General features: G+C 43.7%; 1 protein-coding gene, 1 long non-coding RNA gene and 1 pseudogene across 4 annotated transcripts; 1 reads left to right on the top strand and 2 right to left on the bottom strand.

Annotated features, from left to right (window-relative positions):
* Nucleotides 1–28560: 28560 nt before the first annotated feature.
* On the bottom strand, nt 28561–37263 carry LOC149970314 (uncharacterized; annotated as a pseudogene). Its single transcript, XR_016493702.1, has 11 exons — nt 37240–37263; nt 36781–36942; nt 36530–36629; nt 36127–36338; nt 34628–34784; nt 34214–34439; nt 32296–32414; nt 30758–30954; nt 29149–29263; nt 28756–28925; nt 28561–28692 (listed from the first exon to the last, which is right to left on the bottom strand). The product of XR_016493702.1 is annotated as an uncharacterized LOC149970314 (transcript).
* A 416-nt stretch (nt 37264–37679) lies between these two features.
* Nucleotides 37680–41605, top strand: LOC110529149 (uncharacterized). The gene is made up of 4 exons (XR_005041294.2): nt 37680–37897; nt 38057–38127; nt 38335–38409; nt 38546–41605. It is a non-coding gene; the product is annotated as an uncharacterized LOC110529149 (long non-coding RNA).
* A 4034-nt stretch (nt 41606–45639) lies between these two features.
* Nucleotides 45640–70998, bottom strand: LOC110515899 (T-cell differentiation antigen CD6). 2 transcript variants are annotated; one of them, XM_090228332.1, is made up of 16 exons: nt 70721–70998; nt 69676–69741; nt 68798–69079; nt 66604–66921; nt 66173–66484; nt 65955–66020; nt 65679–65825; nt 58836–58952; nt 58540–58659; nt 58123–58197; nt 57924–57998; nt 57408–57497; nt 57182–57242; nt 53478–53480; nt 46101–46132; nt 45640–45968 (listed from the first exon to the last, which is right to left on the bottom strand). In XM_090228332.1, exons 1-16 carry the CDS (start codon nt 70770–70772, stop codon nt 45832–45834), a joined length of 1953 nt encoding a protein of 650 aa, XP_090084458.1. In that variant the 5' UTR covers nt 70773–70998; the 3' UTR covers nt 45640–45831. The 2 variants fall into 2 exon arrangements, with proteins under 2 accessions (XP_090084458.1, XP_036826861.1); XM_036970966.2 differs by lacking the exons at nt 46101–46132; nt 53478–53480; nt 57182–57242; nt 57924–57998 and having other exon boundaries at nt 57408–57491.
* Between the last annotated feature and the right edge of the window lie 1091 nt (nt 70999–72089).

Below are 72089 nucleotides of genomic sequence, written 5' to 3'. Positions count from 1 at the left end.
CGGTCTAGAGAGAGAGGGAGCGGTCGAGAGAGAGCGGTCGAGAGAGAGCGGGAGCGGTCTAGAGAGAGCAGTCGAGAGAGAGCGGTCGAGAGAGAGCGGGCAAGAGAGAGCGGGCGAGAGAGAGAGAGAGAGCGAGCGGTCGAGAGAGAGAGAGCGAGCGGTCGAGAGAGAGAGAGCGAGCGGTCGAGAGAGAGAGAGCGAGCGGTCGAGAGAGAGAGAGCGAGCGGTCGAGAGAGAGAGAGCGAGCGGTCGAGAGAGCGAGCGATCGAGAGAGCGAGCGGTCGAGAGAACGAGCGAGCGGTCGAGAGAGCGAGCGGGCGGTCGAGAGAGCGAGCGGTCGAGAGAGCGAGCGAGCGGTCGAGAGAGCGAGCGAGCGGTCTAGAGAGAGCAGAAGAGAGAGAGCGGTCGAGAGAGAGCGGGCGAGAGAGAGCGGGCGAGAGAGAGAGAGAGAGCGAGCGGTCGAGAGAGAGAGAGCGAGCGGTCGAGAGAGAGAGAGCGAGCGGTCGAGAGAGCGAGCGATCGAGAGAGCGAGCGGTCGAGAGAACGAGCGAGCGGTCGAGAGAGCGAGCGGGCGGTCGAGAGAGCGAGCGGGCGGTCGAGAGAGCGAGCGGTCGAGAGAGCGAGCGAGCGGTCGAGCGAGCGAGCGGTCGAGAGAGCGAGCGGTCGAGAGCGAGCGAGCGGTCGAGAGCGAGCGAGCGGTCGAGAGAGCGAGCGGTCGAGAGAGCGAGCGGTCGAGAGAGCGAGCGGTCGAGAGAGCGAGCGGTCGAGAGAGCGAGCGGTCGAGAGAGCGAGCGAGCGGTCGAGAGAGCGAGCGAGCGGTCGAGAGAGCGAGCGAGCGGTCGAGAGAGCGAGCGAGCGGTCGAGAGAGCGAGCGAGCGGTCGAGAGAGCGAGCGAGCGGTCGAGAGAGAGCGGTCGAGAGAGAGCGGTCGAGAGAGAGCGGTCGAGAGAGAGCGGTCGAGAGAGAGCGGTCGAGAGAGAGCGGTCGAGAGAGAGCGGTCGAGAGAGAGCGGTCGAGAGAGAGCGGTCGAGAGAGAGCGGTCGAGAGAGAGCGGTCGAGAGAGAGCGGTCGAGAGAGAGAGCGAGCGGTCGAGAGAGAGCGGTCGAGAGAGAGAGCGAGCGGTCGAGAGAGAGCGAGCGGTCGAGAGAGAGCGAGCGGTCGAGAGAGAGCGAGCGGTCCAGAGAGAGCGAGCGGTCGAGAGAGAGAGCGAGCGGTCGAGAGAGAGAGCGAGCGGTCGAGGGAGAGAGCGAGCGGTCGAGAGAGAGAGCGAGCGGTCGAGAGAGAGAGGGAGCGAGAGAGAGGGAGAGGGAGCGGTCGAGAGAGAGCGGGAGCGGTCGAGAGAGAGAGGGAGAGAGAGAGAGAGAGGCAGCGGTCGAGAGAGAGGGAGCGGTCGAGAGAGAGAGAGGGAGCGGTCGAGAGAGAGAGGGAGCGGTCGAGAGAGAGAGGGAGCGAGAGAGAGCGGTCGAGAGAGAGAGGGAGCGGTCGAGAGAGAGAGGGAGCGGTCGAGAGAGAGAGGGAGCGGTCGAGAGAGAGAGGGAGCGGTCGAGAGAGAGAGGGAGCGGTCGAGAGAGAGAGGGAGCGGTCGAGAGAGAGAGAGAGCGGTCGAGAGCGGTCGAGAGAGAGAGGGAGAGGTCGAGAGAGAGAGGGAGAGAGAGAGAGAGGGAGCAGTCGAGAGAGAGGGAGCAGTCGAGAGAGAGAGGGAGCGGTCGAGAGAGTGAGAGAGCGGTCGAGAGAGTGAGAGAGCGGTCGAGAGAGAGAGAGAGCGGTCGAGAGAGAGAGAGAGCGGTCGAGAGAGAGAGAGAGCGGTCGAGAGAGAGAGAGAGCGGTCGAGAGAGAGAGAGAGCGGTCGAGAGAGAGAGAGAGCGGTCGAGAGAGAGCGGTCGAGAGAGAGAGGTCGAGAGAGAGCGGTCGAGAGAGAGAGAGCGAGAGAGAGAGAGCGAGCGAGCGGTCGAGAGAGAGAGCGGTCGAGAGAGAGAGGGAGCAGTCGAGAGAGAGAGGGAGCGGTCGAGAGAGTGAGAGAGCGGTCGAGAGAGTGAGAGAGCGGTCGAGAGAGTGAGAGAGCGGTCGAGAGAGAGAGAGAGAGCGGTCGAGAGAGAGAGCGGTCGAGAGAGAGAGGGAGCGGTCGAGAGAGAGAGGGAGCGGTCGAGAGGGAGCGGTCGAGAGAGAGAGCGAGCGGTCGAGAGAGAGAGCGAGCGGTCGAGAGAGAGAGCGAGCGGTCGAGAGAGAGAGCGAGCGGTCGAGAGAGAGAGCGAGCGGTCGAGAGAGAGAGCGAGCGGTCGAGAGAGAGCGGTCGAGAGAGAGAGCGGTCGAGAGAGAGAGAGAGCGGTCGAGAGAGAGAGGGAGCTGTCGAGAGGGAGAGGGAGCGGTCGAGAGAGAGAAGGAGAGAGTTCCGGAGTTCCAAATTGAGCAGCTGCTGAAAAATGAGCTCCTGTATATATTGAGATTTAAATGGTTTTTTAGAGTGAAGTACATCGAAAAAATCAAAAGAAAACTGCAAAACTCAATAGAAGACAATACAAGCAACAAACCAAAAAGACAGGATTTTGAAAAAGTAACTATTTTTCATAAAATTATACAGTTATCTTAGCTAGCTGAATTGTTAGCTGAATTGTTTACATGTTGCTAAGCAGTTGCTAAGGACTCTCCTGGAAGAAGCTAGCTAGCTTACAAAGAATAACAAAAAAATCTAGTTAACAGAAGAAAGGAAGACAAAATAAGGACAGAAGAAAAAAGGAAAAGAAAAAAGGATAACAAAGTGAAACAGTCCTCTGAAGAAACAAGAGAGCATAATACAAGAAACAGCACTTCTATTGCAACATTGTAGCCAACATCACCAGCGTTGCTATGGAAATTGTTTACCCACCAGACATCCAAACAGAGAAAGCTAAGAAAAGTTTCAAAGGTTTGTTGATGGGACAGAACCATGAATGCCTGTTTGCAGATCTTACCAGTTACAAAACAAGAGCTAATTTAATTTTTAATACCAATCGAGGGAACATATGGAAAAAGGTTATTTGCAACCATTTCCCTTTCTCAAAAAAGAGGGGCATCAGCCAAGGATGTCAGATCAGCATTTTTGAAGAAGCTGACCAGAGCAACACATATCAAACAGTAAACTTATATAATAATGGAACTGTATTGATACAAGGCAATGATTCAAGCCTCCAGGCTTTTGAGAATAGGTTTGCTACCCTAAAAGAAGACGCTGACATCATCTCAGAAAATGAGGAAAAAGTCAAGGAGGGAGATGGAGAAAAGCAGACCCCAATGGTCTCTGTGACCCAGCAGGAAGCCCTCAACGTCCCTTTACCTACCTCACCTGCAGCAGACAGAGTCAAGGACATGACAATTTCAATAAGAACACCTGCTATGCAACGTTTCCACAACACCCTCTCTCTAGTCGAAGCAGAGGTCATAGAACTCAGAGAGAACAAGCTTCAAGAGGAGGACACTGTCCAGAAACTCAAAGAAGAGATGAAACAGTTCAGGGAGGAGAGCAGAGCATCCATAGCTAAATTAGAAAGCAGAATGGACAAGCTGAGTCAGACAAATGATGACCTCAGAGACCATCTGAGCACAACAAGAAAGGAGCTCGAACAAAAAGAGAGGTACATTGACACCCTCAACCGGCAGAGAGTCATTGTGTCCTCTGCATCTAGAGAACATGTCCACCAGCTTGGTACAACACAAGCAGAACCTGAGACCAGCATGGCCTCCACTACACAGCCGGATGACACTGCACCAGCCTACCAGTCTACTCCAGCCCAGGTCAACCTACCAGCCTCTCAGTCTGCTCCAGCCCAGGTCAACCTACCAGCCTCCCAGTCTGCTCCAGCCCAGGTCAGAATACCAGCCTCCCAGTCTGCTCCAGCCCAGGTTAACCTACCAGCCTCCCAGTCTGCTCCAGCCCAGGTCAACCTACCAGCCTCCCAGTCTGCTCCAGCCCAGGTCAGAATACCAGCCTCCCAGTCTGCTCCAGCCCAGGTTAACCTACCAGCCTCCCAGTCTGCTCCAGCCCAGGTCAGAATACCAGCCTCCCAGTCTGCTCCACCCAGACAATCACCCACAACTGCAATTCTAATTGATTCAAATGGGAAGTTCTTAGTCCAGGAAAGATTATTTCCTAGACACCAGGTGTATAAGTTCTGGTGTCCTACAACTGAGAGTGCAATGCAGCTACTCAGTCAGACCAGGATTGACACCCCTGACAACATCATCATCCACACTGGCACAAACGACCTTCATGCCAAAGGTGAAAATGTATCTGGGGCAGTGAGAAGAGTGGCAGAACGGGCACAGGCTATGTTCCCAACAACCAATATAGTTGTGTCCACCCTCCTACCAAGAAAAGACTTCCCAGAAAAGTTGATCGACAAAATAAATCAACAGATCACTGTGGACTGTGCCTCACTGCTCAACGTCAGAACGGCTCACCACCCCACTCTGACATGTCAACACTTATATGATAATATACATCTTGATCAGGACAGTATCAGAACCTTTGCCAAGGACCTAAAAGATGCAACACTTGGCAGGGACCCACACACCCATCACCCCAGCAACAAAGGTCCCCCGCCCCACCTTCTGAAACAACAGTACCTCCACCATCCCGAGGAGAAAAGAGCCAGACATGGCTTATTACAGCACAGCTCTACTAGACCAGGCCCAACACAGCACAGCTCTACAAGACCTGGCCCATCACAACACAGCTCTACTAGACCCGGCCCTTCACAACACAGCTCTACTAGACCCAGCCCATCCCAACACAGCTCTACTAGACCTGGCCCATCACAACACAGCTCTACTAGACCTGGCCCATCACAACAAAGCTCTACTAGACCCGGCCCTTCACAACACAGCTCTACTAGACCCGGCCCATCACAACACAGCTCTACTAGACCCGGCCCATCACAACACAGCTCTACTAGACCCGGCCCATCACAACACAGCTCTACTAGACCCGGCCCATCACAACACAGCTCTACTAGACCCGGCCCATCACAACACAGCTCTACTAGACCTGTCCCATCACAACACAGCTCTACTAGACCCAGCCCATCACAACACAGCTCTGACCACTACTCCAGGGTCGGTCAGAACACTGCCCTTCAGGGAAGTAGACCACATGATGCAGTCCACACCATGTATCAATTAGATCGTCAGCCTACATATGCTGAGGTAACCTCTGGCAGAAGACCCCTAGAACAATCAGAGATAGGAGAGGTGCGCCAACTACTGCAACTAATATGCAGACTACTGAGCTAGACAGTCCCTTTAATTCACACACGGGCACGCACGCGCACACACACACACACACAAACACACAGGGTTGCAGATTGCACATAAAATAAGTACAGTGCAATCTTATTCCATTCTTATTAATTTGTTTACAAATATTCCTAAATGTATTGACACCGGTATTATAATAATTATTATATGTAATGGTGTGTGTGTGTGTGTGTGTGTGCGTGTGTATGTATGTATGTATGTGTGTATGTGCATGTATGTGTGTATATATATGTATATATATGTATATGTGTATGTGTATGTATATATACATATATGTATGTGTGTGTGTGTGTGTGTGTGTATGTATGTATGTGTGTGTGTGTGTGTGAGTGTGTGTGTGTGTGTATGTATATATATATGTATGTGTATGTGTATGTATGTGTGTATATGTATGTATATATATATATATATATATATATATGTGTATGTGTATATATATGTATATATGTATGTATGTATGTGTGTGTGTGTTTATGTATGTATGTGTGTGTGTGTGTGTGTATGTATGTATGTATGTGTGTGTATGTGTATGTGTATGTATATATGTGTATGTATGTGTATGTATATATATGTATATATATATGTATGTGTATGTATATATGTATGTATATGTGTATGTATGTATGTATATATATGTATATGTGTATATATGTATGTATATGTGTATATGTGTATGTATATATATATGTATATGTATATGTATGTGTATGTATATATGTATGTATGTGTGTATGTATGTATGTATATATATGTATATGTGTGTATATGTATGTATATATATATGTATGTGTATGTATATATGTATGTATATGTGTATATATGTATGTATATATGTATGTATATGTATATATATGTATGTATATGTGTATATGTGTATGTATATATATGTATATCTGTATGTATATATATGTATATATACATATTTTATTTTTTTTGTTTTTTTCGATGTACTTTACTCAAACCAGTGAATATCACTTATTATAAATGAGATCATTAACTATCAGCTCTTGGAATATCCAGGGCCTATACTCTTCACATTTTGGTTATAAAACAACTAATCCAGAATTGATTAAAAACATCAAGGGACAGGACATCATAATCCTACTGGAAACATGGTGTCGTGGAGACATAGATACTCAGTGTCCCTCAGGCTATAGAGAAAGTTTACTACCATCAATCAAACATAAAAATGTTAAACGGGGCCGAGACTCAGGTGGAATCATCATTTGGCATAAGCAGGACTTAGCACTGAATGAAATGAAAAAAGGTACCACTCACATTTGGCTAAAACTTAACAAAGGTACAATCTATTGTGACAATGATGTATACATATGTGCAGCTTATGCTCCTCCTTCAGATTCATCATATTATGATGATCAGTTTTTTGACAATCTCCAGACAGAAATCATTACATTTCAGGCGCAGGGTAAAGTGCTTCTTTGTGGAGATTTCAATGCAAGAACAGGTTCTGAGCCTGACTACACTGATGCGGGAGGTAACCACCACATATTTGGACACCCCTCCTTGTACAGTAGCCCTATTATAAATAATAGAAACAGTCCTGACCAAATACTGAACAAAAATGGAAAAGAGTTAGTACATCTCTGTCGAGCCTTAGGCCTGTACATGCTTAATGGTAGAATCAGAGGGGACTCTTTAGGTCAGTTTACTTACTGCTCAGCTCTTGGGACAAGTGGGACAAGTGTAGTCGATTATGCCATCACTGACATTGACCCCTCCTCCATTAGTGCATTCACTGTCAGACCACAGACACCATTGTCAGATCACAGTCAGATCAATGTGTTTCTGAAGAAATTAACTGGCAATATTCATTCAAAAAAACAGCCCAATAAACTTTACAACATAAACCAATCGTTCAGATGGGCTCCAAACAGTGCAGAGGCATTCATTGAAACATTGAACTCAAATGAAATGATGAACTCTATACAGTTTTTCAATAACTCACAGTACCAAAACAATAAAGATGGTGTCAATTCAGCTACCCAAAACATCAACTGCATATTCCAAAAAGCAGCATCGAAAGCAAATTTGAGAAAACCAAAGCAATGCAACATCAGAAGCAAAAATCAAAATGTTTCTGACAAATGGTTTGATAATGAATGTAAAACAATTAGAAAACACCTAAGACAAATGTCAAACAAAAAACATAAGCAGCAAAACAACCCAGAGCTACGATATGAATACTTTGAAACTCTGAAACAGTATAAACAAACACTGAAATGCAAGAAATTGAATTATACCAACAAGACACTTGATGAAATTGAAAACGCAATTGACCAAAATCAGTTCTGGGACATGTGGAACAATTTAAGCACAACAAAGCCACAAGAATTAGCCATACAAGATGTAGGAATTTGGAAAACTTACTTTGATAATCTATACAAAAACATCCCACAAAAAGACTTAAACCAGAACCAATTAGAAATTAAAGAAAAATTGAACATCCTGGAATCAGTCATTAAAAACAACCAAAATCCATTAGATTACCCAATAACCCAACAAGAACTAAATGAAAAGCTAAAATCTATTAAATCAAAAAAGGCTTGTGGTGTAGACAACATCAGAAATGAAATGCTGAAAAACAGCACACCTGAGTTGCAAAATGCTGTGCTTAAATTGTTCAACATGGTTTTAACTTCTGGCTACTTCCCTGATGTCTGGAACCAGGGGCTCATCTCCCCTATCCACAAAAGTGGAGACAAATCAGACCCCAATAATTACAGGGGAATTTGCGTCAACAGTAACTTGGGAAAGATTTTCTGTAGCATTTTGAATTCAAGAATTCAAACCTTTCTTCAAGAAAAAAATGTAATAAGTAAATGTCAAATTGGCTTTCTCCCTAACCATCGCACTACTGACCATATATACACCTTACACACACTAATTAATAAACACGTCCACCAAAAAAAAGAGGGCAAAATCTTTGCTTGCTTTATTGACTTTAAAAAAGCATTTGATTCGATTTGGCACGAAGGGCTATTCTACAAAATTCTACAAAGTGGGCTTGGTGGTAAGGTGTATGACTTAATAAAATGTATGTACACAGAAAATAAGTGTGCAATAAAAATCAAAAACCAAAGAACAGAATTTTTTTCACAATGTCGAGGTGTGAGACAAGGCTGCAATTTGAGTCCAAATCTTTTCAACATTTATATCAATGAATTAGCAGACATGTTGGACCAATCTCCAGCCCCAGGACTCACACTATTTGACACAGAGGTGAAATACCTGCTATATGCTGATGACTTGGTACTTCTATCACCAACCAAAGAAGGTCTTCAACAAAACATTAATATTCTGGAGCAATATTGCCATAATTGGGCCCTGGCAGTAAATTTCCAAAAAACTAAAATCATGATTTTCCAAAAAAAACCCAGATGTCAGAAACAAAAATGTAAATTCACCCTGAACAACACCTTAATTGAACACACAAAAAATTACACCTACCTTGGTCTGACCATATCTGCATCGGGAAACTTTAATATGGCAGTGAAGGCACTCAAAGAAAAAGCCCGCAGAGCAATGTATGCAATAAAAATGAAATTATTCAAAATCAACATCCCAATTAGAATTTGGACTAAAATATTTGACAGTGTAATCCTACCAATAGCACTTTATGGAAGTGAGGTTTGGGGGCCACTCAATAAACTGGATTTTAAAATGTGGGACAAACATCCAATTGAAACCCTACATGCAGAATTCTGTCGGAAAATTCTACAAGTCCAGAGAAATACACCAACTAATGCATGTAGGGCAGAATTGGGCCGTTTTCCAGTAATAATGAAAATACAGAAAAGATCATTAAAATTTTGGCTACATCTAAATTCAAGTCCAAATTCGAGTCTGCAATTTAAAGCACTTCAAGCCCAAGAGCTGAGCCCAGAAACGAGCCCTCTCAGTCAGCTGGTGTTGGACCTCACCAATCAAGCTGACACCAGCACTGCTTCAAAAGAAAGAATTCCAATAAACAAAATCATGAACCAATCAAAGGAATCATACTTACAATACTGGAAAAACGAAACAAAATCCCAAAGCCGACTAAATTGCTATCTGACCCTAAACAGAGAATATGAATTGGCTGATTATCTCTACTCTGTCAGAGATACGAAGCAGAGACAGATCCTTACCAAGTACAGGCTGAGTGACCACCGATTGGCAATAGAAACCGGCAGACATAAAAAGACATGGCTACCCAAAGAGGAGCGTGTATGTGGTCACTGCATGACAGGGGAGGTAGAGACAGAGATGCACTTTCTCCTTTACTGTGATAAATATTCCTCACAAAGAGATTCATTATTCACAGAAATGACTACATATATTCCACATTTTTACAAATTGAACCCAGAGGAAAAACTAAGAATACTCATGGGCGAAGGAGCAATGGCTCCTCTTGCAGCCAAATATGTATTTTCCTGCCATAGCCTGAGGGACACTGAATAATAAAATCTGCATAGTAAACAGTAACTTACTTATTATTACTATTATTGTTATTACTATAATTATTAATGTTTACTGTAGACTGTTACCATTTTATTGTATTTATTTTTTTATTATTATTTACTACCATTTTATATTATTATTTGCTATCATTTACAATTTTGTTACAATGTATATTGTATACATTGTTGCTTTGGCAATATTGACACAATGTTTTTCATGCCAATAAAGCAGCTTGAATTTGAATTTGAGGGAGAGAGAGAGAGAGGGAGCGGCCGAGAGAGAGGGAGCAGCTCGCTCTCTCGACCGCTCGCTCGCTCTCTCGACCGCTCGACCGCTCTCTCGACCGCTCGCTCGCTCTCTCGACCGCTCGCTCTCTCTCTCGACCGCTCGCTCTCTCTCTCGACCGCTCGCTCTCTCTCTCGACCGCTCGCTCTCTCTCTCTCTCGACCGCTCTCTCTCTCTCTCTCGCTCGCTCGCCCGCTCTCTCTCGACCGCTCTCTCTCGACCGCTCTCTCTCGACCGCTCCCTCTCGACCGCTCCCTCTCGACCGCTCCCTCTCGACCGCTCCCTCTCGACCGCTCCCTCTCGACCGCTCCCTCTCGACCGCTCCCTCTCGACCGCTCCCTCTCGACCGCTCCCTCTCGACCGCTCCCTCTCGACCGCTCCCTCTCGACCGCTCCCTCTCGACCGCTCTCTCGACCGCTCTCTCGACCGCTCTCTCGACCGCTCTCTCGACCGCTCTCTCGACCGCTCTCTCGACCGCTCTCTCTCGACCGCTCGCTCTCGACCGCTCGCTCTCGACACCGCTCGCTCTCGACACCGCTCGCTCTCGACACCGCTCTCTCTCTCGACACCGCTCTCTCTCTCAACCGCTCTCTCTCTCTCTCGACCGCTCTCTCTCTCTCTCGACCGCTCTCTCTTTCTCGACCGCGGTCGAGAGAGAACGGTCGAGAGAGAAAGAGCGGTCGAGAGAGAGAGGGAGCGGTCGAGAGAGAGAGGGAGCGGTCGAGAGAGAGAGGGAGCGGGAGAGAGAGAGGGAGCGGTCGAGAGAGAGAGGGAGCGGTCGAGAGAGAGGGAGCGGTCGAGAGAGAGGGAGCGGTCGAGAGAGAGGGAGCGGTCGAGAGAGAGGGAGCGGTCGAGAGAGAGGGAGCGGTCGAGAGAGAGGGAGCGGTCGAGAGAGAGGGAGCGGTCGAGCGACAGGGAGCGGTCGAGAGAGAGGGAGCGGTCGAGAGAGAGAGGGAGCGGTCGAGAGAGAGAGGGAGCGGTCGAGAGAGAGGGAGCGGTCGAGAGAGAGGGAGCGGTCGAGAGAGAGGGAGCGGTCGAGAGAGAGGGAGCGGTCGAGAGAGAGCGAGCGGTCGAGAGAGAGGGAGCGGTCGAGAGAGAGCGAGCGGTCGAGAGAGCGCGCGGTCGAGAGAGCGAGCGGTCGAGAGAGCGAGAGCGAGCGGTCGAGAGAGAGCTGTCGAGAGAGAGCTGTCGAGAGAGCGGTCGAGAGAGAGCGGTCGAGAGAGAGAGAGCGAGCGGTCGAGAGAGAGAGAGCGGTCGAGAGAGAGAGAGCGGTCGAGAGAGAGGGAGCGGTCGAGAGAGAGGGAGCGGTCGAGAGAGAGGGAGCGGTCGAGAGAGAGGGAGCGGTCGAGAGAGAGGGAGCGGTCGAGAGAGAGGGAGCGGTCGAGAGAGAGGGAGCGGTCGAGAGAGAGGGAGCGGTCGAGAGAGAGCTGTCGAGAGAGAGCTGTCGAGAGAGAGCTGTCGAGAGAGAGCGGTCGAGAGCGAGCGGTCGAGATCGAGCGGTCGAGAGAGAGAGAGCGAGCGGTCGAGAGAGAGAGAGCGAGCTGTCGAGAGAGAGAGAGCGAGCGGTCGAGAGAGCGCGCGGTCGAGAGAGCGCACGGTCGAGAGAGCGCGCGGTCGAGAGAGCGAGCGGTCGAGAGAGCGAGCGGTCGAGAGAGCGAGCGGTCGAGAGAGCGAGCGGTCGAGAGAGCGAGCGGTCGAGAGAGCGAGCGGTCGAGAGAGAGAGCGGTCGAGAGAGAGAGCGGTCGAGAGAGAGAGCGGTAGAGAGAGAGAGCGGTAGAGAGAGAGAGCGATCGAGAGAGAAAGAGCGGTCGAGAGAGAAAGAGCGGTCGAGAGAGAGAGGGAGCGGTCGAGAGAGAGAGGGAGCGGTCGAGAGAGAGGGAGCGGTCGAGAGAGAGGGAGCGGTCGAGAGAGAGAGCGAGCGGTCGAGAGAGAGAGCGAGCGGTCGAGAGAGAGAGCGAGCGGTCGAGAGAGAGAGCGAGCGGTCGAGAGAGAGAGCGAGAGAGAAAGAGAGCGGTCGAGAGAGAGAGAGAGCGGTCGAGAGAGCGGTCGAGAGAGAAAGAGAGCGGTCGAGAGAGAGCGGTCGAGAGAGAGCGGTCGAGAGAGAGCGGTCGAGAGAGAGAGCGGTCGAGAGAGAGAGCGGTCGAGAGAGAGAGCGGTCGAGAGAGAGAGCGGTCGAGAGAGAGAGCGGTCGAGAGAGAGAGCGGTCGAGAGAGAGAGCGGTCGAGAGAGAGAGCGGTCGAGAGAGAGAGCGGTCGAGAGAGAGAGCGGTCGAGAGAGAGAGGGAGAGAGAGAGAGGGAGAGAGAGAGAGGGAGAGAGAGAGCGGTCGAGAGAGAGAGCGGTCGAGAGAGAAAGAGCGGTCGAGAGAGAGAGGGAGCGGTCGAGAGAGAGAGGGAGCGGTCGAGAGAGAGAGGGAGCGGTCGAGAGAGAGGGAGCGGTCGAGAGAGAGAGGGAGCGGTCGAGAGAGAGGGAGCGGTCGAGAGAGAGAGCGGTCGAGAGAGAGAGCGGTCGAGAGAGGGAGCGGTCGAGAGGGAGCGGTCGAGAGAGAGAGGGAGCGGTCGAGAGAGAGAGGGAGCGGTCGAGAGAGAGGGAGCGGTCGAGAGAGAGAGCGAGCGGTCGAGAGAGAGAGCGAGCGGTCGAGAGAGAGAGCGAGCGGTCGAGAGAGAGAGAGAGCCGTCGAGAGAGAGAGAGAGCCGTCGAGAGAGAGAGAGAGCCGTCGAGAGAGAGAGCGGTCGAGAGAGCGGTCGAGAGAGAGCGGTCGAGAGAGAGCGGTCGAGAGAGAGCGGTCGAGAGAGCGGTCGAGAGAGAGCGGTCGAGAGAGAGCGGTCGAGAGAGAGCGGTCGAGAGAGAGAGCGGTCGAGAGAGAGAGCGGTCGAGAGAGAGAGCGGTCGAGAGAGAGAGCGGTCGAGAGAGAGAGCGGTCGAGAGAGAGCGGTCGAGAGAGAGCGGTCGAGAGAGAGCGGTCGAGAGAGAGAGGGAGAGAGAGAGCGGTCGAGAGAGCGGTCGAGAGAGCGCGGTCGAGAGAGAGCGGTCGAGAGCGAGCGGTCGAGATCGAGCGGTCGAGAGAGAGGGAGCGGTCGAGAGAGAGGGAGCGGTCGAGAGAGTTCCGGAGTTCCAAATTGAGCAGCTGCTGAAAAATGAGCTCCTGTATATATTGAGATTTAAATGGTTTTTTAGAGTGAAGTACATCGAAAAAATCAAAAGAAAACTGCAAGACTCAATAGAAGACAATACAAGCAACAAACCAAAAAGACAGGATTTTGAAAAAGTAACTATTTTTCATAAAATTATACAGTTATCTTAGCTAGCTGAATTGTTAGCTGAATTGTTTACATGTTGCTAAGCAGTTGCTAGGGACTCTCCTGGAAGAAGCTAGCTAGCTTACAAAGAATAACAAAAAAAATATCTAATTAACAGAAGAAAGGAAGACAAAATAAGGACAAAATAAGGACAGAAGAAAAAGGAAAAGAAAAAAGGACAACAAAGTGAAACAGTCCTCTGAAGAAACAAGAGAGCATTATACAAGAAACAGCACTTCTATTGCAACATTGTAGCCAACATCACCAGCGTTGCTATGGAAATTGTTTACCCACCAGACATCCAAACAGAGAAAGCTAAGAAAAGTTTCAAAGGTTTGTTGATGGGACAGAACCATGAATGCCTGTTTGCAGATCTTACCAGTTACAAAACAAGAGCAAATTTAATTTTTAATACCAATCGAGGGAACATATGGAAAAAGGTTATTTGCAACCATTTCCCTTTCTCAAAAAAGAGGGGCATCAGCCAAGGATGTCAGATCAGCATTTTTGAAGAAGCTGACCAGAGCAACACATATCAAACAGTAAACTTATATAATAATGGAACTGTATTGATACAAGGCAATGATTCAAGCCTCCAGGCTTTTGAGAATAGGTTTGCTACCCTAAAAGAAGACGCTGACATCATCTCAGAAAATGAGGAAAAAGTCAAGGAGGGAGATGGAGAAAAGCAGACCCCAATGGTCTCTGTGACCCAGCAGGAAGCCCTCAACGTCCCTTTACCTACCTCACCTGCAGCAGACAGAGTCAAGGACATGACAATTTCAATAAGAACACCTGCTATGCAACGTTTCCACAACACCCTCTCTCTAGTCGAAGCAGAGGTCATAGAACTCAGAGAGAAGAAGCTTCAAGAGGAGGACACTGTCCAGAAACTCAAAGAAGAGATGAAACAGTTCAGGGAGGAGAGCAGAGCATCCATAGCTAAATTAGAAAGCAGAATGGACAAGCTGAGTCAGACAAATGATGACCTCAGAGACCATCTGAGCACAACTAGAAAGGAGCTCGAACAAAAAGAGAGGTACATTGACACCCTCAACCGGCAGAGAGTCATTGTGTCCTCTGCATCTAGAGAACATGTCCACCAGCTTGGTACAACACAAGCAGAACCTGAGACCAGCATTGCCTCCACTACACAGCCGGATGACACTGCCCCAGCCTACCAGTCTGCTCCAGCCCAGGTCAACCTACCAGCCTCTCAGTCTGCTCCAGCCCAGGTCAACCTACCAGCCTCCCAGTCTGCTCCAGCCCAGGTCAGAATACCAGCCTCCCAGTCTGCTCCAGCCCAGGTTAACCTACCAGCCTCCCAGTCTGCTCCAGCCCAGGTCAACCTACCAGCCTCCCAGTCTGCTCCAGCCCAGGTCAGAATACCAGCCTCCCAGTCTGCTCCAGCCCAGGTTAACCTACCAGCCTCCCAGTCTGCTCCAGCCCAGGTCAGAATACCAGCCTCCCAGTCTGCTCCACCCAGACAATCACCCACAACTGCAATTCTAATTGATTCAAATGGGAAGTTCTTAGTCCAGGAAAGATTATTCCCTAGACACCAGGTGTATAAGTTCTGGTGTCCTACAACTGAGAGTGCAATGCAGCTACTCAGTCAGACCAGGATTGACACCCCTGACAACATCATCATCCACACTGGCACAAACGACCTTCATGCCAAAGGTGAAAATGTATCTGGGGCAGTGAGAAGAGTGGCAGAACGGGCACAGGCTATGTTCCCAACAACCAATATAGTTGTGTCCACCCTCCTACCAAGAAAAGACTTCCCAGAAAAGTTGATCGACAAAATAAATCAACAGATCACTGTGGACTGCGCCTCACTGCTCAACGTCAGAACGGCTCACCACCCCACTCTGACATGTCAACACTTATATGATAATATACATCTTGATCAGGACAGTATCAGAACCTTTGCCAAGGACCTAAAAGATGCAACACTTGGCAGGGACCCACACACCCATCATCCCAGCAACAAAGGTCCCCCGCCCCACTTTCTGAAACAACAGTACCTCCACCATCCCGAGGAGAAAAGAGCCAGACATGGCTTATTACAGCACAGCTCTACTAGACCAGGCCCAACACAGCACAGCTCTACTAGACCAGGCCCAACACAGCACAGCTCTACTAGACCCGGCCCATCACAACACAGCTCTACTAGACCTGGCCCATCACAACAAAGCTCTACTAGACCTGGCCCATCACAACACAGCTCTACTAGACCTGGCCCATCACAACACAGCTCTACTAGACCTGGCCCATCACAACAAAGCTCTACTAGACCCGGCCCATCACAACACAGCTCTACTAGACCCGGCCCATCACAACACAGCTCTACTAGACCCGGCCCATCACAACACAGCTCTACTAGACCCGGCCCATCACAACACAGCTCTACTAGACCCGGCCCATCACAACACAGCTCTACTAGACCTGTCCCATCACAACACAGCTCTACTAGACCCAGCCCATCACAACACAGCTCTGACCACTACTCCAGGGTCGGTCAGAACACTGCCCTTCAGGGAAGTAGACCACATGATGCAGTCCACACCATGTATCAATTAGATCGTCAGCCTACATATGCTGAGGTAACCTCTGGCAGAAGACCCCTAGAACAATCAGAGATAGGAGAGGTGCGCCAACTACTGCAACTAATATGCAGACTACTGAGCTAGACAGTCCCTTTAATTCACACACGGGCACGCACGCGCACACACACACACACAAACACACAGGGTTGCAGATTGCACATAACATAAGTACAATGCAATCTTATTCCATTCTTATTCATTTGTTTACAAATATTCCTAAATGTATTGACACCGGTATTATAATAATTATTATATGTAATGGTGTGTGTGTGTGTGTGTGTGTGTGTGCGCGCGTGTGTGTGTATGTATGTATGTATGTGTGTATATGTGTATGTGCATGTATGTGTGTATATATATATATATATATATATATGTATGTGTATATATATGTATATATATATGTATGTATGTATGTGTGTGTGTGTGTATGTATGTGTGTGTGTGTGTGTGTGTGTGTATGTATGTATGTATGTATGTGTGTATATGTATGTATATGTGTATGTGTATGTATATATATATGTATATATATATGTATGTGTATGTATATATGTATGTATATGTGTATATATGTATGTATATGTATGTATATGTGTATGTGTGTATGTACATATATGTATATATACATATTTTATTTTTTTTGTTTTTTTCGATGTACTTTACTCAAACCAGTGAATATCACTTATTATAAATGAGATCATTAACTATCAGCTCTTGGAATATCCAGGGCCTATACTCTTCACATTTTGGTTATAAAACAACTAATCCAGAATTGATTAAAAACATCAAGGGACAGGACATCATAATCCTACTGGAAACATGGTGTCGTGGAGACATAGATACTCAGTGTCCCTCAGGCTATAGAGAAAGTTTACTACCATCAATCAAACATAAAAATGTTAAACGGGGCCGAGACTCAGGTGGAATCATCATTTGGCATAAGCAGGACTTAGCACTGAATGAAATGAAAAAAGGTACCACTCACATTTGGCTAAAACTTAACAAAGGTACAATCTATTGTGACAATGATGTATACATATGTGCAGCTTATGCTCCTCCTTCAGATTCATCATATTATGATGATCAGTTTTTTGACAATCTCCAGACAGAAATCATTACATTTCAGGCGCAGGGTAAAGTGCTTCTTTGTGGAGATTTCAATGCAAGAACAGGTTCTGAGCCTGACTACACTGATGCGGGAGGTAACCACCACATATTTGGACACCCCTCCTTGTACAGTAGCCCTATTATAAATAATAGAAACAGTCCTGACCAAATACTGAACAAAAATGGAAAAGAGTTAGTACATCTCTGTCGAGCCTTAGGCCTGTACATGCTTAATGGTAGAATCAGAGGGGACTCTTTAGGTCAGTTTACTTACTGCTCAGCTCTTGGGACAAGTGTAGTCGATTATGCCATCACTGACATTGACCCCTCCTCCATTAGTGCATTCACTGTCAGACCACAGACACCATTGTCAGATCACAGTCAGATCAACGTGTTTCTGAAGAAATTAACTGGCAATATTCATTCAAAAAAACAGCCCAATAAACTTTACAACATAAACCAATCGTTCAGATGGGCTCCAAACAGTGCAGAGGCATTCATTGAAACATTGAACTCAAATGAAATGATGAACTCTATACAGTTTTTCAATAACTCACAGTACCAAAACAATAAAGATGGTGTCAATTCAGCTACCCAAAACATCAACTGCATATTCCAAAAAGCAGCATCGAAAGCAAATTTGAGAAAACCAAAGCAATGCAACATCAGAAGCAAAAATCAAAATGTTTCTGACAAATGGTTTGATAATGAATGTAAAACAATTAGAAAACACCTAAGACAAATGTCAAACAAAAAACATAAGCAGCAAAACAACCCAGAGCTACGATATGAATACTTTGAAACTCTGAAACAGTATAAACAAACACTGAAATGCAAGAAATGGAATTATACCAACAAGACACTTGATGAAATTGAAAACGCAATTGACCAAAATCAGTTCTGGGACATGTGGAACAATTTAAGCACAACAAAGCCACAAGAATTAGCCATACAAGATGTAGGAATTTGGAAAACTTACTTTGATAATCTATACAAAAACATCCCACAAAAAGACTTAAACCAGAACCAATTAGAAATTAAAGAAAAATTGAACATCCTGGAATCAGTCATTAAAAACAACCAAAATCCATTAGATTACCCAATAACCCAACAAGAACTAAATGAAAAGCTAAAATCTATTAAATCAAAAAAGGCTTGCGGTGTAGACAACATCAGAAATGAAATGCTGAAAAACAGCACACCTGAGTTGCAAAATGCTGTGCTTAAATTGTTCAACATGGTTTTAACTTCTGGCTGCTTCCCTGATGTCTGGAACCAGGGGCTCATCTCCCCTATCCACAAAAGTGGAGACAAATCAGACCCCAATAATTACAGGGGAATTTGCGTCAACAGTAACTTGGGAAAGATTTTCTGTAGCATTTTGAATTCAAGAATTCAAACCTTTCTTCAAGAAAAAAATGTAATAAGTAAATGTCAAATTGGCTTTCTCCCTAACCATCGCACTACTGACCATATATACACCTTACACACACTAATTAATAAACACGTCCACCAAAAAATAGAGGGCAAAATCTTTGCTTGCTTTATTGACTTTAAAAAAGCATTTGATTCGATTTGGCACGAAGGGCTATTCTACAAAATTCTACAAAGTGGGCTTGGTGGTAAGGTGTATGACTTAATAAAATGTATGTACACAGAAAATAAGTGTGCAATAAAAATCAAAAACCAAAGAACAGAATTTTTTTCACAATGTCGAGGTGTGAGACAAGGCTGCAATTTGAGTCCAAATCTTTTCAACATTTATATCAATGAATTAGCAGACATGTTGGACCAATCTCCAGCCCCAGGACTCACACTATTTGACACAGAGGTGAAATACCTGCTATATGCTGATGACTTGGTACTTCTATCACCAACCAAAGAAGGTCTTCAACAAAACATTAATATTCTGGAGCAATATTGCCATAATTGGGCCCTGGCAGTAAATTTCCAAAAAACTAAAATCATGATTTTCCAAAAAAAACCCAGATGTCAGAAACACAAATGTAAATTCACCCTGAACAACACCTTAATTGAACACACAAAACATTACACCTACCTTGGTCTGACCATATCTGCATCGGGAAACTTTAATATGGCAGTGAAGGCACTCAAAGAAAAAGCCCGCAGAGCAATGTATGCAATAAAAATGAAATTATTCAAAATCAACATCCCAATTAGAATTTGGACTAAAATATTTGACAGTGTAATCCTACCAATAGCACTTTATGGAAGTGAGGTTTGGGGGCCACTCAATAAACTGGATTTTAAAATGTGGGACAAACATCCAATTGAAGCCCTACATGCAGAATTCTGTCGGAAAATTCTACAAGTCCAGAGAAATACACCAACTAATGCATGTAGGGCAGAATTGGGCCGTTTTCCAGTTTTAATGAAAATACAGAAAAGATCATTAAAATTTTGGCTACATCTAAATTCAAGTCCAATTTCGAGTCTGCAATTTAAAGCACTTCAAGCCCAAGAGCTGAGCCCAGAAACGAGCCCTCTCAGTCAGCTGGTGTTGGACCTCACCAACCAAGCTGACGCCAGCACTGCTTCAAAAGAAAGAATTCCAATAAGCAAAATTATGAACCAATCAAAGGAATCATATTTACAATACTGGAAAAACGAAACAAAATCCCAAAGCCGACTAAATTGCTATCTGACCCTAAACAGAGAATATGAATTGGCTGATTATCTCTACTCTGTCAGAGATACGAAGCAGAGACAGATCCTTACCAAGTACAGGCTGAGTGACCACCGATTGGCAATAGAAACCGGCAGACATAAAAAGACATGGCTACCCAAAGAGGAGCGTGTATGTGGTCACTGCATGACAGGGGAGGTAGAGACAGAGATGCACTTTCTCCTTTACTGTGATAAATATTCCTCACAAAGAGATTCATTATTCACAGAAATGACTACATATATTCCAAATTTTTACAAATTGAACCCAGAGGAAAAACTAAGAATACTCATGGGCGAAGGAGCAATGGCTCCTCTTGCAGCCAAATATGTATTTTCCTGCCATAGCCTGAGGGACACTGAATAATAACATCTGCATAGTAAACAGTAACTTACTTATTATTACTATTATTGTTATTACTATAATTATTAATGTTTACTGTAGACTGTTACCATTTTATTGTTATTATTTTTGTATTTAATTTTGTATTATTATTTACTACCATTTTATATTATTATTTGCTATCATTTATAATTTTGTTACAATGTATATTGTATACATTGTTGCTTTGGCAATATTGACACAATGTTTTTCATGCCAATAAAGCAGCTTGAATTTGAATTTGAATTTGAGAGAGCGAGCGAGCGAGCGAGCGGTCGAGAGAGAGAGAGAGAGCGAGCGGTCGAGAGAGCGAGAGAGAGAGCGAGCGGTCGAGAGAGAGAGCGAGAGAGAGAGCGAGCGGTCGAGAGAGAGAGCGAGAGAGCGAGCGAGCGGTCGAGAGAGAGCGAGCGAGCGGTCGAGAGAGAGCGGTCGAGCGGTCGAGCGGTCGAGAGCGAGCGAGCGCGCGGTCGAGAGCGAGCGAGCGCGCGGTCGAGAGCGAGCGAGCGCGCGGTCGAGAGCGAGCGAGCGCGCGGTCGAGAGCGAGCGAGCGCGCGGTCGAGAGAGAGAGAGCGCGGTCGAGAGAGAGAGAGCGCGGTCGAGAGAGAGAGAGCGCGGTCGAGAGAGAGAGAGCGCGGTCGAGAGAGAGAGAGCGCGGTCGAGAGAGAGAGAGCGCGGTCGAGAGAGAGAGAGCGCGGTCGAGAGAGAGAGAGCGCGGTCGAGAGAGAGAGAGCGCGGTCGAGAGAGAGAGAGCGCGGTCGAGAGAGAGAGAGCGCGGTCGAGAGAGAGAGAGCGCGGTCGAGAGAGAGAGCGCGGTCGAGAGAGAGAGCGCGGTCGAGAGAGAGAGAGCGCGGTCGAGAGAGAGAGAGCGCGGTCGAGAGAGAGAGAGCGCGGTCGAGAGAGAGAGAGCGCGGTCGAGAGAGAGAGAGCGCGGTCGAGAGAGAGAGAGCGCGGTCGAGAGAGAGAGAGCGCGGTCGAGAGAGAGAGAGCGCGGTCGAGAGAGAGAGAGCGCGGTCGAGAGAGAGAGAGCGCGGTCGAGAGAGAGAGAGCGCGGTCGAGAGAGAGAGAGCGCGGTCGAGAGAGAGAGAGCGCGGTCGAGAGAGAGAGAGCGCGGTCGAGAGAGAGAGAGCGCGGTCGAGAGAGAGAGAGCGCGGTCGAGAGAGAGAGAGCGCGGTCGAGAGAGAGAGAGCGCGGTCGAGAGAGAGAGAGCGCGGTCGAGAGAGAGAGAGCGCGGTCGAGAGAGAGAGAGCGCGGTCGAGAGAGAGAGAGCGCGGTCGAGAGAGAGAGAGCGCGGTCGAGAGAGAGAGAGCGCGGTCGAGAGAGAGAGAGCGCGGTCGAGAGAGAGAGAGCGCGGTCGAGAGAGAGAGAGCGCGGTCGAGAGAGAGAGAGCGCGGTCGAGAGAGAGAGAGCGCGGTCGAGAGAGAGAGAGCGCGGTCGAGAGAGAGAGAGCGCGGTCGAGAGAGAGAGAGCGCGGTCGAGAGCGAGCGAGCGGTCGAGAGAGAGAGAGAGCGAGCGAGCGGTCGAGAGAGAGAGAGAGCGAGCGAGCGGTCGAGAGAGAGAGAGAGCGAGCGGTCGAGAGAGAGAGAGAGCGAGCGAGCGGTCGAGAGAGAGAGAGAGCGAGCGAGCGAGCAGTCGAGAGAGAGAGAGAGCGAGCGAGCGAGCAGTCGAGAGAGAGAGAGAGCGAGCGAGCGAGCAGTCGAGAGAGAGAGAGAGCGAGCGAGCGAGCAGTCGAGAGAGAGAGAGAGCGAGCGAGCGAGCAGTCGAGAGAGAGAGAGAGCGAGCGAGCGAGCAGTCGAGAGAGAGAGAGAGCGAGCGAGCAGTCGAGAGAGAGAGCAGTCGAGAGAGAGAGAGAGCGAGCGAGCAGTCGAGAGAGAGAGCAGTCGAGAGAGAGAGAGAGAGCGAGCGAGCAGTCGAGAGAGAGAGAGCGAGCGAGCAGTCGAGAGAGAGAGAGAGAGAGCGAGCGAGCGAGCAGTCGAGAGAGAGAGAGAGAGAGAGAGCGAGCGAGCGAGCAGTCGAGAGAGAGAGAGAGAGAGCGAGCGAGCGAGCAGTCGAGAGAGAGAGAGAGAGCGAGCGAGCGAGCAGTCGAGAGAGAGAGCAGTCGAGAGAGAGAGAGAGAGAGCGAGCGAGCAGTCGAGAGAGAGAGAGAGAGAGCGAGCGAGCAGTCGAGAGAGAGAGAGAGAGAGCGAGCGAGCAGTCGAGAGAGAGAGAGAGAGAGCGAGCGAGCAGTCGAGAGAGAGAGAGAGAGAGCGAGCGAGCGGTCGAGAGAGCGAGCGAGCGGTCGAGAGAGCGAGCGAGCGGTCGAGAGAGAGAGCGAGCGGTCGAGAGAGAGAGCGAGCGGTCGAGAGAGAGAGCGAGCGGTCGAGAGAGAGAGCGAGCGGTCGAGAGAGAGAGCGAGCGGTCGAGAGAGAGAGCGAGCGGTCGAGAGAGAGAGCGAGCGGTCGAGAGAGAGAGCGAGCGGTCGAGAGAGAGAGCGAGCGGTCGAGAGAGAGAGCGAGCGGTCGAGAGAGAGAGCGAGCGGTCGAGAGAGAGAGCGAGCGGTCGAGAGAGAGAGCGAGCGGTCGAGAGAGAGAGCGAGCGGTCGAGAGAGAGAGCGAGCGGTCGAGAGAGAGAGCGAGCGGTCGAGAGAGAGCGAGCGGTCGAGAGAGAGAGAGGTCGAGCGGTCGAGAGGTCGAGCGGTCGAGAGAGAGAGAGGTCGAGCGGTCGAGAGAGAGAGAGGTCGAGAGAGAGAGCGAGCGAGCGGTCGGTCGAGAGCGAGCGGTCGAGCGGTCGAGAGAGAGCGAGCGGTCGAGCGGTCGAGAGAGAGCGAGCGGTCGAGCGGTCGAGAGAGAGCGAGCGGTCGAGCGGTCGAGAGAGAGCGAGCGGTCGAGCGGTCGAGAGAGAGCGAGCGGTCGAGCGGTCGAGAGAGAGCGGTCGAGAGAGAGCGAGCGGTCGAGCGGTCGATAGAGAGCGGTCGAGCGGTCGAGAGAGAGCGGTCGAGCGGTCGAGAGAGAGCGGTCGAGCGGTCGAGAGAGAGAGAGAGCCTCTTGCAGCCAAATATGTATTTTCCTGCCATAGCCTGAGGGACACTGAATAATAACATCTGCATAGTAAACAGTAACTTACTTATTATTACTATTATTGTTATTACTATAATTATTAATGTTTACTGTAGACTGTTACCATTTTATTGTATTTATTATTGTATTATTATTTACTACCATTTTATATTATTATTTGCTATCATTTACAATTTTGTTACAATGTATATTGTATACATTGTTGCTTTGGCAATATTGACACAATGTTTTTCATGCCAATAAAGCAGCTTGAATTTGAATTTGAATTTGAGAGCGGTCGAGAGAGAGAGAGAGCGGTCGAGAGAGAGAGAGCGGGAGAGAGAGAGAGAGAGCGGTCGAGAGAGAGAGAGAGAGCGGTCGAGAGAGAGAGAGCGGTCGAGAGAGAGAGAGCGGTCGAGAGAGAGAGAGCGGTCGAGAGAGAGAGAGCGGTCGAGAGAGAGAGAGCGGTCGAGAGAGAGAGAGCGGTCGAGAGAGAGAGAGCGGTCGAGAGAGAGAGAGCGGTCGAGAGAGAGAGAGCGGTCGAGAGAGAGAGAGCGGTCGAGAGAGAGCCGTTTTCCAGTAATAATGAAAATACAGAAAAGATCATAATTTTGGCTACATCTAAATTCAAGTACAAATTCGAGTCTGCAATTTAAAGCACTTCAAGACCAAGAGCTGAGCCCAGAAACGAGCCCTCTCAGTCAGCTGGTGTTGGACCTCACCAACCAAGCTGACACCAGCACTGCTTCAAAAGAAAGAATTCCAATAAACAAAATCATGAACCGTCGAGAGAGCGAGAGCGGTCGAGAGAGCGAGAGCGGTCGAGAGAGCGGTCGAGAGAGCGAGAGCGGTCGAGAGAGCGGTCGAGAGAGCGGTCGAGAGAGCGGTCGAGAGAGCGGTCGAGAGAGAGCGCGAGCGGTCGAGAGAGAGAGAGAGCGGTCGAGAGAGAGAGAGAGCGGTCGAGAGAGCGGTCGAGAGAGCGGTCGAGAGAGCGGTCGAGAGAGCGGTCGAGAGAGCGGTCGAGTGAGCGGTCGAGAGAGCGGTCGAGAGAGCGGTCAAGAGAGCGGTCAAGAGAGAGCGGTCAAGAGAGAGCGGTCAAGAGAGAGCGGTCAAGAGAGAGCGGTCAAGAGAGAGCGGTCAAGAGAGAGCGGTCAAGAGAGAGCGGTATAGAGTTCATTTCATTTGAGTTCAATGTTTCAATGAATGCCTCTGCACTGTTTGGAGCCCATCTGAACGATTGGTTTATGTTGTAAAGTTTATTGGGCTGTTTTTTTGAATGAATATTGCCGGTTAATTTCTTCAGAAACACGTTGATCTGACTGATCTGACAATGGTGTCTGTGGTCTGACAGTGAATGCACTAATGGAGGAGGGGTCAATGTCAGTGATGGCATAATCGACTACACTTGTCCCAAGAGCTGAGCAGTAAGTAAACTGACCTAAAGAGTCCCCTCTGATTCTACCATTAAGCATGTACAGGCCTAAGGCTCGACAGAGATGTACTAACTCTTTTCCATTTTTGTTCAGTATTTGGTCAGGACTATTTCTATTATTTACAATAGGGCTACTGTACAAGGAGGGGTGTCCAAATATGTGGTGGTTACCTCCCGCATCAGTGTAGTCAGGCTCAGAACCTGTTCTTGCATACATTAAGGGAACATTTTGGCATTTCGTGTATGATTAGTGAGAAAGTCCATATTGCAAATGTACGGTCCCTTACTAGAGGTCCGAAATCGTTTGTAAAATTCTCGGTCGGCGTCGGGCGGTAGGGCCGGACCTACCGGGAAGTCATCGAATTAACTTTGTCGGACATTCGGTTTCCGTTTAATAAAATAAACAAGTTTTGGACCGTTTTTCCGCTATCCCGGAAATTCCCACAAGAGGGCATACGGAATCATATGGCAATTTGGCAAAACATCACGAATCACGACGGGGCCTTATCTTGAAAACGGAAAATATTTTGAAGCCGAAACTTGGTGAGCGTAGGTTTGGCATAATGGGCAGTTGGCCCCGAACAAGATGGCGTCTAGGCCTCAACGGTTTTTGAGTTATGGCCATTTTTCTGGGATTAAAGGTCCTAAATGGAAATAGAGAAATTATTTTTCCACTTCAGGTCAAAGTCAAGGAGCCTCCGGTGTCAATAAAAGAAGAACCAGCCATTTATCTATTGTCATTTAAGAGAAACGGAACAATGACAAATTGGAGATGTTCACAAATAGGCGTTTTTTTTTTTCAACGGTTACAGATCCAGTTGCGGGGTGTTCATACGAATCTTTTTAAAGTGTGAGGCGGAGCTCTGCGAGATTTCTGTGATTTTCTGAAATAACACACACACTAAACCCTCCGTAAATAACTCAATTCTTAACGTTAAGACTTAAAACTCAGGATTATGTAAAGGCATACCCCAATCAGGATATGAGTTTATTTATAGCTTCCTGTGCCAACCAGAAGTGCCTTAAATGGTGTCATAGTGGCTGTTTCCAAGGGTTAAAAAGGTCAGATCTTTTCAAAACTTCATGTGTGATTAGGCAACCCCCATAAACTGTAAGTCAGTAATTTCTCCCAACAGATGTCAAAGAAAAGCTCTCACACACACACACACACACACAGCAAGGATGGAGTGACAAAGTGCGGTGCTTAAAGACACAGAGAGCAGGCAATGCATGCATTACCATAATCCCTAGGCCGTGCCGAGTTCAACGAGCTATCCCGCTTGACCGTAGCTCGCTCGGTCTAAGCGCAACGACCATTAGAAAAGTAGGCCCAAAATGAAGCCTGCCCCACAATGTCATTTGCTTTTGAGTGACAGTGAGAGAACCGTTAGGGTGAGAAGAAAAATTCCACCACATGAATGTTCCTAAGGTCCTCCCGATCCGTGCAAGCCTAACCTTGACCGTGTGGCATTAACCCTTAACAGTAAAACAGTGTTTTTTGGGTGTTTTTTGAGTTATGAATGCCGTATGAACCTGTCTTCGGTACCAGTCCATCAGGCCACTATGAGGTCTACCTGTGTTGATTCTAAGCTTCCTGGACCAACCGGAAGTGGTTAAAATGCCCCTAAAAGTGTATATCCATACCCTGCCTGCAGTTTGACAGACATCGTGCATTCAAGCCTGTGTAAATCAGTCAATTCTTAACGAAAAGACTTAAAACACAGGATTCTGTAAAAGCATACCCCAATGAGGATATGTGTTGATTTATAGCTTCCTGTGCCAACCGGAAGTGCCATAATTGGTGTCTCAGGGGCTGTTTCGAGGGGTTAAGAAAGTCTGATCTTTCCAAAACTTCATATGTGTGATTAGGCAACCCCCATGAACTGTAAATCAGTCATTTTTCCCCAAAAAAAAATCAAAGGAAAAAAAAAAAAAAAATCACACTAAAACACAACTTGGATGGAGGGACGTATTGGGGTGCGTAGAGACAGACAGTGGCTGCAATAGTTAGCTTTGTTGGAGCTAAAAAAGAACCGTCAGACCTAGAGTTCCAAAACTTGTTCTGTTCTAGACCTCATGTCGATAGTGCGTGGCGAGTTAGGTGGTTCTAGAAGGTTCTAGGACCGAGAAACAGCCTCGTACATTTGCAATACTTTCAATTCATTTTTGCATCACGAAAATGACGACATTTAGAAATGTCCCAGAGTCGCAAGACTAGGTGCATTGCGAACGTCTCGGCCCATATAGACAGACCCCAACGTTTCTGTCCGATAGCTCATTCAAGGAAAATAGTCATGGAAAATAGTGGATTTTCAGCACCAATTATGGTTTTTCCTCGGACACCAAATGACCGAAACTTGGGATTCGGGGTCGCCTCAGCTAGGCCAACACATAACATAAGAAATGGACCCGCAGCTAGAACGTAACTACGTGTTTTATGGTTTTTTTATGGTTTGAACCGAAGGCGTTGTGAATTTTGGGCCAGCTCTGAAGTATGTAATAGTTGGCTACTAGTTGGAAAAAGTGGGTTTGGTGTCAGTTTGTATCAGTTTGGTGTCATAATGACATCTAATTGACTGATGGACACTGACTTGCTAGTTGACTCTTGTCCATTTGCAATATGTTTAAACAGTGAGGTACCATCACCAAAAGTGACATTCTGAAATCTACCCAAACGAGCGATTGAGATGAACCAGAATCACTGCAAAGCCATCCCGAGTTCATCGGGCCAGTCAATTTCACATTCCTGCAGGATTTTTATAGCATGACAAATTCGTGATGGTACCTGCCCATTGAAACATATTGCAAATGCACAGTGACTTTGAAAAAGTAAGGAAACAATTTTGGGTTACCAGTTGCACATTTTAGATCACCAGTTGCACATTTTAGATCACCTGTTGCACATTTCAGATCACCAGTTGCACGGAGGAAAATTGTTACTTTTGACTTTGACTTTTGACTTCCTGTGACATCATATTGCAAATGGAGAAAACATATGCCTTATGCACAAGTAAAAAATATATATATATATATATGATAAAAGTATGACTAAAGTATGTTGATAAAGTTCTTATACATGTGTTGACACAAAAATCGAAAGAATTTTGAAAAACGGTCCAGAAAGCACTTTAAGGATGTGTGAAGTTTTTTACCAAATTTTGACATTTGACTTTTGACTTCCTATGAAATCATATTGCAAATGGACAAAACATATGCCTTATGCGCATGTAATAAAATAAAAAAAAATTATGATAACAAAATTGGACAAAAGTATATTCATACAGTTCTTACACATGTGTAATTGACAAAAAAAAAAAAAAAAAAAAAAATTGAAATAATTTCGAAAAAAGGCCCAGAAAGCACTTTTTTAAGGGGTGAAAAGTTTTTGAAAAAAAAATCATTTTCAAAATTTTGCTTTTGGATGTTGACTTGGGTTGCATTTCCAATATGAAAAACCCAGGGGAAGCGCACTCGCCCCCTGTTGGAATTTTGAAGTGTTACAATAGGCAATTGCCATATGGCATTTGCCATATACTTTGCACGAATCAACGCCGCTTTGGGTGGTATTGGACATCGTGTATATGGTTTGTCCAATGCCAATATCTTGCCATTCATTTTTGTACAATTCAGGGGGGTATTCCCTTACAAGATTCTTTTAGAGGCTAGGGGTCAAGTTGAAATTCTGAATTTGTGCACGGTTACCCTGAGCGAGTCTCATTCTGACCATTAGTCGACCCATCCCAGTCTCGGCAAAAGGCTCGTCACGCGACCTGGTCAGGAAGACCAATGTGCGAGTGATGTTGGCCACGTAGTAGCAAGGAAACCTTTAACCTAGAAAGAGGGATGTAGGCAACTTCAAGCAGTGGAGTGGACACACTGGTAGTAGAGGCACAGTTTCCCTGTATACAAAGTATTGAGCAATTGGTGAAGGAAAAAAAACACCCTATAAAAGCTAATAGCTACAATTGTGATGCGTAATACACTTACTGATATTCCTCCTCTGAAGACGCCGTTGCATTCAGCTTCACCTCAAGTTCATCTGGCAAGGAGATTTCGTTCTCATACAGCATGACAGTTTATCAACAACGTAGTAGAGGGGAATTGCTTATTACAGCCTGCAGAAGCAAACAGTCCGTAAATACACAGTACCCATCACCTCAGGGTAATAGTCATTTTACCTTCCTGATGGTGCAACAGGTGTTCACAGTGAAGTGGAAGTAGGCGAAGCGATCATCGCTGTAGGTGGGACCACAGGCGGGGTCACTCAGGGTCAGCTGACCAGGATTCAGACCGGGAGCAGACTCCACCTTCACCGCCAGCGCAGTCATCGTTCCGTTAGAGAAACACTCTTGGAGGTGGGGGAGTAAAAGACAGGTAGCCATCAGACCTGGGTTCTGTATTTGTTTCACTTAATTGAGCTTGCCGAGCACAGTAGAACCAATGGAATAGCACCAAAAGTGCAAACCATGCCCATCTGGCACTACTATTAGACTCACAGTATTTGCAAGGAACCCAGGTTTGGTAACAATGTCAAACAACTATTTATCGGAAGTAATTGTTTGAGAACCAACCAGTCGTCGTTTTGAGGAAGCTGCAAGCCATGGAAAAGTATTTGATGGTCATGTTGTTGTAAGGATTCAACAGAGCCACATCCAGTCTGCTCCTGACAGAGGACGAGTGAACCGACTAGGAACCAATGGGAGAGTTCATTAGTCCAATATTGTATGCATGAATACAAGTTAACTGATGACGGGTTAGGGATCCCTTTTGGGAACATCCCCTCCCACGTTCAGCTGGAACGTGGCGCATGGAACGCAAAAATATTCTTAGAAATATTTAACCTCCACACATTAACAAGTCCAATACCTCAAATGAAAGACAAACACCTTGTTCATCTACCCAGCATGTCAGATTTTTTAAATGTTTTACTGCGAAAACACACCACATATTTATATTAGACCACCACCGAAACGAAGACAAGAGGCAGCCATTTTGTCCCAGAAAATATAAAATTATAAAAGCAGGATTAAAAAATAAATCGTTCACTAACCTTTTGAAAATCTTCGTCAGATGACAGTAATAGGACATGTTACACAGTACATTTTTTTTTCAATAATATGCCATTTATATCCATAAATGTCCATTTACATTGAATTCATGTTCAGAAAATACTCAAAAATGTCCGCAGAAAATATAGGTAGCGCCGCAAGATAACGTAAATAGACATCATAAACTTTTACTAAATATACATGTTCTATATATAGTTAGAAAGATAAACTGCTTCTTAATGCAATCGCTTTGTTACATTTCTTTTTAACGTTACAGAAATCGCTCACTAGTCAATATTCTGAGACAGCGGAGAAATATAGCTTATATCTGAGCGCTATGTTGGAGTCAACAGAAACACACAATTTCAGCATAAATATTCCCTTACCTTTGATGGTCTTCGTTCAGAATGTACTGGAAGGGTTCATACTTACCCAAAACATTGTTTGGTTTCTTCTTGTGTCTTTGTATTAGCATCTGCTGAAATGCACCCAAAATGTCCTCTTGCCCGGAAAAGTTGCGCATCAAAACTTCAAAATTACATATTATATGTCGACTAAACAGGTCAAACTAAGTGCAGAATCAAGCTTTAGGATGTTGTAAACATACAAAACAATTTTCAATTCAACCGGTCATTGTTAGTTCTCCTCCTGAGTGCTCGAACAAAGGAATGGCTGGGACCAATTCGCGCCCTAAAGCACAGGTATTTTCTCGCGGCACTCACTCAATTCACTCCCATAGGGCCAATTCTCACGGGATTTGAACGCTCTACTGAATGAAGACATCTAGTGGAAGACATAGAAAGTGTCCCCAGATCCATAGCTGGTTGGGAAGGGTGGGGGCGATCACATCAAAGTTGCCCCAACTTTCATGACCTCAAAACTAGTTTTGAAGAATGCCTGCCCTGTGAGTTCTGCTATACTTACAGACATAATTCCAACGGTTTTAGAAGCTTTAAAGTGTTTTCTATCCAATAATAATTATTATATGCATATATTCACAATTTTTGACAGATTTTTTTTCAGTTTACTATGGGCACGCAATTCCTCCAAAGGGGGCAGTATTCTGCCTAGCCTTGGAAAGCGAGGCTAGCTGCAGGAATTTAGGTTAACATGTTTTGGGAGAGCGTCGTACCTCAAACACTGCGTCCGGCGAAGAGAAGGGCAACGTGATGGTGAAGTCTGCGTCGCCCTCTGTTAAATACTGTTGAGCAAGCTCATGGTAAAGCAGCCGCTTGCCAACCAAGACCACGAAAAAGGGCTCTTGGTTCCTGTAGTCCACAGTGATGTGGAAGTTCTCCTGATCACAGTTGCCAGTGACTGAGGGTGGCACTACAAGGACAAACAGGGTTGTGTTCATTAACCTGTAGTGACTCCCAGCCTGTGAACGGGCCCGTTATCATCATCTGACACTAATTAGCATAACGCAATGGACATAAATCTTTCTAGAAAATATTCCTATTCATGAAAATCACAAATGAAATATATTGAGACACAGCTTAGCCTTTTGTTAATCACACTGTCATCTCAGATTTTCAAAATATGCTTTACAGCCAACGCTAGACATGCATTTGTGTAAGTTTATCATAGCCTAGCATAGCATTATGCCCTGCTTGCAGCAGGCAACATTTCCACGAAAATAAGAAAAGCAATCAAATTAAATCATTTACCTTTGAACGTTTTCACTCAGGAGACTCCCAGTTAGATAGCAAATGTTCCTTTTTTCCAAAAAGGTTATTTTTGTAGGCGAAATAGCTTCGTTGGTTCTTCACGTTTGGCTGAGAAATCGATCGGAAAATGCAGTCACTACAATGCCAAACTTTTTTTCAAATTAGCGCCATAATAAATCGACAGAAACATGGCAAACGTTGTTTAGAATCAATCCTCAAAGGTGTTTTTCACATATCTATTCGATAATATATCCACCGGGAAAATTGGTTTCTCATTAGAAGCGATTGGAATAATGGCTACCGCTGTACTTTACGCAAGATTTTCTGCGGGAGTCATCATGTGACCACTTGCTCAATGTGGTCCCTTACGGATATTCTTCAACATAAATGCGTAAAAAGACGTCACAATGCTGTAGACACCTTGGGGAATACGTAGAAAGCGTAAGCTCATTCGTAGCCCATTCACAGCCATATAAGGAGTCATTGGCATGCAGCGCTTTCAAAATATGGGGCACTTCCTGATTGGATTTTTATCTGGGTTTCGCCTGTAACATCAGTTCTGTTGCACTCACAGACAAATATCTTTGCAGTTTTGGAAACGTTAGTGTTTTCTATCCAAAGCTGTCAATTATATGCATAGTCGAGCATCTTGACGTGACAAAATATCCCGTTTAAAACGGGAACGTTTTTTATCCAAAAATGAAATACCGCCCCCAGAGTTCCAAGAGGTTTAAGCACAAAAAACAGGAAGGTACTACTTGAACTTGTCCAAGAAAAAACCCTTGTTTTGCAACGGTGGGCCTGAATAAACACAATCCTGGCAAATCAGGAACAGGACAACTGGGTCCAAATACTCTAAAGCTTAACATTTTCTTTGTAGAGAGACCGCATAGGAAAAACCTACAGTATGGCTAGTTGGGCTTTCACTGCCAATTTCCTTTCAGAGCAATCATTAACGAGAGGAAACCATTCAACAGTAGTTTGGCGTGGTCCAGAGACAAACCAATGTCGGACAGTACAGCGTCCACAACGGCAGAGTAAGAGAAAAGAGGGTACTCTGGAAAGATGACCAGGCCGTAGATCAGTTGAAGAGTGAAGGTTGTGACACCTTGTTCCGCCCTTCTTTCTTTTGAAGTTAAAAGCATTGGTCAATTGATAGCATTGATGTTGAATACGGTTCTGTTACAACAACTGACAACCAAGTACATATGGGGACTATTAAAACAAACTATATACGCTGCTCAAAAAAAAAAGGGAACACTAAAATAACACATCCTAGATCTGAATGAATGAAATATTCTTATTAAATACTTTTCTTTACATAGTTGAATGTGCTGACAGAAAGAAAAAAAAAATCAAAAATTATCAATGGAAATCAAATTTATCAACCCATGGAGGTCTGGATTCGGAGTCAGTCAAAAATAAAGTGGAAAACCACACTACAGGCTGATCCAACTTTGATGTAATGTCCTTAAAACAAGTGAAAATGAGGCTCAGTAGTGTGTGTGGCCTCCAGGTGCCTGTATGACCTCACTACAACACCTGGGCATGCTCCTGATGAGGTGGCGGATGGTCTCCTGAGGGATCTCCTCCCAGACTAAAGCATCCGCCAACTCCTGGACAGTATGTTGTGGAGCGAGACATGATGTCCCAGATGTGCTCAGGTCTGGGGAACGGGCGGGCTAGTTCATAGCATCAATGCCTTCCTCTTCCAGCCACATGAGGTCTAGCATTGCATATGGTCTCACAAGGGGTCTGAGGATCTCATCTCGGTACCTAATGGCAGTCAGGCTACCTCTGACGAGCACATGGAGGGCTGTGCGGCCCCCCCAAAGAAATGCCACCCCACACCATGACTGACCCACCGCCAAACCAGTCATGCTGGAGGATGTTGCAGGCAGCAGAACGTTCTCCACGGCGTCTCCAGACTGTCATGTCTGTCACATATGTGCTCAGTGTGAACCTGCTTTCATCTGTGAAGAGCACAGGGCGCCAGTGTCGATTTTGCCAATCTTGGTGTTCTCTGCAAATGCCAAACGTCCTGCACGGTGTTGGGCTGTAAGCACAACCCCCACCTGTGGACATCAGGCCCTCATACCACCTTCATGGAGTCTGTTTCTGACCGTTTGAGCAGACACATGCACATTTGTGGCCTGCTGGAGGTCATTTTGCAGGGCTCTGGCAAGTGCTCCTCCTGCTGCTCCTTGCACAAAGGCGGAGGTAGCGGTCCTGCTGCTGGGTTGTTGCCCTCCTACTGCCTGTTCCACGTCTCCTGATGTACTTGCCTGTCTCCTGGTAGCGCCTCCATGCTCTGGACACTGCGCTGACACAGCAAACCTTCTTGCCACAGCTTGCATTGATGTGCCATCCTGGATGAGCTGCACTACCTGAGCCACTTGTGTGGGTTGTAGACTCCGTCTCATGCTACCAATAGAGTGAAAGCACCGCCAGCATTCAAAAGTGACCAAAACATCAGCCAGGAAGCATAGGAACTGAGAAGTGGTCTGTAGTCACCACCTGCAGAACCACTCCTTTATTGGGGGTGTCTTGCTAATCGCCTATAATTTCCACCTGTTGTCTATTCCATTTGCACAACAGCATGTGGAATTTATTGTCAATCAGTGTTGCTTCCTAAGTGGACAGTTTGATTTCACAGAAGTGTGATTGACTTGGAGTTACATTGTGTTGTTTAAGTGTTCCCTTTAATTTTTTTGAGCAGTGTACTTAAAGTAATGTTGCCCTCATTCCTCTAAATCAAGCACTATTGGCAAGTGAATGCATACAACTGCCAAAATAATGGAAACACTTGAGTAAATGAGGGATACAAAGTACATTTGTGCCATTATTTATATTTTGTTGGTGGCCCACTTATTAGGGCATGTACAAATCACTGCAGGTGGCTTTGCATTTAACAGAAACACACCTCTTTAAAGACCACCGAGTCTGAGAAGGGCACCTCCATCCTGAAGGTCTTCAAGGTGTTGTCTGGGGATCTCTGCTCCTGAACATTGAAGCCTCTGGCGTTGCACTCTGCAACAGTTAGCACCATGGTGGGAAAGGTGATGTTCAGCAGCTCCACATCAAGGTTGAAGGTCGCCAACTCAAGCACAAACACTGCCTGCTCAGGAACTGTGTCTAAGGGTGTGTCTGTTCAATGGCAAACAAAGGAAAACATTGTGCAATGCGGTACAATGGAAGTTGAAAATTGACATTTGTTATTGGATATATCCGGGTATTGCCTCCCTGTTTCAGTACATTTTCTTCTGTTTTGTGCCTAATGAACAACCCAGGCATCCCAAATTACCATAGGCACTATTTAACTAAACCAGACTCACAGTTGCGAACTTGTGGAGGCCTGGCCATCGGAGGTGTTGTGATAGGGAAGAGGACTTTGTAGCTGGTGTCCTCATGTGCGACCTCCTCGATCCACAGAAACTCAAGCATGGACTCAATGGTGTAAGTGACAAAGTACTGGTCATCCTGAATATGGCTCTGTAAGGGAGACGAGTGATGCAGTCAGGCTGTAATACACAATCGGAGTGCAAAAACAGGTCAATGTTCCGTATAAGCCAGAAAGTTAAATACAATTATTCTACCGCTTGTCTTTTAGCCGCTCGTAATTTAAGACAAAATATCCAAAGGAAAGTATTGTTTACCATACTTTAGACTGCTGGTAGGTATATGGTTGTCAACTTGCATTTTCAAAACTACTGACACGCAAAGTAACCACTTGCACAATATGTAAACAGCAGCCGAGTGTTGCTTGCATTCAGTTGACAGTGGCAAAGCTACCGGCTCCCTAAAAAGTCAGGTAAACAATACTTTAGTGTGGATATTTGGTCTCAAATTTCAAGTGGCTAAAGGACAAACTGCAAAGACAAGCTGTAGAGTATGTTTAAGTGTCATTTTATGCAACATTCACACAATTTTGCAATCCATTGTATCTGATTAAGCAGATAATTGATCAATAAGAAACATTTTACACAAGACAACGTTTCTAGGAGTTTACCCATGAGAGATGGCAAAGGGTTACTGCAAAGCACTGACAACTGCTGCAGTAAAACATCAGCCAGGAAGCATAGGAAGTGGTCTGTAGTCACCACCTGCAGAACCACTCCTTTATTGGTGGTGTCTTGCTAATTGCCTATAATTTCCACCTGTTGTCTATTCCATTTGCACAACAGCATGTGGAATTTATTGTCAATCAGTGTTGCTTCCTAAGTGGACAGTTTGATTTCACAGAAGTGTGATTGACTTGGAGTTACATTGTGTTGTTTAAGTGTTCCCTTTAATTTTTTTGAGCAGTGTACTTAAAGTAATGTTGCCCTCATTCCTCTAAATCAAGCACTATTGGCAAGTGAATGCATACAACTGCCAAAATAATGGAAACACTTGAGTAAATGAGGGATACAAAGTACATTTGTGCCATTATTTATATTTTGTTGGTGGCCCACTTATTAGGGCATGTACAAATCACTGCGGGTGGCTTTGCATTTAACAGAAACACACCTCTTTAAAGACCACCGAGTCTGAGAAGGGCACCTCCATCCTGAAGGTCTTCAAGGTGTTGTCTGGGAATCTTTGCTCCTGAACATTGAAGCCTCTGGCGTTGCACTCTGCAACAGTTAGCACCATGGTGGGAAAGGTGATGTTCAGCAGCTCCACATCAAGGTTGAAGGTCGCCAACTCAAGCACAAACACTGCCTGCTCAGGAACTGTGTCTAAGGGTGTGTCTGTTCAATGGCAAACAAAGGAAAACATTGCTGCAGTAAAAAAGGCTCTACAAATTAGATTTAGAAATTAAACAGGAACATTTTACTCATCCAACGCTGACCTTGAAATAGCTGCCAACCGCCCCCCACCGGAATTTCAACAATAATATGAGCCTCTGTGACTAAAACCGAGTAGTTTCTGGCAGCCATTTCCTCAGTGTCCAGCCTCTTCGCGTCAATTCCCTTCAAATGGTGAAGGCACCAGAGGAGAAAAGTGGGTCTATGTGCTTGGGCATGTACCAGGTGATCACTTCTGGAGTAAAGGCCACTGCCTCTGCAATGAAACAAGAAGCCAAGTGCACATCATAACAGAACATTTTGCAACTGAAAACAAATGTGCCATTATTTGGAAAAAGTTCACCCCAAAACATTTCCCAATTGAACACTACATAACACAAATGAAAGTCTTGTCTAGAGCCAATTAAGAACTGGGTTTAAAGGATCTTAAATTATTTCACACTCAACCTGGTGTTGGACAAACAGCCGTGGCATCTATTCGAGTAACCAGCCACTTCTGCTCAAAAAAGGTTGAGGTTGCGAGCACCCGCATCAGAACCCCAGCTACCTGTTCAGGGGGCAACCACACCAGGGCCGTGTTCAGTAGGGCAAACCGTATTAACAATATGTTGCAGAGTTCAGGTAGGGCCACCATTTCCAAATGTTTGCTCTACTGAACATGACCCAGTTCATGGAGGAAGTGGAGAAAGTCAGCTTACTTTCTGGAGGTATGTCTCCTCTGCATTATGAGGGCTTCTTAACACCAGCCGTGTGGGAGTGTTGGCTATTGCATAGCCCTTTCTTTGGACCTCATCCACATTCATGACCTTCTTGCTAGGACTAAAGACGATTGCTGTCATTTTGTATCCTGAAGCAACAGCCTGTCTCAGGAAATGGAAATATGAATTAAACAAAACTGTTTAGCGCCATCCTGTCATGTTGTAGTAAAATTACAGAAACTGAAATATGGCTACCTCAGCTCCTCTCCGGAAGTTGGCGCTCCTTGCTTTCAAGGCCCAGTGGGCTGTTCGGGGACGGTTTGGATGTCTGGAAGTCAATTTTATAGATAACTTTGACACCTTCTGGAAACAGAAGATACTCTACAGGAATGACAGAGTCCATCCAAATCATCTTGGCTCCTGGAGCTCCTGGAGCTACAATAATCTTTTAGCCAGTACACTGGGAAGCGTTGGAGTCAACATGGGCCAGCATCCCTGTGGAACGCTTTCTACTCCTTGTTGAGTCCATGCTCCGACAAATTGAGGCTGTTCTGAGGGCAAAAGGGTGTGCAACATAATATTAGGAAGGTGTTTTGTACACTCAGAGTACATTCTATAGGCCCTATTGAGTATTCCCTACAATGCTTTTACTGCGGCACCTAAAATAGTTTAAGCTCTACAAGCCAATATGTATTTCATATACAGTTATTTGCATTGGGGGCATGTATTTGACCTTGGAACATGTTTTAAAACCCACATTTAATGCAAATGTTACGTAAATATGAACAAATATGAATTATTGTTAATGTTTCATATATCATGAAGTTATTGACACTTTTGTACTATTACGTGGGGGACTTTTATTGTGAAATTCTTTCTAACGTCTGTGACCCGGAAATATATTTATTTTACTGTTGCTCATCCAAAGAAAGGTAGCTTGCTAGCTTAACCGCCTTGTTTACAATTAATCAATCGCTGTAACGAGTTTGCGGTGTGTCTTTGGAAATGTACAGAGTTCTCCTTCTTCATCCCATTTCAGGGAAAAGAACATGAGCAAAGATTCACAAATGAGGGCAGCAATAAATCAGAAATGAATTGAAATGGGGGAACGGGATCGGTAAGCAAAACACATTCACATGTGTGTGTAGTGTAACGCAACTGATGGAATATGAAACAAAACCAGCTTGTTGAAAGCTAACAGGCAGATAAAAACAGCACGTACGGACATGCTATTCTTGTACATTTGATTTGACCAAGATTGATTGCTTGACCACAGGTTGAAAGAACTGCTCAGGGCGAAGCTGGTAGAATGTGGGTGGAAGGATCAGTTGAAAGCACACTGCAAAGGTATTTCTGTCTTCCTGCCTGTCAATCTGTGTATGTGGCTTGAGGAGAAGGGGGGGGGGGTTAGTTGTTGTGACCTATATATCACTCAGTCACCTGTAGTATTTTTGTATTTTATTCCGGATCCCCATAACATACACATCACTCAGTCGATGCAAGCATCTGAACCATTTGGCCCTTGAGACATTTCCCTGCTCTTCTTCTATGCAGGTGTTATCAGAGAAAAGGGCTTGGAACACATAACAGTGGAGGACCTGGTAGCAGAAATCACACCAAAAGGAAGAGGTATGCAGAACATAAATACTCACCACACCATTTCAGCTAATATGTTATTGTAGATAGCTTTTTGTTCCTCCTGAGTCTCCAACTACTATGGAACTGTGACTTTGCTAACAACTATGTTATGTTATTTTTCTTGCAGCACTTGTACCAGATAGTGTGAAGAAGGAACGATTATCAAATCAAATCAAATCAAATCAAATTTTATTTGTCACATACACATGGTTAGCAGATGTTAATGCGAGTGTAGCGAAATGCTTGTGCTTCTAGTTCCGACAATGCAGTAATAACCAACAAGTAATCTAACTAACAATTCCAAAACTACTGTCTTGTACACAGTGTGAGGGGATAAAGAATATGTACATAAGGATATATGAATGAGTGATGGTACAGAGCAGCATAGTCAAGATACAGTAGATGGTATCGAGTACAGTATATACATATGAGATGAGTATGTAAACAAAGTGCCATAGTTAAAGTGGCTAGTGATACATGTATTACATAAGGATACAGTCGATGATATAGAGTACAGTATATACGTATGCATATGAGATGAATAATGTAGGGTAAGTAACATTATATAAGGTAGCATTGTTTAAAGTGGCTAGTGATATATTTACATAATTTCCCATCAATTCCCATTATTAAAGTGGCTGGAGTTGAGTCAGTGTCAGTGTGTCAGTGAGCAGCCACTCAATGTTAGTGGTGGCTGTTTAACAGTCTGATGGCCTTGAGAATCAAAACTTTTTTAGCTCAACACTCTACCTTGTGAATGAGGCTGTAGATTTTTTTTTATCTCAATACATTTGTTTTTTGCCGCTGATGTTATGTTATTTTTACTTTGTTTTTTTTATATTGATTTAGTTTGTTCTTATGCTACAATTTTAACAATAAAGCCATTGTTATGTTTTGTCATTAAAAGTCCAGTAACATCCTTATTGTAAATTCCATCTTGGACACTTTCAAAACTAAAAGGTGCATTTTTTTGACAGAAGTAGATTTTCTTATGTCCCCTTATTCAATGATAATTGATGCCACTTTACATAGCTTCTGTCTCTGACGTTTCAACCAAAAATACACCATAACAATAAGTCTTACTTAACTACCATCATCGCATGACTTAGTCAAACCTACCTGTGGAGATGTTTCCATAGAGGCCTCATATTACACAATACATTTTGTTTCCTAGTGAATGAATGCGTCCTCAGATGTTATGTCAAAGTACTTTGTGGTTAGGTCATTGTATCACTTGGCAGTTAGGTCATTGTAACACTGCTCATGTGAAAGAAGCCGGGTTGCTCTTTTCTATTGTGCAATGTGGGTAGATTTATTGTTTTGTCTTGACAACATCTCATGAAATACAGTAGAGTAACATAATTGCTTCCAGTCCTGTCCTGCTCTTTATGCAATACAATTCTGACTGCAGGAATGTCCACCAGAGATGTTGCCAGATAATTGAATGTTAATTTCTCTACCATAAGCCACCAACTACGTTTTAGAGAATTTGGCAGTACGTCCAACCGGCCTCACAACCAAAGACCACTTGTATGGCGTCATGTGGACGAGAGGTTTGCTGATGTCAGAGTGCCCCATGGTAGCTTTGGGGTTATTTTATGGGCAGGGCAGGCATAAGCTACGGACAGCAAACACAATTGCATTTTATCGATGGCAATTTGAATGCACAGAGATACCATGAAGAGATTCTGAGGCGCATTGTCGTGCCATTCATCTGCTTCCATCATGTTTCAGCATGATAATGCACAGCCCCATGTCGTAAGGATCTGTACATTATTCCTGGAAGCTTAAAATGTCCCAGTTCTTCCATACTGAGCAGACATGTCACCTATTGAGCATGTTTAGGATGCTCTGGATCTACATGTAAGTTATCGTGTTCCAGTTCCCACCACAGCCATTGAAAGGTTGCAAGATGCAAATGGTGGTCACACCAGATACTGACTGTTTTTCCTGTCTACGTCCCAACTTTTTTAAAGGTATCTGACCAATAGATGCATATCTGTATTCCCAGTCATGTGAAATCTATATATTAGGGCCTAATGCATTTATTGCAATTGACTGATTTCCTTATATGATCTGTAACTCAGTAAACAGTAAAATCTATGATTGTTGCATGTTGCGTTTGTTTTTTTAATGTTTAGATCAAGCAATATCTGAATTAGATAATGACGTAAACGTCCAGTCTCGAGTTTTAAAATGTACCTTACAATACTTTACCGCAAACTCATCCATTTTACTATGGTTTTATTCATTTTCCTAATTTTCTCTAACTGTAAGATGTAAATATTGTGTTTTTTATTGTTCCTGGAGGCTGTTGCTGTCGTGATAACCAAAAGATACCTGTGTTGTTAGTAACTAAGTAATCTCAGCACCCAAGAACGAAAATCTCACTCCAGTATATGTTACATAATGGAAAAAGGCCCGACTGTCTCCCAAGATCCTGGTGAACTTTTACCGCTGCACGGTCAAGAGCATTCGGACTAACTGCGCCACAGTCTGGTTTGGCGGATGCTCCATGGCCGACCGGAAGGCCCTGCAACGGGTGGTGAAAACAATCCAGCACATCACTGGTGCCCAGTTCCCTGCCATCGTAGACCTCTAGCGCAAGCGGTGTCTGTGTTGGGCGCGCGGCATCATCAGGGACCCTTCACATCCTTGCCATAAACTGTTTGCCCTCCTACCATCAGGCAGGCGGTATAGGTCTCAACGTTCCCACACTAGCAGGCTCAAGAACAGTTTATTTCCAGCTAACCCTGCTGAACTCTGTGACATGGCACTAGCCATATCCACCCGCCCACCACTTAGTACTGCCTCTCAGGGATCTTGCTGCATTACTCTCTTTACGGTACTACTGGACGCTGATATTGCTTTGCAAAATACATTATTCAGTTGTACATGTACATGTCTACCTCTGTAACCTCATTGCTGCTATCCCTGTATTTCAGGAATAGCATGTCTCCTTACACTTTCAATTTGCCTTCATTGCACATTTAGACTTGCCATTTGTACTTGCCATTTGCCTTCATTGCACATTTATGCATCCCACTTAATAATATACATTGTACTTAATTGTTTCACTTGTACATTTTTTGTACCCTTTTATTTGCACTTCTGGTCAGATGCTAACTGCATTTCGTTGTACCGTACATGTACTTGTTCAATGAAAATAAAGTTTCATCTAATCTAATAATGTCTGTCCGTGACAGATTACTGTGTGAGTGACCATGCATTGAAGGTCACACAGCTATGGCTGAACCTGTCCCACATAATATTCTCCTTTTGTCCCTTAACAGTTTTTAAATTATTATTTTTTCATTTCTAATTTAACCTTTATTGTAACAGGGAAGACATATTGAGAACTAGGTCTGTTTTACAAATGCGTTAGAGTACCTGCTGTCCTTTCTTTCAAGTTTGACTATTGTCCAGATATGTGGAGGTGATTAACCTCTTGTTCAAGTTCGACTATTGTCCAGATATATGGAGGTGATTAACCTCTTGGTGACCTGTCAACATGATGTGAAAGAATCCCACTACTTTTCTTCTACACATGACTGCTCACATATGAGCAGTTAAAGTTACAATCTGTAATTCCAACAGCCTGACCCTGGCACCTGGGACTGGGGAAATGTAACCACTCAATTTTGTGGATGGAGCTATGGATGCAAGGACTGACAGTCCATGAGTTTGGCATGTTTTATTTAAGTTGCGGCTTTATATAGTTAATTTTAAAACAAAAACATAAACAAAAGAGTAATACCGCTTTAAATGTAGGTTCAGGATATAAGGCAGTTCTACAGCAGAAAAATAGACCTTTAAGTGCCTTGAAGATGTTTTTTGCAAACAATGCCAGTACATTTTAAAGCCATTTTAAGAAGGTTCCTTGTTTGACATGTAAGCTCTCATATTTTAATTTGAATCGATTTGTAACTATAATTCATAAAAGTTTTAATTTATGTTTAATGGTATATAGAATATCAATGTCTCCCTTTAATTAAATCCTTATGTGAAGAGATCATTGGAATATCTTCATAAAATATCCTGTGGCCCTCCATCCTCAAGAATACATTAATTTTTAGGGTAAAGAATGTTGTTTAAATGTTGTTTTACATTTAAACATAGCATGTGGCGATTTTTGGCAAGGCAAGTGTTTCATATTTTACAGGAAAATTTGTGACTGGAAAATGGAATAAAAAGCATAATTTATAAACCACTGTCATAATCTAATATAACGTTAATACATTTTTCTGCAAACCTATATGTTTGACATGCAGAAACAAGTTAAACTTCTTTAGATTAATCAATGAAATCATTAATGAATTAGAGGTCATATGTCATATGTTTGATTAATAAGTCATCAGAATGCTCCCTTAAGTGTAGTTATTTCCTTGAAATGATACTATTGAACTGTGCATGCAGGCAAGTAGGCATTGTGTAATTTGTAAGATATGCCTTCATATGATTTTCATATTTTAAATGATATGAAGTTAAGAGGAAGATAAGACCTCTTTCCCTTCTGATAATTTTGTTGTGTGACAGTTTAATGTGTGTGTGTTTGTGTCACTTGAAGTGTGTGCGTGTGTTTGTGTCACATTATTGACAAAGCACAAGCGTCCTGATTGGGGCAGGCGCTGTGAGCTCAAGAGGCTCTCTCTCTCTCTGTACAGAGACATATAGTGTAGCCTATCTGAACATTTTGCCCGACAGGTAATTTCTTATCTCAACCAATTTAATTTTGACTTATATTAATAGGGTATTTGTGTGTATGCATGTGTCTGTGCCTATGTTTGTGAAGCAACACAAACATAGGCACAGACACATGCATACACACACACAATATGCACACGTACATGGATTTTGTATTGTGTATATATGTGGTAGTGGTGGAGTAGGGGCCTGAGGGCACACAGTCTGTGAATGTATTGTAATGTTTTTAAAATTTTATAAACTGCTGCCTTGGCAGCAGCTAATGGGGATCCATATTAAATACAAATGTTTAGGCACATTTTTCATTTAAAGACTAATTGCAGATTTAGCCAATTTCAATAATAGCCTATTAACTGTCTGAAATAAATTGGCTTTGAGGAAGTATAACTGAATTGTCATCATACAATATAAATGCTTATAGCACCTGTATGCATGCTAATTTATTATGTAAAATGTTGCAGTGGCGTCGAACAGGCCAGTTGTAGCTGCTGAAGTTGCGTCATCGGATGGACCCATTGTGGCGACGTCGGACCCATTGTGACAACGGGCCATTCCCACTGTCTCCCTTAATGGGTGATTATTCTGTCATGAATTTCATTAAGCCCAAATTACGGCGTGCCGTGTGAAAGCACGGGGACGAAGACCAAACAGACATATCAAAACATAGGGTAGAAACCCAAAACAAAAGAGCGTGGAGTACCTCGAATAAATAACACATGCGCACAATGATTAACACGGGACAAGGCCCGTAGTCATCTGCACGAAAGCCAAAACACATAGCACAGGTACTCACACGCACCAACGGACATAGTAACAATAATTGACAGCCCAATGGAAACCAAAGGGCACATATATACAAATACTAATCAGTGGGAATAGGGGACAGGTGTGCGCAATGAAAGTTCCGGAGGAATCCGTGAAACTATAGAATATTCAATAGTCCTACAAAAGTACGCAGGCATCGCAAGGATGGAGTGTGCTAGACAGCATTGACACTTGCCGCTTGCCTTTTTCCTGTGGTGTTGCTCAAGTAAGATTAACCTTCAATATTTAATGCTATTTATATATTCTGTTATTAAAAGATTGTTTATTATATTAAGTCCCTGACTATTCACATCGTTTCACTCACCAGACGCTCAAAACATTACCAGAGTGACCCCAAGAGTTGGGAGAATAAATGGAGCTGCACAACAATTGAGGGAGAAGGTAGGATGACTACTGGGGCCATGTCTCCAGCAGCTCTTTGTTTTTTCAATGGATGTAACTTTAATATGAAGACGCTCTTAGCTGGGAGGTGACATTCATAATTAGGCTAAACGTGACAATTTCTTATTTCTACAGGGTTCACCCAGGGGAACCAGTTCGGGCTCAACGCAGAGAGCCAGGACTGTCGGACACCCTGACAATTTCCTGTGATGTGGAGAGAGACTCAACTCATGGCAACCAGATCATATGCTACACCGGGCAGGCTTTTGACAGGTGTTATCAGGATTTAGATCTTAAAATGACATACTGTAGGTCTATTGTTTTCCTTACCATGGAAGCAGTCTATGAACAAGGTAAGGCAAGCAATATTGGGTGAACAATAAAGAAGTTTCTAACGAATGAAAACAAACCCTGCACTTTCGGATTCAGATAATTATTTTATTTTTTTAAACCCATTCTTATGTCCTTTTTACAGAAATGCCTCAAGATGTATGTGATTTATGTCAGTGTGGATGGGATGCCTATTCCCAATGACAATATCCATCGTGGCTCTAACAAGCCTTTAGCCTCCAGCCTCTATGTAAGTGACGTGGGATAAACACTTAGTACAGAAGGTCATAAGCTTATGTTCTTGAAAGAGGGTTAATGGCATGTGAACCTTATAAATTAGATCTCTGGAGACGGGGATGGGGTCGAGTGGGTAGGTTGACGGTAGGCTGGACCTCACTAGCCACAGGACTCATCTGGAGAGAGAGGGGAGACAGAGGTCAAGGCGTAGGGTAGTTCTGTGTGAGTGAGACCAGTGGACTTAATAGGCTGAGTGAATGTGGAGCGGATGTTGTCATCCTTCTTTTTAAAATGGTTGACAAAGTCATCATTAGAGAGGGAGTGGGAGTGGGTGCACTAACAGTGTGCAATAACAGTGTTTAACATGACTTTTGAATAAATACCTAATCTCTGTACATCATACAAATAATTATCTGTAAGGGAATGAACCCGGGTCTGTAGTAACGCCTCTGGCACTGTGATGCAGTGCCTTAGATCGCTACGCTACTTGGGAGCCCCCCCCCCCCTAACTTTTCTGATTAAAGAAAACAATAATACGTTTTATTTCTTTTTAGACAAGACTGTAAATACTGTGATCATAATTTAGGACATTTATTCCAAAGTACTCCCACACATAATAGAGAGTTATATGTGATTTTGTAGAAATGTAAGCAAGGTTTCTAGTTGATGATTCCTGCTGTGAGGGTTTCCTCTGTAGGCTCCATCGGTAATCATTGTCAACTGCACAAATATCATAACTGCATATTAAACAAATATTACATTTTTATTATCACACCTAAAAACCCAAAATACAAAACATACATAATATACCTACATACTGTATGTATACTATACATTAATACATAATTTCAAACATTGCAAACAATTAGCTAGCCACTCTTTTATATTAACAGAAACATTGACATATACAGTAAAATGTAGGTCCTTCCAGCTCATTCAGTAGCCTTGCTCTAGGTTTGAGTCCAGGTAGTTAGCGATGTCATCATAGTCAGCCTCTGAGGAGGACTGGTTGGGGTCAGGAGAGTTCAGGTGGCCCTCCTCCTCATAATCACCACTGTTCCCATCAGCCACTCCTGGGTGACAAACCATGAAAAACAGAATACAGTGTCAGAAAATAGAGTAACATCCCAAATCCCTTATTGTCAAAATAGAGAAGAGGAGAAAAGAGATAAGAGAAGAGATGAGAAGAAAGAACAGCTTGTTACCCTGGTCATGTGAATGGGTTTGATCAGGGTTCCTTGAAGGTATTGTGGGAGAAAGATGTACATATAGGGAGGAACATAATACTGTAACACAAGAGAAAGATACACTTAGAGTGCATTTGCCATTCTGGTAAAATGCATTGGCTATTGTATAGGACAGGAGGCCAGAGTAAGGACATGAGAGCATAGGATAGCTGGACATACCAAGGTCAGAGGGACATACAAAGGAGGGGGTCAGCCAAATGACCAACTGATGGACTATAGACATAGGCCATATATTTTTAGGACATGAAGATGCTGAAGGAATGTCAGAAGAGACACATAGTCTACGAGTCCTAATAAGGACAGACATACCAAAGAACACACCAGGCTGAACGTAAGGGGGCCCATAGCATAAGATAGGCATGTATTATTTTTGGGACATGAAGAGGTCCTGTCACCATTATAACTTAACTGAAAGCGGATATGGGCGTTAGCGAGCTGAACAAGCAGGATGCACAGATTGGGATATAATGGTGGCAGATGGACTGAGGGAAGTAACTTCATTTGCATGTGGGATGGACTCATATGTTGTTTGTGTATAAATCAGAGCCAGTGCTCTGGACAAGGGTGTGTTCCGCGGACCATCTAGGCTTCTGATATGTTTGTATTAAAAGCCTATATTGAATTCACAAGTTCTTGTAAGTGTTACATTTTGTTAAGATTCTCCATGTCATAACTTGGTGAGCTTTTACCAGGAGACCAAGGGATCGCAAAGACTGACGTTCCGGGCTGGTGATAGTTTCTTTGGACAATCTTGCAAACAAATGTGGCCACACAACTATAAAAAGGTAAGCTTGTTCTTATGTAGTTGAAATGTTTGTATAGATTGCTTCAGAGATCCTGTCTCAGCGAGAAGGGCGTCACGTAGGTCTCTCTTTAAAATTTCCTAAAAACCCAGTAAATGTTGAAAAACTTTTGAATTCAATGAATTGCATGCATGTGTGATTTTGGGGGTTGTTAAAAATAGATAAATAAACATATGTGCAGGTGTAAGGACTAAGTGACTAGGGGCTGTGAACCTTGCGGGTGTCGGGCATTTAGCGGAGGGGGCATGCACTCGTTCTGATCGGCCGGTTCAAACGGACCCACGTGTTTGGGTTGGTTGAGGGGAGTTGTTCCGTCTGATTCTGCTTGGCCGGGCTCCACTGTCTCGGGATTTGTTTTGGGATGTGTGTACAACACAGCCCAATCAACCTGAGCGAGCGACTTGGGTCGAGTGTGTGTGATTCGGACTGCCCCCCTCACCAGACCATTCATTTGGGGACCTTGTGGTGCGGTTGTTTGCGCTCTATGGCTGAAATTGCATATGTGGGACAGCCCATACGGTCAAAACAGATAAAGTAGGTAGAAAAATCCTGTAATACCGCGTCAATAAAGTTAGTAGAAGGGCTGAATGGACAGGTTATTTATGAATACAGCTCTAAAAGAATAGAGATCTGCATAAATAAGTAGTTAGAAAAATCCTGTAATACCGCTTCAATAAAATTAGTAGAAGGACTGCATGGACAGGTTACTTATGAATACAGCTCTAAAAGAATAGAGATCTGCATAAATAAGTAGTTAGGAAAATCCACGAATACCGCCCTTTATTAAAAGAGATTAGAAAAAGGGGTCTGCTTGGGTGGTGTATTCACGGTTACCGCCTTTAGAAGAGAGAGAGGGACTGCTCAGGTGAATAGATAGGGAGCGGAAGAACTCTGACAGATTTGGCTGGGTTCAACTGCAAAATAAATCCTGCGGATAAAACGCTCTGTCTCACTAAACGGGGGTCTGTAAAATCGGTAGGTCACGCCACAATATTGATCTAATACGAAACGAAGAACAATATGAGGTGGGTGAGTAGGATATGAAGATAGGCTAAGAGTATGAGAAATTATAGAAATGTTTCTGGCTTATGTTAAGAAAGTGAATTAAGTTTAGAAACTATAGATTGGTTTAGGTAAAACAAAGGGAATGAATGAACGAACGTGAATAAAGAAATTGAACGAATGAAAAGAAACTAATGAATGACAATTCTTTGTGATGAATGAGCAGATTAGAAAAAAGAGGAAGAACAGGCTGTGTGTCTGTGACCAACTGGTAGGAAGAGGAATGCGCAGGCCTCTTTGACAGTTAACTGAGTGTAATTTGAGAAAGAGAGTGCATTTAACTCTCACTGGGAAGAGGAACGAAATCGATAAATATTGGGCAAAATAAGTTATACATAAGGATAAAACATTGACTGGATAATGTGTTAAACGACCATTGTAAAAAATACAATAGGTGTTAAAAAGAGGTATTAAACAAGGCATGGATAGTATATAACGGATGCGAAGTAGGAAGAAAGAACTTAAAAATATACAGATAAACTAAAATATACTGGTTAAAATAAATCTAGGCGGTCTAGAATAAAGTGACAAAACTGCATGAGAGACACCAAAACAGAAGTCTAGAACACATATTAAAAATATCACGAGCCCTGTAAACGAAATAGGAGGAAAACAGCAGGCGACTCTGGCACTCTGTAGCAACAGAGGCTGCAATTTAAAAATAGCCTGAAGGACAGGAGAGACTTTGTTTAAAACCATGAATCAGGAATTAAACAGTAAAATAGGCTAAGAGAGAATATAGCAAGCGGATAAATAAAGAGATAAGAAAGTGCAGACATTATAAATAGCTGAATTAGAAGGAAAATTATATGAAATGGGATTTAATACACTGAATAAAGTTAAAGTAATAGAATAAGCAAACTAATAAAATGATGATAGTAATGATATCTGTGAAAGGGAAAACACAGTGGGATTTGAGGTACTGTACTAGAATAAGACATTAAGGCTTCTGTAGTATTCAGTAATACAGTTGTAGACATTATAGAGTAGGCTTTAATAGGAGGTATTAAGTGCTGTAACTAATGAATTATTATCTGGGAAAGTGGGTGGCCCTACCTTGGGAAATAGTTAATAAAAGGGAGTGTTTAGGAAAAAGAAATAAATAGTGGCATGGAAACAAATGAACTGTTTCTCCCTGGAATATAGAGATAGCGAAATTTAATAAAGCCATAGAGTCGCTGAAAGAAGCGCACGTTAATTCTTCCAATTCGGCTTGAATATGAAAGAGCAAACTGGATAATGTAGGGCAACATTACCCGGTAAACAGGATAAATAAAATCATGAATTGGAACAATCACATAAAACCATAACAAGAAGCTTAACTTACCAGCGTTTTGATGTTAATTAACATTCTATCATCAGAAAATACATTACGATGGGGGACAGATATGATTCTGCTTGCCCTCGCAGATGTGCGAGTGGTTTGTAGAGCTATAGAAAATATCTAAGCGTAAGAAGTGGTAGATCAGGAGCTAACAAGTATGGGGGAAGAATGAGTGTCAGGTGACCCTGGAACTTAGTGCGGTAGCAGAGAATGCCGCTATATAGGAGTTTGCATCCTTTTCAAAAGAGCAACAACTAATCGTTTTGAGGTTAGTAAGAATGGAATTTTCACCAAGCGGTGTATAGTCTCTGATCGATCAATAAGTGGTTCATAGAGAGTACAGTTTATATGTGATGAAATACGTACTAGATCACGTTTTACCTAACTTCTAGTAAGGTACCGATGTGATTTACTAATAGCCCCACTTGGAATCATTTTGCATTGAAACAACAGTTTCAGTGGTGATAAAATACGTGGAGAAGTTGTTATTAGCGTCAAAAGACAGAAAATAAACGTATATGGGAAATCACCAACGTGGTAAAATTAGTTCGAAGAAAAGCTAAATGTAATATATGGGTGTTTTCAATTTCTAAGGGTAAGATACAGATAACCGACCAGGAAGAAACTATGCGTTCTGTGCATGGCTAAAACTTTTATCGCATGCTCAGGAAAAGTAAGGGGATTTTAGTTTTGTTAGACATTCTATAGCGTCATTCTCTGAAACTGCTAAGACGCTTATAGAATAAAATCAATATATATGTAATACTATTGGCTTGCTGATTTAAAAGGTAACATTGTGAATGTTAACGAAATGTACATTTCTTTTCCAGAAAAAAGGGGTTACATTTTCTCTGGTCAAAATGTCATTGGAGACTGTGGTACTGAGGAAAGCAGTTAGAGATATTCGGCCACTTTAAAAGTCTTAGTATCTGGATAAGGCTATAACTGGAGTTCCGGATAAGTGAGGCCAGCTCATGTGTGTTCTTGGCCTATATGCGATAGTGGATTTCCTTTGGAAGGTTTTTTTCAATTCAGTTTCAAATTGGATATGGAGAAGGATGGAAATGTTTTTGAAAATGTATTTACGTTGTTTCTAAAGAAAAGGGAGTGGAAACATTTTAATGGTGTCAAATGCCCTGAACCCTAAGAATTTCCCGTGAAGACTGATCAACTTCACTAGAAATGGTTGGAACAGGTGGGATTTAATTATAAAATGATTGAGAAACACCAGTCTCTATTCAAAGTGTACCATCACTTTGAAATTATATTATTATTATATATTTCCTTGGGAAAATGATGAAGAGTTGTAATCTTAAATTGACTAGTTATTCAAATAGGTTTATTTTTTATTTATAACAGTGACTCCAAATGGTTTATTGGAGTGTGTGTCTCTGCGAGGGTTATGTTGATAACTACATCATCTGTAACTTGTCTGAGAGATCGCCAGTAGAATAAGGGAGTTATCATGGAATGTGACGTCAGAATGCTTTAATGCATGGGAGAGATTATCACCACAACAAGCGTGTGTGAAACTCAAACCCACCCTACTGGCTGAATAGTGAGGGACAACTGTGTCTGATGACCTGTGAACTGTATCTAAAATAGACATGCTGGAATGATATGTGCTGGGAGAAGAAAGACTAAAGGGGATTAGGCTAATGACCTTTTATTACCAGGCCACTCATGATAGAAAAGAGACAAAAGGGCGTATTGGAAAATAGATATTACTGGTACTAAAAGTTTTTAGTATAATGTTAATTATTAAAGGGATGATGTATTGAATTGAGAAGGTCAAATTTGAGTTAAAGTAAGCACTAACGACTGTTATCCTGAATATTGGGTTGGACAATTTATAAACAACATTTAGTTATGATTTGGATATAGGACTGTTTAAATTTACTAGGCTAGGGAAGCTCTGGAAACTAATCCTGAGACAGGTTGATTGACAGAACTTGCAGAATATTAGATTAAAGGTTTTTGTTTCTTTTGTTTTACAATGTCATTGTAATTGGAGTGAAACATTGGAATGATATAAGTAATTGAATAAAAGGTATAGTCTGTTGTGCGATAACACCCAAGGATGAAGAAGAAAGAGACCAATATGGGCATAGAGCGAAACGGATGGACGTTTTCCCCAGGTTTAATTACATTACAAATAGTGGTAATTTATTGCAAATATGCAGTTATTATAATTTACTTTACTATTTTTTCTTGTTTGGTCAATTTATTTTTGTTTTGAGGAAAATAAGTGTGTATATTGTTCCTGAGGAGTGACTGATATTAATTGACTAAAAATGATTTGAGAATGTTTAAGTATGTATCAAACTATGGAAGGAAATTATGAGTAGTGACTTATGTGTTATGGGTTAGAAAAACTGTAACTACATTGGGGGCTCATACATGAAGGTTATGGTAGCGGATGGGTGTTATTTATAGATACAATGTATATTAATAGACAAGATAACTCACAGAAAAGGAAGGACAGTTGGTCTTGTAAAAATATAGGGATATAAAATATAGGGACAATTCTAAAAGTAAATAGAACATTACACATACCTAGATTATGGTAAAAGTAATAAGTAGTGGCATTTTGAACACTAGAGCAAAAGTTTACTAAGAAACTTATGACTTAGTTTTGTTAGGATTGGATATTCTTCCAACTGGAAGACACTTGACTGATTACATGTTATTCTTACAGCAGTTGCTGTAGGGACCATAATTTGGCTATCATTATGAATATTTTTGTGGCAGGAGGCCAGGTATTTGAGACAGAATGTTTACATAGGGCTGTTATTTAAAAATTAAGATTTAGTGATCTTGCTATAAGAAGAAAGTCTGTTGTCAGGAAATAACCCATGTGTTAGTGTGTATGTCCCCAGGAAAAAACAGCACATAAGAGGCCAGATGGAAGGGCATGGGCTGAATTATGGAGACTGAGTGTACATCAAGATACACCAGGCTGGGGGTATACTTCTTACAGCTCCTGCAGTGGTAAATATCGTCATGTCTCTCTTTGGTGGGTGCATAAGTCTCACAAGAAGTAAGGTCCAGCTGAATAATGGGTGAGCTTGAAAACATCATGACAGAGGACGTGAAACAAGAGAGAGAGAGAGAGAGAGAGAGAGAGAGAGAGAGAGAGAGAAATACTAGATTCCACTGTAGAAATACTGGGTTGAGTTTGGGGGTTACTTGTTTTATTTGTTAATGTATCATGTGAAAAAGGATAGATGTTAGGGTAGTTGTACTCTAAACAACATGTTGAAGGCTTGATGTGAAAGCCCATTCAGTGTTGAATTACTTCAAGAAGAAATAATGTTGATTAAAGTTATGCGCATGCTTATCAGTTGAAATAGAGCAGATGGGGAACTAAGTAAAAAATTACATGATTTGGGAACACCTCTCAGAACCTGGGGCCGAAAGGGGAAGACTGGGTAAAAGCACGAGGAAGCTTATCAGGGCTTTCATTTTTTGTGGAGTCCAGCAGAAAAGTATCCTGGAGGCATAGAGTCAGGTGAAGAGAGAGTGGGAATTGTCATGGTCTCAGATTTCAGTATTCATGAATATATTCATGCATAACACATAACATTGTCAATACTGTTATGTTTTGTCCTTTGTTTTCCAATTCTTATGTTTAGGAAACCAGATGGAGAAGGGTTCGCCAGCTTCAGCTGGAATGTCAGTTTGTGTAATGAGTGATGGAAGTAAGAGAATGTATGGTGTAATCATATAACAGAGGCCATAAGTCTCTAAGTCTGAATGCCTCACAGAAAGAAGGCAGAAACTTGAACCAGGACGAGAGGTTCCACATCTGATGATCCAAGGGGACCAGAAGGATCTAGTCTATGTTCAAGTGTTCCGGAGGAAGTGGGATCAACCGAGGAGAGAAGGACCCTACGAGGAGGCCGCAGCAACAAACACGGCCGTCCAAGTGAAAGGAAGCAAGATGTGGTACCATGGTACCATCTGAATCACTGCACCTGAGTCCCAACAGAAAGAAGGACACAACCATATAGATATGAGGACACAGAGGATGCTGATCCATCAGGCAGGAGCTCGGAAGAGCAGGAACAGCGAAAGCAATCGAGACGCCAGGGAGGAGCCAAGAGAACAGCGAACCAAGTAAAAGCCAAAAAACGTCAGGTGCACCGCCTAAGGCGCCCAGAAGAAGATGAAGGAGAGACAACACTGGAGAGAGAACCTGCAAACAACCCGAATTCACTCCCGTGGGGCAAGAGAGTCCAGGGATGGGAGGGAGTAACATGCCTGATACTCTGATGACATACCTGTTGTGGCAGACCTCTTTGACAGAAGCCCTCCACAGTGGGACCCCGAAGTACCACCTGCAGAATGGGAACATCTCTTCCCTAAAATTGACACCCTTCCAGAGGGAAGCCCAGTCCGGCCTGAGGAGGGAGCCTTAGGGGAAGAAAGAGGAGGAGAGGCCTCACAAGGAACAGAAGGAGAGACCCCACAAAGAGGAGGAAAAGTCCAGCAAGCTGAAGAAAATGGGGATTTCCCCAAAATTGACTTTTCAGCTCTTGAATTGTCTCCTTAACAGACACTTGAAGTTAGAACCACAGAAGAACAATGACATTGACATAACAGAAGTAACAGTGAACGCTATAATAGAAATACCAGACTCACACACGATCAAGATGTAGGGTGGAAACAGGAAGAGAAGAGCGGAACCAGTCAAACAATCTAAAAAGACTGACAAGGTTAGAAGCTCTGTTCCACCTCAACACATAACTGAAACAGGAGAACAGAAGACAAAAGGATCAAACCCTTACCGGAGATTGCATCCGGTGGAGGGACACATCATCAAACAAGGGAGAAGTAATTTGGGACTCAAAAGGATGTGACCTGACGTTAACCAAAGAAGTAGACGAGTGGGTGCTCACCATGAATCAGACTGAACCAGTTGAAGGTGAAGAATTAATAGTTGAAATAACGAGAACAAGATCGACCGAAGGGAGTAGCACCTCTGTCATTAGAATTGGTCTTACGCCAATACCTAAACAGGAAGAGCCTGTGGTAGCTAGAACGATAACAACAGTGGAAGCTGCTGTGAAGACCACAGTAGCTACCACTAAGATAACATCAACTTCCCTTACCAAGCAGTCCACTGTACTCACAAAGAAACCTAAAGCATCAGAACCAGGAGGGTTCTTTACTGACATTTGGAACTTTTTGACAAACTCTAATGATATACCTCAAGACAAAAACATTGTAGAATCGACAGATATCTCAGAATCAGAACCACTCAAGGACACCACACGAGAAGAAGTAGTGAAGAACGAGTGGTACGAATGGGCTAAGTATAAAGCAAAAACAAACATAGGATGGACAATTGTATTTTGTGTAGAAAATCACCTTTGTCTGATCTTTTGATAGTACCTGAACTTGCATTATTTGAAGAATGTGTTAAATGCAAAATGTTCAATATTCAGAGAAAATACTACATTCCTTTGTGTAACATAGAATTCAGTTTGGCACTAGGTAACACTAAAGGCAGAAGTGAATTAAATAAAAATATGTTGGGAGAACATGAATGTGCAACATAAGAACTGAATTGAATGATCGTCATAATGATGGGTTTACTATTGTAAAAAGAAAAGAAAGGGAAAAATAAATAAATAAATGAATGTTTCTACAGCATAATGGGATGGATGTGGGAAACACTATAGTTAATCTTTATCCTACCCCCTCCTTTTTCGAACATTCTGTTAAAAATCGCGCAACTTTTCAGCGTCCTGCTACTCATGCCAGGAATATAGTATATGCATATGATTAGTATGTGTGGATAGAAAACACTCTGAAGTTTCTAAAACTGGTTAAATCACGGCTGTGACTATAACAGAGTGTGTGTTTCATCGAAAAGCGCAAGAAAAACTGGTCACTGAAATCTGAAAAAAGTATCCATGCGCCCCTTTCATGGATTATTTAAAGGAAACCAAATTTAATATGGAGACGGATGCAATTCCTACAGCTTCCACACGATGTCGCCAAAAACGTCATTTTCATTGACAAAAATCCATTGAGACATTACGAATAGATCCTTGATTCCATCCAGCCTACCTCAATCGATTTTGGAAGATTGAAAAATGGACACTGTTTTCTTTTGTAGCTGCTATTGAATACAGATCGCCCAGTGATCAATTTGATCGCTTATTAACGTTTACAAATACCTAAAGTTGGGTTATAAAAGTAGGTTGAAGTTTTTTGTCAAAGAATATAGGCAACTTATATCATTTTTAAACATGACGTTGCGTGTTGGAAGAGAGCTTTTTTCGTGATGCAGACAGGCCATACAAATTGATATTTTGGGCATTCATGGACGGATTTAATCGGGAAAAAGACCAATTTGTGATGTTTATGGGACATATAGGAGTGCCAACAAAGAATATCATCAAAGGTAATGAATGTTTTATATTTTATTTCTGCGTTTTGGGTAGCGCCGGCTACCGCAAAATCTGTTGTTTACGTGTCGTGCTGGTATTTTGGGGGGTGCATGCTATCAGATAATAGCTTCTCATGCTTTCGCCGAAAAGCATTTTAAAAATCTGACTTGTTGGCTAGATTCACAACGAGTGTAGCTTTAATTCAATACCCTACATGTATATTTTAATGAACGTTTGAGTTTTAACGAGTACATTTAGCATTTAGCGTAGCGCATTTGCATTTCCAGGTGCCTACTTGAGACGCAGACGTCTCAAGTAGGAGCAAGAAGTTTTAATTGAATAAACTATTTGGGTGTTAGAAACTGCAGGAGTTAGTCAATTTGATAAAGTAATGATTGTAAAACACAAAGGTAAAATGTGGTAATATAACTCAAGTAACATTATATCTTGAAATGTTAAAGAATCAGGATTAAGGAATAGCTGATTGTTTCTGGATGTGTGGGCATACTACATGCTCATTGCTTTTCACAATATAATGATTGATTATAAGTGTTTTATTCTTTACAGACTAGATCTTTTACTCCTATCTATGTTATTGTTTGGAGATGTTTGGTCTAGTTGGGTTTTGTAAGTCTTTTATGTTTCAAATAGGATCTGGAGATGTATGGTCCAGGTGATTTGTAAGCTTTATTTTTGTTAATCAACTGGTGGTATTGGCCTCCACCCTATATGTCCTTTTAGTATACATTTTGGTTCTAAATAAGCACCAGAGGAGGGTTTTGTGGGAGAAAGATGTACATATAGGGAGGAACATAATACTGTAACACAAGAGAAAGATACACTTAGAGTGCATTTGCCATTCTGGTAAAATGCATTGGCTATTGTATAGGACAGGAGGCCAGAGTAAGGCCTCAGGAGGCCATGAGAGCATAGGACAGCTGGACATACCAAGGTCAGAGGGACATACAAAGGAGGGGGTCAGCCAAATGACCAACTGATGGACTATAGACATAGGCCATATATTTTTAGGACATGAAGATGCTGAAGGAATGTCAGAAGAGACACATAGTCTACGAGTCCTAATAAGGACAGACATACTAAAGAACACACCAGGCTGAACGTAAGGGGGCCCATAGTATAAGATAGGCATGTATTATTTTTGGGACATGAAGAGGTCCTGTCACCATTATAACTTAACTGAAAGCGGATATGGGCGAGCTGAACAAGCAGGATGCACAGAATGGGATATAATGGTGGCAGATGGACTGAGGGAAGTAACTTCATTTGCATGTGGGATGGACTCATATGTTGTATTTGTATAAATCAGAGCCAGTGCTCTGGACAAGGGTGTGTTCCGCGGACCATCTAGGCTTCTGATATGTTTGTATTAAAAGCCTATATTGAATTCACAAGTTCTTGTAAGTGTTACATTTTGTTAAGATTCTCCACGACAGTATCAGGTGGTTATTTGCATTGTGGGTAACTGGAGGTTGCCATGGATCCATTCCTTCTGGGAGAGAAAAATAAAGGTACAGCTTGAATAGAAAATTAACTAAGCAATTGAAACATTAACACAGTGACTTGTTTGCAGTGCTGTCTGCTCCTATTGAATCCATAGGGACTGGCATTTTTCCATGTCGGGTCCCATAAAGTTAGGAAAAAGTCAGGGACATACCTGATGTCACTAGATTCTCTACATCTTTGCCTGTGTTTTCATAGCATTCCTCGGAGGAGGTGCTGGAAGAATCAAAGGAGTCCACTGCAGCAGAAGTAAACACAAATCATCATTAGATTGTCTCATCCTTTTCACTGAATTGTTCATTCTTGAGTTCAAAAGATGACCCTCTGGGAAGGTGACTGACGAGCAACCTTAGTTGCTATTGGAGAAGGAAGGGGTGGGAAACATGGTTTCCAGGAGTAGGGGGGGGGGGGGCGATTGGATGGAGACATGTTGGCTGGGTGGGTTTGGGGGAATGGGATGGGAGGTATAAGCCCATTATTAATTTTTATACTGAATTTATTATTCCTTAAACTCTATTTATTTCTTACTGTTATTTTTATTTTGGTTAGCAGCCTACTTGTACATGTTTTATAAACTTAAACATTGAATGGTATAATGTACCTTTAACCCCCCCTATCAAAAAATTGACATAACAAATAAAACAAATAAAAAGTGACCCTCACCACTTGGGGGCCCCTATATTGCATCCTGGATCTTGGTCAACAATGCCTCCTATGAAAACGGTATGGTTGTATCCTGCATGTGCTACATTGCTGGTGAATAACTCACATTTAAAACTGATTTGCTATCAAATGTTGTGCATTTGTGTCTGTCATGTAGGACAGGCATTGAGACCGTTATTGGAGTGCACCACTAAATATGGACTCACCTTCCTCAGATAGACTGTCCAGAGCTGTAACCCTCATAAAAGGGTTCCTGGTATCTTGTTTGTATCGTATAGAATCTGAATTACAAGTGAGAGTTAAGATATATTAGCTACACAACAGTGGAGGCTGCTGAGAGGATAACGGCTGATAATAATGGCTGGACCAGCGCAAATGGAATGGCATCAAACACATAGCAGACATGTATTTGATACCTTTCCACTCATTCCGCTCCAGCCATTACCACAAGCCCATCATCCCCAATGAAGGTGCCACCAACCTCCTGTGCTACACAAATATGAGTAGTGTAGTCCAAAATGATTGTGTATTTTGGAGTCTTGATTAGCCCTTCTGAAGTGCAATGCTTAGATAAAGTATGTAAGAATTAAATGTGATTTGGGAGAAAAAAATACACTGTTTACTCTGAAAGGTGGTCATATGCACAGCTGCCTCGGTGCTTAGATCACACTGCTCATAGTCTGTATCCACTGAGGTGCTGTCCACACTACTCTGGGTCCACTGATATCTGGGATTTGATGGGACTGCAAAGCAAAACAAAAGAGAAATGAAACAATGTTCACTATCTTTACAGAGAGTTACCAAAAATGTTATACAAATCAAAACAGATTTGATAATATGAGGCAATGTGGGTCTAGATGAAGTAGTAGCTCTGTACAGAGGAAAACAGGGTCAAAGAGGCGTGTTCTAATTCACTAACCATCATTTTCTGTTGGGCTGCTGGTTGTGACCTTGATGAGATTCACAGAGTCCCGGTAGTCGTTGTCATGCTCAGTTGGCATTTGCAGGTTAGCATGTCGGTGCTGGACTAAGAGAGCTATGGACAGTAAAAACACATGCTGTAATATTAGAGTATCAGCTTCTATCCAATCCAAAATTATCTATATTGGATTATATAGGTGATTCTACAGAAATGATGCAAATTGCAGTCCCACCCCAAAATAACTATTTAAAAAAGGAAATTTATTTACGTGTTGATATGGTCTTAATTAATTGAATACAAGGCAATAACAAACATATTGTTAAATTAATATAGTACAAAGTCATTGTTTATACATATATTTCTATAGAGGTCGCTGTCCTAAACCCGGACTCCTAAACGTAATGTTTAAAAATAAAAGCAATTAAGGATTTCTGTAATTTTTTAACACCATTTCAGAGCATCTTGAGTTGTTCTATTATTACATTGAAATATGCTAATCTAATTTGTAGTTGTGTGTGTGTGTATATATATATATATATATATATATATATATATATATATATATATATATAAAAAACGTTTTGGGGCAGAAATGCCTTCTCGAACATGTGAACTTTCATGTGCCTCTGTAAATACGGATAAAATTGTGAAATTATGAGACTAGTTGGTTTAGCCCCAGAAAAAGTCAGCAGCCTTCCCGCTAGCCATGATTGGCTGAGATAATTAGTGGGCTGGACATGCCAAGAGAGGAGTTCGGACTGGTCTGCCATGTAGCGTGCTTCTGTCTATAAAATGAGCTGGTCAGTATGTGTAGGTAATCCTTTCTACCATGGCTTTTTTGAAAGATATCACATAGTAGAACAGCACAAGTGTTGCTTTCCACTTTCTGGAGGACAGAGTTTTGAAATCAGTGGACTTAAGAGTTTGGATAGCTAAGAAGATGGAGAAAATTCTGGCGTTTGATCGCAAAAATGCAGACGGAGTTGAAAACAGAACACACAGGCTGTTGTATAAAATATCTGTCAAACTAAGGGCAAACATGTAATCCGTGACAAAGAGGGAGAAGCGCCCAGCCGTGCATACGGGTAAGACAGTCTAGCTCGCTACATTTTCAGATATTACACATTTCTAATTTTGTCAGAAAGTTGTTTTCATTTCAAGTTAAAGTGTACTGTTAGGTAGCTAGCTAACGTTAGCTGGCTGGCTAGCTAGCAAACGTTACTTGTATGATCTCTGTAGTAATATTATTTGTATCTCAGAGCCATTTGCATTGCTAGTTATAGCCAATGTTAGTTAGTTAACATTGAACCTGGTTGGTTAGCTACGTGCAGATTCATGCAGGGTAGTAACGTTATGAGTTGGGATTATGATTCATTATTTAGCTAGCTAGCTACATGTCTAAGCAAAAGACTCCACTTTGCAAGTAACTATTTCAATAGAACATTTATGATGTCACTGCAACAACTGTGTCATGTATTGTCATGTTGTGTCTTGTTTCTGTCCTTTCCCTTCACCCTGTCTCCCTCTGCTGGTCGTTATTAGGTTACCTTTTCTCCCCCTCTTTCCCCCAGCTGTTCCTTGTCTCTTCCTAACTACCTCGTCACCCCTTTTCCCACCTGTTCCCTTTTTCCCTCTGATTAGTCCTCTATATCTTTCTCTGTTTTTGTTCCTGTCTTTGTCGGATTCTTGTTTGTGTTTTTCATGCCTGAACCAGACTATCGTCATGTTTGCTGCAACCTTGTCCTGTCCTGTCGGAATCTGCCGGTCCATCTGAGCCTACCTATGTTTTGTTATTAAAGAAGTTCTGTTTACGTTAATTCGCTTTTGGGTCCTCATTCACGCACCGTAACAGAAGAATCCGACCAGTTGCCCCCCTCTCCGCATCACTACCATCTTCCTACCATCTTCCTCTGCCGGCTCGGGTGCTGAGCCTATGCAGCTGGGAGGTATCCGCATCTCGACTAAGGAGAGGGAACGGAGAATCACCAACCGCCTCTGTCTCTATTGCGGTTCTGCTGGTCATTTTGTCACTTCATGTCCAGTAAAAGCCAGAGCTCATCAGTAAGCGGAGGGCTACTGGTGAGCGCTACTACTCCTGTCTCTCCTTCAAGATCCTGCACTACCTTGTCGGTCCATCTACGCTGGACCGGTTCGTCAGCTTCCTGCAGTGCCTTAATAGACTCTGGGGCGGAGGGCTGTTTTATGAACATGACATTCCTCTCAGACAGTTAAGGGAGTCCACGGCCTTGTTCGCCCTGGATGGTAGTCCTCTCCCCAGGATTCAGCGTGAGACGCTACCTTTAACCCTCACTGTTTCTGGTAATCATAGCGAAACCATTTCTTTTTTAATTTTTCGTTCACCTTTTACACCTGTTGTTTTGGGCCATCCCTGGCTAGTTTGTCATAATCCTTCCATTAATTGGTCTAGTAATTCTATCCTCTCCTGGAACGTCTCTTGTCATGTGAAATGTTTAATGTCTGCTATCCCTCCTGTTTCCTCTGTCTCTTCTTCACAGGAGGAGCCTGGTGATTTGACAGGGGTGCCGGAGGAATATCACGATCTGCGCACGGTGTTCAGTCGGTCCAGGGCCACCTCTCTTCCCCCACACCGGTCGTATGATTGTAGTATTGATCTCCTTCCGGGAACCACTCCCCCCCGGGGTAGACTATACTCTCTGTCGGCTCCCGAACGTAAGGCTCTCGAAGATTATTTGTCTGTAGCTCTTGCCGCCGGTACCATAGTCCCCTCCTCCTCTCCCGCCGGAGCGGGGGTTTTTTTTGTTAAGAAGAAGGACGGGTCCCTGCGCCCCTGCATAGATTATCGAGGGCTGAATGACATAACAGTGAAGAATCGTTATCCGCTTCCTCTTATGTCTTCAGCCTTCGAGATCCTGCAGGGAGCCAGGTTTTTCACTAAGTTGGACCTTCGTAACGCTTACCATCTCGTGCGCATCAGGGAGGGGGACGAGTGGAAGACGGCGTTTAACACTCCGTTAGGGCACTTTGAATACCGGGTTCTTCCTTTCGGCCTCGCTAACGCTCCAGCTGTCTTTCAGGCATTAGTCAATGATGTCCTGAGAGACATGCTGAACATCTTTGTTTTCGTTTACCTTGACGATATCCTGATTTTTTCACCGTCACTCCAGATTCATGTTCAGCACGTTCGACGTGTCCTCCAGCGCCTTTTAGAGAATTGTCTTTTTGTGAAGGCTGAGAAGTGCTCTTTTCATGCCTCCTCCGTCACATTTCTCGGTTCTGTTATTTCCGCTGAAGGCATTAAGATGGATCCCGCTAAGGTCCAAGCTGTCATTGATTGGCCCGTCCCTAAGTCACGCGTCGAGCTGCAGCGCTTTCTCGGCTTCGCGAACTTCTATCGTCGTTTCATCCGTAATTTCGGTCAGGTGGCAGCTCCTCTCACAGCCCTTACTTCTGTCAAGACGTGCTTTAAGTGGTCCGTTTCCGCCCAGGGAGCTTTTGATCTCCTCAAGAATCGTTTTACATCCGCACCTATCCTTGTTACACCTGACGTCACTAGACAGTTCGTTGTCGAGGTTGACGCGTCAGAGGTGGGCGTGGGAGCCATTCTTTCTCAGCGCTCCCTCTCTGACGACAAGGTCCACCCTTGCGCGTATTTTTCTCATCGCCTGTCGCCGTCGGAACGTAACTATGATGTGGGAAACCGCGAACTGCTCGCCATCCGCTTAGCCCTAGGCGAATGGCGACAGTGGTTGGAGGGGGCGACCGTTCCTTTTGTCGTTTGGACTGACCATAGGAACCTTGAGTACATCCGTTCTGCCAAACGACTTAATGCGCGTCAGGCGCGCTGGGCGCTGTTTTTCGCTCGTTTCGAGTTCGTGATTTCTTATCGTCCGGGCTCTAAGAACACCAAGCCTGATGCTTTATCTCGTCTCTTCAGTTCTTCAGTAGCCTCCACTGACCCCGAGGGGATTCTCCCTGAGGGGCGTGTTGTCGGGTTGACTGTCTGGGGAATTGAGAGGCAGGTAAAGCAAGCACTCACTCAAACTCCGTCGCCGCGCGCTTGTCCTAGGAACCTTCTTTTTGTTCCCGTTCCTACTCGTCTGGCCGTACCTCAGTGGGCTCACTCTGCCAAGTTAGCCGGCCATCCTGGCGTTCGGGGTACGCTTGCTTCCATTCGCCAGCGTTTTTGGTGGCCCACCCGGGAGCATGACACGCGTCGCTTCGTGGCTGCTTGTTCGGTCTGCGCGCAGACTAAGTCCGGTAACTCCCCTCCTGCTGGCCGTCTCAGGCCGCTTCCCATTCCCTCTCGACCGTGGTCTCACATCGCCTTAGATTTTGTCACCGGACTGCCTTCGTCAGCGGGGAAGACTGTTATTCTTACGGTTGTCGACAGGTTCTCTAAGGCGGCTCATTTTATTCCCCTTGCTAAGCTTCCTTCTGCTAAAGAGACGGCACAAATCATCATCGAGAATGTTTTCAGAATTCATGGCCTTCCGTCAGACGTCGTTTCGGACAGAGGTCCGCAATTCACGTCTCAATTTTGGAGGGAGTTTTGCCGTTTGATTGGGGCTTCCGTCAGTCTCTCTTCCGGCTTTCACCCCCAGTCTAACGGTCAAGCAGAACGGGCCAATCAGACTATTGGTCGCATCTTACGCAGTCTTTCTTTTCGCAACCCTGCGTCTTGGTCAGAACAGCTCCCCTGGGCAGAATACGCCCACAACTCGCTTCCTTCATCTGCAACCGGGCTATCTCCTTTTCAGAGTAGCCTCGGGTACCAGCCTCCGCTGTTCTCATCTCAGTTCGCCGAGTCCAGCGTCCCCTCCGCTCAGGCTTTTGTCCAACGTTGCGAGCGCACCTGGAAGAGGGTCAGGTCTGCACTTTGCCGTTATAGGGCGCAGACTGTGAGAGCTGCTAATAAGCGTAGAACTAAGAGTCCTAGATATTGTCGCGGTCAGAGAGTTTGGCTCTCCACTCAGAACCTTCCCCTCAAGACCGCTTCTCGCAAGTTGACCCCGCGGTTCATTGGTCCGTTCCGTATTTCTCGGATCATTAATCCTGTCGCAGTGCGACTTCTTCTTCCGCGATATCTTCGTCGCGTCCACCCGGTCTTCCATGTCTCCTGTGTCAAGCCCGTTCTTCGCGCCCCCGCTCGTCTTCCCCCCCCCCCCCCATCCTTGTCGAGGGCGCACCCATCTACAGGGTCCGTAGGATTTTGGACATGCGTCCTCGGGGCCGTGGTCATCAGTACCTAGTAGATTGGGAGGGGTACGGTCCTGAGGAGAGGAGTTGGGTTCCCTCTCGGGACGTGCTGGACCGTGCGCTGATCGATGATTTCCTCCGTTGCCGCCAGGTTTCCTCCTCGAGTGCGCCAGGAGGCGCTCGGTGAGTGGAGGGGTACTGTCATGTATTGTCATGTTGTGTCTTGTTTCTGTCCTTTCCCTTCACCCTGTCTCCCTCTGCTGGTCGTTATTAGGTTACCTTTTCTCCCCCTCTTTCCCCCAGCTGTTCCTTGTCTCCTCCTAACTACCTCGTCACCCCTTTTCCCACCTGTTCCCTTTTTCCCTCTGATTAGTCCTCTATATCTCTCTCTGTTTTTGTTCCTGTCTTTGTCGGATTCTTGTTTGTGTTTTTCATGCCTGAACCAGACTATCGTCATGTTTGCTGCAACCTTGTCCTGTCCTGTCGGAATCTGCCGGTCCATCTGAGCCTACCTATGTTTTGTTATTAAAGAAGTTCTGTTTACGTTAATTCGCTTTTGGGTCCTCATTCACGCACCGTAACAAACTGTTGATAGACGTAACTGGTAAATTCGCTCTGGCTATCTACTCCGTTTTCAGAGCACTTTTGTCTGAGTGTGCCAGAGCGCAGAATAACTGATGTATTTACGAACGCTCAACACACATTGAATATGGCCGGTGTCAGTAAAGGTTGGCAAAAGAGCGTAATTAAATTGTTGCCAGCAGCACAGTTGCAGTCACCAACGGATAATATAAAAACATCCTAACAGCTCTGCTAGGGCGAGTAAAATAGTCAGAGTGAGTTGTTCTCTCATTTGTGTCTGGAAGTAGATAGCAAGCTAGCCAACATTACCCAGGTAGCTTGGGTGCTTGACTGCTGCTGTTAGGTCAGAATGCTCGGATCAACCCTACTCCTCAGCGAAAAAGTCCAGTGTGCACTCTGAACGCTCTGAAAGCGAAGCGCTCTGACAATGCTCTAAGTTTACGAACGCCCAGAGCACACTCTTTCACTCAATATTAAATTTACGAACACACCCGTAGTATAAACCAGCTTTTAGTCTTGAAATATTTGGTTGTTTAGTACATAGTCGCACATGTAAATCCTTAAAAAGATGGGTGGGGTTAAAGTTTAAGAGGGTGTGAACAACACTGAATGGGTGTAGACAAAGAAGAGCTCTCCAGTAGGTACCAAAACATTCAAAGGCCATTTTCTCAAAAGTGAAGTAACAAGTTAATCAACTTTCAAAGCAGAATTACTTTCCAATTGTTCCTCAACTGTAGTGTAGGATATATAATTTTCCAGCTCTGGGTCTCTACTTTTATCCAATGTAAAAAATGTTGCTACATAAGACCGAATCGAGCCAGTTGGTCACATATATCAAATATGCAATAGAAACAAAGTGTGTGAGTAGTACTGTATATATGTCTATCATACATATGTTGTAAGAAATGTGCGCTGGTTTGGGAAAAATAGGATACAAATTAGATATTTTTTCCAATCCCCAATTTGCATCACTTCTGTAGAATAAACCATTTACAAAGCTATATTACAGTATGAACTGCCAGATACATGGACATATGATGCATGGAGATCACTGAATGTATGTGGCAGTTTGGGACCAACCATCTCTCCTCCTGTAGTGGCAGCAAAGCAGAGCGTTTGTGACCAGAGCCATGAGCAAAAGGAAGGAAAGGGAGATGCACCCCAGCAGCTCTAGGGACATGGAGAATGGGAAGCCATCATTTGAAACACTGGCTGTAGTCACTGGGCCTATTAAGTAAACAAAATACAGGAACAAAATACAATTTTACACACATTTGATCTTGAATATATTACATTCTCAAAAGCCTGAATAGTTTTGTCAATCTTAAAATTCAGACTCAGGTTTAACTTTTTCACCTGGCCTCCTGCTTAATACTGTTGTAGTTGCTTCTGTTGTAACTGGAAGATATCGTCCATGTGATTCTATGAGAAAAAGTACAGTAGAAAATATTTGTTTCTGCTTCAAGTATCACATGTCCTTCAGTGGTTTGTCAGAGTCTCTCTGAAAAACCTAAATTGTGCTCACTGTATACATTAATTAAATATTTATTTAGTGCACAAATAATCTCACTTACCACTACAAATAAGTCCAGCCGCTTTAGAGTCAACGCACAATGTTGTCTTGTTGGCATACTCCTTACACTGCCAAAGGTCTGTGTGATTTGGAAAGCATTGGTAGTACCACAGGGTACTATCATTGTGAGTGAAAGGGGGTATGAAAGCTAGAAAATGAACTGGCTCCCCACAGCCCAACATGGAACACACCATTGAGGCTTCCTCCTTCCCCCAGCAGGTATCACACACTGTCCCCCATGATCCATTACGGTGGATCTCCACTTTACCAGAACAGCGGTCCACACCTCCGGTCAGCCTCACTGCCTTCAGCTCTGTAAAGGAGGAAGAGAAAAGAGGGACCAAGAAGATCTTTAGATAAATAAGGGGAATCTGGCCTGTTATATATTTAATAATGTTTGTTGTGGGTATGAAACATCATGGTGAGAGTTACCTGAGCATACCACCCCAGCATCCTCCTTGTGCCCACAGTCATGGCTTTCATCTGACGCTGGGCACTGCCACAGGTTTTCCTCTTTGCCAGTACATTTCAGCTCATCCAGGTAGATGGGATCCTTGCCCTGAGGGAAGGCACCATCCTGCCCTGTCACACTCAAAGCATACCCACAGCCAAGCTGGGCACATACCACATCAGCGTCCCTCAAGTCCCACTCATCGTCACACACCGTGCCCCACTGCTGCCCCTCTCTCCACAGCTCTACACGTCCAGCACAGCGGTGCTCGCCTCCAGCCAGCCTCACAGCCTGATGCTCTACAACCACAGACACAGGTACTGTATATGAGTTTCAATAAACATGATTTGCTCTACTCAAGCCCTAGAGTTAGGGTTAGTGTGCAACTCATGTGATTCAGCTTGAAAAACTACAGTGCCTTGCAAAAGTATTCGGCCCCCTTGAACTTTGCGAACTTTTGCCACATTTCAGGCTTCAAACATAAAGATATAAAACTGTATTTTTTTGTGAAGAATCAACAACAAGTGGGACACAATCATGAAGTGGAACGACATTTATTGGATATTTCAAACTTTTTTAACAAATCAAAAACTGAAAAATTGGGCGTGCTAAATTATTCGGCCCCTTTACTTTCAGTGCAGCAAACTCTCTCCAGAAGTTCAGTGAGGATCTCTGAATGATCCAATGTTGACCTAAATGACTAATGAGGATAAATACAATCCACCTGTGTGTAATCAAGTCTCCGTATAAATGCACCTGCACTGTGATAGTCTCAGAGGTCCGTTAAAAGCGCAGAGAGCATCATGAAGAACAAGGAACACACCAGGCAGGTCCGAGATACTGTTGTAAAGAAGTTTAAAGCCGGATTTGGATACAGAAAGATTTCCCAAGCTTTAAACATCCCAAGGAGCACTGTGCAAGCGATAATATTGAAATGGAAGGAGTATCAGACCACTGCAAATCTACCAAGACCTGGCCGTCCCTCTAAACTTTCAGCTCTTACAAGAGGAAGACTGATCAGAGATGCAGCCAAGAGGCCCATGATCACTCTGGATGAACTACAGAGATCTACAGCAGAGGTGGGAGACTCTGTCCATAGGACAACAATCAGTCGTATATTGCACAAATCTGGCCTTTATGGAAGAGTGGCAAGAAGAAAGCCATTTCTTAAAGATATCCATAAAAAGTGTCGTTTAAAGTTTGCCACAAGCCACCTGGGTGACACACCAAACATGTGGAAGAAGGTGCTCTGGTCAGATGAAACCAAAATTGAACTTTTTGGCAACAATGCAAAACGTTATGTTTGGCGTAAAAGCAACACAGCTGAACACACCATCCCCACTGTCAAACATGGTGGTGGCAGCATCATGGTTTGGGCCTGCTTTTCTTCAGCAGGGACAGGGAAGATGGTTAAAATTGATGGGAAGATGGATGGAGCCAAATACAGGACCATTCTGGAAGAAAACCTGATGGAGTCTGCAAAAGACCTGAGACTGGGACGGAGATTTGTCTTCCAACAAGACAATGATCCAAAACATAAAGCAAAATCTACAATGTAATGGTTAAAAAATAAACATATCCAGGTGTTAGAATGGCCAAGTCAAAGTCCAGACCTGAATCCAATCGAGAATGTTTGGAAAGAACTGAAAACTGCTGTTCACAAATGCTCTCCATCCAACCTCACTGAGCTCGAGCTGTTTTGCAAGGAGGAATGGGAAAAAATGTCAGTCTCTCGATGTGCAAAACTGATAGAGACATACCCCAAGCGACTTACAGCTGTAATCGCAGAAAAAGGTGGCGCTACAAAGTATTAACTTAAGGGGGCTGAATAATTTTGCACGCCCAATTTTTCAGTTTTTGATTTGTTAAAAAAGTTTGAAATATCAAATAAATGTCGTTCCACTTCATGATTGTGTCCCACTTGTTGTTGATTCTTCACAAAAAAATACAGTTTTATATCTTTATGTTTGAAGCCTGAAATGTGGCAAAAGGTCGCAAAGTTCAAGGGGGCCGAATACTTTCGCAAGGCACTGTATGTGATGTAATGCATATGGTACATTTGTAGAAAATAACAGACTGTATGATCAACAATATAAAGTATCCTATTATAATTTTAAATGTATTTTGTGAAATGAGAGCATATGATGAAATGCCTGTCTAGTCAAACTGTCTTACCACAAACGACATCGGACACCATTGTGCAATTAATCCTCACAACATGGGAACAGTTCTGAAGATGATATTCATGGTAGGTGCAGTTTGTGAGGCAGGTACTGTTGGGTGGTGCGCTGGTCTCATTAAGACTGTAGACTCCACCACAGCCAAGTTCCATACAGATCTGATGGGCTACTTGGTCTCTGGACTCTGCAGTGAATGTGACTGAAGTCCATATCTCATCTCTAAGGATCCTGGGACTCCAGGAGCATGCATTGGATTGTTGAGTTATATAGGGCTCAGCTGTGAATGAGACATTTTAAGTGAATGAAGTCTAACTATTAAACGATATCACTAAATTAAATCGCAATGGTATAAGAGTGGGAGGGATTGAATGATTCCATATGTAGGCTGTATTTGTAACATAATGGATGGTCATACTTTATAGAGAGAAAACGTTATGGGTATTAATGTGCAGAATCCAGGAACATTTAAGATCTTGATGAGTGGGTGAAATAGTTTTACAACATAGCACTGTAATTTAGTGCCTATCAAACTCTTGGTTGGAATGCACCTGCAAAGTTCAAACACAGCAGCAAAGCCTTAACCACCTCCACATCCTGTTTGACATTCTTTTGACACTGAACAAAAACATTCATACGGAGAGCACACAATAGGGTTTAACCAAGCACAAGTGGTTTCAAACTCTGCACCAAATGCTTTATTAATGCTCTGAGAACTGGATAATTTGGGGTGGTCTGGTCATGATGCATGAGAGTGTCTGTGAATGATGGAGTAAAAGGACATGTGAAACTCAAAGCCAGCAGTAATGAATGGAGATATTTTTGTAGAAGTGTGTGTGGCTTTGTCAGAAAATAAAAATAAATATAGCAACTCACTTTGATTCTTATTAAGCTCTGATTGTGATGCCTTTTTTCCAGTTTGAGAGGAGTCATCTTTATATGCTGAAAGAAAGTTGAAAAATGGCACATCCCTTTAGATCACAGATATAGCAATGAAATGTACCATTATTTCATTGGTTAGAGTGTCAATGCTATTGTGACCTCCTTTGACCACTAGGACTTCCCACATGGAAGACTTTCAAACTAACCACTTGACCAAGCACTATCCTTTGTTGTTAATCCAGCATGTGAGATGCATGTGTAAAATTACTTGAGCCACAAAGCCCTGTGGCCTAACCACCTGCTTACTGTACAAAGTAGTTAGTGGTAGTAGTTTATTATATTTTCCATGTAGGCCGTACAGTGTTTATTATTACATTAAAAGTAAAACAAAAATAAGGGTTATCCAGCTAGCACATTTGGTTCCTTGGAAGTTGTGGGGACATGTGTTATTGGTTTCCCATTGGTTTTGAGAACAAAGACATGAGTTTCATGACCGGGAAAACATTTTGTTAAACATTCTGAGAACGGAAGTGAACATTTTGCCTGTTCTGGGAACGTTGGATTTGAGGTTTTATTAAAGTTCTGAGAACAAAAATTATAGGTCATTTGAAGGTAATTAAATAAAGTTCTAAGAACATATTTCGATAAGACTTTTAATAACACTGCTAGCTTAGTTTGGGTTAACTCCCAGCACAGATCAAAATTATTTTGCTTTGGCATTAATCATGCAAAAACATTTTTAAATGATTGTGGCACAGCATCAATATGATTCAAACCAATTACCTTTTGTTCTCTAGTAATTTAGTCCACTGTGCCACCAGGATGGAGTGAGCATGCCATGTTGTTTTTAACTCATAACAAAGCGGTTAATTTTAGTCTATTCAAACATTTAAGTAGAACCATGAGGAAACCTGCAGAAAATGTTATGCTGAAGTACTGAAATTCCTACAGAAAAGGTTACTTTTACTGTAAATATTAAACAAGTAAATCAAAAAGAATAGTTCATAAAGAAATGATTGTGTAGAGTGGCATCTATTACCTTGACAAGATTGAAGCGTTTGGAGGATTAAAATGAGTTTCACCAAATTCATAGTGTATTTGTCTATTCAGACACACTATTGGAAAATAAAACAATGAAAACAGGAAAATGTAAGTTTCCCTTGATATCTAGCTCTGATCACTGCATAACCCCAAACTGTGTGAAAATGTCATCCGGAGCGCTCCTTTCTGTGCCTGTACAATGCGTGGTTTCCTCTCTTGTTCCTCTGGCATAGGCCATCAATTCACATTTCCTCTGTAACACCAAATAGCTAGTGTGTGCTCACATAGGCCTACTCACAACATATGAAATATGTCAAGAAACTAAGAACACCTGATTGGGTCTGTCACTAAAAGACCAGTCCAGTCCAAGTTCATTATTAGAACAATGTCAAATATTTTAAATCTAATTTTAAATTCATTATTTTTTTTGTTTGATTAACCTGAATTTAGTTGGTTAGAATTTGATTGACCCTGCCAACAGTCATAGTTGTTTGTCATCAGAAATGTAATGTGGGCGGGAAATTAATGTAGAGAATTTATGATTCAAAAACTGTATATCATGGTAGTCAACGATAGTACAGGCTACTTACTGTACTGTCTAAAAAGGGCTTCAGTTTTTTTTATACCCTTACCTGAGGCAGAACGAAATACAACCATCTCTAATGCCTCTAATTTATTACATTGATTGTTGAGAGGGAAAAAAACTTGATAGATACTGTGACACCCCCTAAACTCAAAACTTCCAGAATAATGTTGGGCTGAAGGTGGGGTGGGCCACATTATCATGTTTCAGGGAAGACCCAGATGCAGACAATGTCGAAGTAACAAAAGTTTATTACTAGAACAGGGGCAGGCAAAATGACAGGACAAGGGCATGCAGAGGTCAATATTCCAGATCAGCAACAGACAAACGGAGAACACAGGTATACAGTTCCTTGCAAAAGTATTCATCTCTCTTGGTGTTTTTCCTATGTTGTTGCATTACAACCTGTAATTGAAGTTGAATTTTATTTGGATTTCATATAATGGACAAAATAGTCCAAATTGGTGAGTTGAAGAGAAAAAAATTACTTGTTTAAAAATTTAAAAAAATTAAAAGATCTGGTGCAACCAATTACTTTCAGATGTCACATAATTAGTTAAATAAAGTCCACCTGTGTGCAATCTAAGTGTCACATGATCAGTCATATGACCTCAGTAATACACCTGTTCTGAAAGGCCCCAAAGTCTGCAACACCACTAAGCAAGGGGCACCACCAAGCAAGTGGCAATATGAAGACCGAGGAGCTCTCCAAACAGGGACAAAGTGGTGCAGAAGTACAGATCAGGGTTCGGTTATAAAAAAATAGCAGAAACTTTGAACATCC

This window comes from Oncorhynchus mykiss, chromosome 30, assembly GCF_057628025.1.
Source record: "Oncorhynchus mykiss isolate SJ-2025 chromosome 30, ASM5762802v1, whole genome shotgun sequence".
NCBI classification, from domain to species: domain Eukaryota; kingdom Metazoa; phylum Chordata; class Actinopteri; order Salmoniformes; family Salmonidae; genus Oncorhynchus; species Oncorhynchus mykiss.
The sequence above is the reverse complement of the archived record's forward strand: the minus strand, read 5'-3'. Positions and strand labels throughout refer to the sequence as shown.

Bases quoted from the DNA above. Each gene is read 5' to 3' on its own strand.
- LOC110515899 (XM_090228332.1), bottom strand. From the start codon at position 70,772: ATGAATTTGGTGAAACTCATTTTAATCCTCCAAACGCTTCAATCTTGT. The intron at 58,953-65,678 runs GTTGGTCCCAAA...TACTGTCCATAG, and splicing joins CCACTACAGGAGGAGAGATG to CTCTCTTAGTCCAGCACCGA. The intron at 58,660-58,835 runs GTTAGTGAATTA...TTTGCTTTGCAG, and splicing joins CAGCCCAACAGAAAATGATG to TCCCATCAAATCCCAGATAT.